This window comes from Mauremys mutica, chromosome 7 (assembly GCF_020497125.1).
Source record: "Mauremys mutica isolate MM-2020 ecotype Southern chromosome 7, ASM2049712v1, whole genome shotgun sequence".
NCBI classification, from domain to species: Eukaryota; Metazoa; Chordata; order Testudines; family Geoemydidae; genus Mauremys; species Mauremys mutica.
Genome location: NC_059078.1, coordinates 91,044,438 through 91,116,526, shown reverse-complemented (window position 1 = coordinate 91,116,526; position 72,089 = coordinate 91,044,438). Strand labels below are relative to the sequence as shown.

Here is a 72,089-nt window from a genome sequence, read left to right as displayed (position 1 = left end):
TGTGGAGACCTCTAATGCTTTCTTACTCTATGGAACGATTTACTGTAATGTAAAACAACTAAGTTTCCAAAATGTTAAGTTTGAGATTTAAATTCACAAAGTTAAGAAATTCAGAGAAAGAGTTCCCAACCTTAAGTGAATTTGTGAAGGGAATGCATTGCTGTGCTACCATCTTCTGTCACGTGATTGCCTGCTGAGAGAACAGCGTGACAGTAAGCAATATACCTGAGGTGAGCTTGAAGTGTATGGTTTGTAATGAAGGCAGATTAAAGAAATACAATACCAAAGTTATTAGTTCTATACTTAGTATATTTGTGTGTATGCAGAGGGTCTTGCAGATAGTGTGAAATTAAGGGGGAAGATTCTTTCCACAGCTCACATGGTGCAAAGAATGTGCCAGCTGGCTGCTCCCCCACTAGCTAGGGATTTCCCTCTAGTGTTGGCAAGTGCCCATCAGGCATAAAGCTGGTACAGTCAGCTCATGCAGTACCTGCTATAATATCAGTGCATGTCAAGGGTCTGAAGAGGAGGCATCGTTCCAGCTATCCTCAGCTGGTGAATCATCTCTTTGGGTACTGTTTGCTCTCTGGCACATATTGGAGAAGTCTGAAGCCAAGTAGAGAATGAGGGAGGCAGTTAAAACCTCCTCTTTTCTGTGGCCCGAGGAACCTGGTTGCAGCAGAGAATCTGGCCCAAGATCCATGCCGCAGAGAGCGTACTATGTACATAGACAACATACAAATCAGGAAACGGGGAAGGGATGGAATGCTGTTAAGTACACAACTGGTTGGTTCCAGGATTAATGTTATTTTGAGATACATTTTTCATTTATCAGTGTTAACGTTTTTTGGCAGGAGGAATCAGGTTGATGAAAGGCTTCCCAGAAGAGCTATGTTTTACACTGCAGTTTTTAGAGATTTTTTTTTCCACAATCAGCAAGATGTCTGTTCCCAGTTAAGGACTAATCATTGATCCTATTGCTTTTTGTTTTTTAAATAAAGGAATTGGGGGAGCACCTTTTATCTCTCTCAGGAATGTGTTAGAGAAGGTTTACATTATAATAAATATAATACTGATGTATAGATATTGTTTAGTGTATGTAATTATGAGCAATTATTCAGATACAGCTAAGCCATTCCCCGCCACCACCCTGCCCAAAGTTGGAGGGTAATATTTCCAGGCTGAGACCAACCACCAGACAAGGAATTTTTAATCAATAAGTTAACAACTGAAAACAGGTGTTCAGAATGGAAGAGCCATCTTTTCTTTAACATAGTAGCATTGTATGCTACCATACTAAGTTAAGAGTAGACATATCCTGCTAGAGTCATAATATAGCATTTTTATTCTGCCTAAGTACATATCAAGATCTCTCACACATTAATTCATGCAAGTACCTAGGTTCTGAAGTGGCAAATTGTATTGATATTTCATAGAATTTGCCTTCAGATAGTATTAGACAAATGAAAACAAATCTTTCATCTGAACAAGCCTCCACCTGTAGAACCATATGTCTATCTTTATAATTTGCACAATGAACTGCAGGCATGCACCTAAAACATCAACATTCATTGCTGTTAGGCTGAGGTCTTTGCTTTCTTAGGAAGCTTGTGTAGTTAAAAAAAAAAAAACTTAAAAGGATAGTGAATTTACACACTGCTATTAGAAAGAAATATTATAATGCCCAAAGAGGATTCTCTTTGGAGATACAGTATATGATATAGAAAGGAAGTATTGCATGCTGGGATACCTCTCCCTGTAGCAACACATTAAGAAAACGTGTGTGTGCCTCCCCAGAGAATTTCTCTCTAAGATCTTAAACGATGTCCTGAGAACAACAACTTTTATTAGAAAGCTTAGTGTCCACAATTTTTGGTGACTTTTTTTTTTTAAGGAAGCATCAAGTGCATAGGGTGTAAAACTGCATGAAGCCAGAGGAATCAGGTGACATACAGTGGTGATGATGGGTTGCTTGGAAAGATGAAATGCACTTCCTGGAACCTCAAACATGAGGGCATGGGGTGGGGAAAGAGGGGACAGAAAGACTTTATATAGTCAATGGGAAAGACAGGGGTTGTGGCTCCTTTAAGAGTTCCCCCCTTCTTGGGTTGGGAGAGGAGGGTGGCAGGGGCATCACTTGAGCTGGAGGGGCTCAGGTAAGCCACTGATCCATATCAACCCATGGTAGGTGCCTTGTCTCTCTGGATATGGCCCTCTCTCACAGCTTTCACCCGCTACGGGCATTGATCTAACCACCTTTTTTGGGACTGAGAAGGAATTTTTCCCTCACTGCCAGATTGTCTAGGGCAGGGTGGATTTTCTACACAGCAGCTTAGGGATGCCACAGGAAAAGTGAGGAGGGACATCTCAAATTGTTGGGACTTAGCAGGTGGCAGGTGGCAGGGCAGACACTAATTTCATAAGGGGGGGTAGAAGTACACTTAGAGGGAAGACATTCCCTAAAGGAGCTGGGGAACAGATTTGGAATTCTTAATGTTTGGTACCTGGAGGAGATAACTCTCTTCTTGCAATCTCTTAACTCCCGTACAAGGGGTGGGCAGTGGGGTCCCAGCAATGGGCTAAAACCAGGTATGGAGGGGCAGGAGGCCAACAGCAGCCCTCAAATAAATAGAAAAATGAGTGAGGAAGGAATCATGACCTTCATTGTACAAGTAATCACTGGATTACAGTGTCAGTCGATGATGAAGTAAACTGCAGAATTGCTAAAGCCAGCTCTGCATTTGGCCGATTGCACTCCAACGTCTGGGAATGTCGAGGGATCAGCCTACCAACGAAGCTGAAGGTCTACCGAGCAGTGGTGCTTCCAACTCTGCTGTACGCCTGCGAAATGTGGACTGTGTATCAGAGTCATGCACGAAGGCTCAATCACTTCCACATTTACTGTCTGCGAAAGCTTCTAAAAATCAGATGGCAGGACAAAGTGCCCGATACTGAAGTTCTTATCAGAGCCAGTCTGCCATCAGTTCACACACTGCTGATGAGAGCCCAGACCAGATGGGCCGGACATGTCGTGAGAATGTCAGACGAGCGCATTCCTAAACAGCTCTTCTACGGAGAACTTGCCCAGGGAAAGTGCTCCCCTGGAGGACAAAAGAAGCGGTTCAAGGACACGCCGAAGACCTCTCTGAAGTCCCTCGAGATCAACACCGCCACATGGGAAACTCTCGCACTGAACCGTCCAGCATGGCGCAGCCTCATTCACACAGGCAGTAATACCTCTGAGGCGAGGCGTACTGCTGAGGCTGAAAGAAAGCGTGAGCTGCGCAAGTCCAGAGCTGCCTGCACATCATTGACAGTGCCATCACATGTCTGTCCGATGTGTGACAGGATGTTCCACGCCCGAATCGGACTGATCAGTCATCTTCAGATGCACAGAGTCCGGTCATTGAACGAATGAGTTGTTGAGGTCTTCATCGACAACGATGGACGAACATCATCATCAATCACTGGATTAACCCAGATGAGTTAAATTGCAGCCAGATTAGGCCCATCCCTTTTTGTCTTTTACCCTGTGGTGGGGCAGTTGCCCCACCCCTATGAGAGATGGGGCTAGGGCAGGCCAGAGCGGCTGCTCAGACTGGCAGCCAATCGGGGAGGGACTGCGGGAGAGCCAATCAGGGCTGAGCAGGAGGCGGCCAATCAGGGCCAGGCTCAGCCCTATATAAAGACTGCACAGGAGAGCAGCAGGCAGTCACTCCCAGACCTTCAAAGGTGAAGGTCTGTCTCCCTGAGGAAGGAGACCAGAACCCCAGACAACGCAGTGCTGGGCAGGCTTGGGGGCGGGGGGGAGGAGAGAGCTCCAGTCCAATACCTGCCAGGATGCGGGTCCTGAAGGGTCTAGAGGGGCAAGGGCCCAGAGGGGAATTGGCCCAGGGAGGATAGATGTGCCAGAGGCAAGAAGGAGGGCTGGGAGGCTACCACTAGAGGGTCCCTGGGTCGGGGCCCAGAGTAGCGGGCTGGCCTGGGTTCCCCCTCCTTTCCCCTCGCATCGACAAAGAGCGGCCGTGTGAGACTGCAATGCACCCCAGACGTGATGGGCTAGACTTTGGGTTGCAGTTGGCCCAGACGGCAGGAATGAGCAGAAAGACTGTCATTAAAAGCACACACACACACACACACACACACACACACACACACACAGAAGGGGGTGAGGACAGACTAAGGGGCACTTCCAGAGGGCAATGACCAGAAGTGGACGTCACTGAGCAGGGAGCAACATGGGTCCGGATACCAACGGGGGAGCAGATGACGGATGGGACACCATTGGCAGAGAGCACCCCACAGAGGACAGAGCTAATTCCCAGACGTGCCAGTGGGAGGCACTATGGTGGTGAGTCCGAACCCCGTCACACACCCTGTGCCTCCAAGACAATCCACACAAACCCTAGACTGCAGCACACCTTTCCCACATGCCACCCACATTGACCACTGCTGCAGCAACTTGTCATAACTAATGCCATCTGTGGGAGCCACTGGAATGGATCCTGTGGTCTCCACTCTGACCTATTCCCCTCATTGCCCTCTGCAGCAGCCTAGGAGGAATCATCCCAGAGGCCTTTCTGCAGTACGTGAGAGGTGCAGAAACACCCCAATGGAACTGCTCTGCCAACATGTGACCTAAGCATGGTGGCAGGCTTTGTGCTTTTTCATCCATTAACAGTGTCATTTAAATAATGCAGAACTTTAAAAAGAAACATTAAACAAAAGAGAAGGATTTGAACTACAGTGACTTATGATGCGCAACTTCAGCCTATTAGAGAATAATTAAAAAAAAATCAAATGAGCCTTTTGGAACTTGTGCAAAGTTTGGGGGCTTGTTTTATCCATAGCATAAAAGGAATCAAAGTGCCTTATTAAAATGATACTCAAAGATCTGAGTTTACATATCCTCTACAAATGGACAACTGCCCTTTCCTTCCAAGCTACTACTTTGATAACTAGGAGTTCCTTCACTGTCAGGATCCCAACAGGGGCAGTCAGGGCCAAGGGTCAAAGCAGGGGAAAACCTGAGACTAGGAGAAGCCAAGGAGTTCATAGTTAGTTCCAGGCCCAGGTTGATTCTGAGTGTCAGAGGCCAAATCAGGTTTCTGGGTCCAAGTCAGGAGGCAAAGTCCAAAACAAGATGAGGTCAAGCCAAGAGTTCAATAGCATAGAACAGGAACAGTCATAACAGCTTCAAAAGTTCCACACTGTTGCTTGGACACTTTCTGGAACGCCCCTTAGTTTATATAGGGCAGGGAGCCAACCAGGAGCCATGGGGCTGCTGCCTGTCAAACCCTTGAGGCAGAACAGCCCATGGGGTGTGTCCACAGCAGGTCATGGGAAGTGGAGCACAGGCTGGTTACAGCTGCTGCTGGGTGGCAGCCTGGAGATGGGAATTGCCTGTTAGCTCTAAAGGCCTGGGATCTAGATCTATAAGGGTGAATATAAGGCCCACCAAACACCTCCCCACACACCCCTCTATCCCAATCAGAGATTTGACCCCAGAAGTTTCAGAGAGCCGTGAAGCTCATTAGGAACTTTACTACTGCTATTGATTTTTACATGGATGGTGGTGGTTGGCAGTATAAAACCAAAAGATAGCATTGGAATTTCTGAATACATGCTGTTATGCAAAAGTAATTAACACTAATGTGTGAACTCCTGGCCTGCTCAGTGCTAAAGCCTCACAACCAGTTTTTGTCCTCAGTTACAGCAGTGTGGATCTGGAAAATCTCCAATAAAGCAATAGAATTACTCCAGAATATACCACCAAAAAGCAATACTAGAATTTGACCCTTCATATCACCAAAAGAACACGACATTCAGAATATGTTAAAGGACAACTAAAGACTGGCCCAAGCCAGGAAATTCAAACCTGATAAGAATCCAATTTTCCACAAATTTGAAAGTTTTTTAGTCCAGGCTTTTGATCAGGCCCAGCTCCAGAGATACAGAATTCATATCAGGATGTCTTTGTGCATTGAGCTACAGCTCAGTACTCTCTGGTTTCTGCATAAAGAGTTTTTTTTTTCCTTAGAACCAGAACTGATGTTACTCATATTGATGAAACAATACAGTAACACTTTGGGGGCCTGGTCCTGCATTTCTTTGATTTCAGTCACCATCATGCACGTTCAAGGAATTCAGGATCAGGCTTTTGACAAGAGCTCCATTCACAGTAAGGTCTTCCCCTGATGTAATCATTAAAGGAATTGACACACGCTGTCATTTCCCAAACCTCTGATACCTGATCGTGGTACCAGCTAATGTTTGCCTTTAGATGAAACAAAGATCAGACAGCAATAATAGTTTTACACTTTCTAAAACAAGATTTTTCACAACTCATTTACTGTCCATTCCTCTAGTAAAGTTCCTAAAAGCATATAGTCCACGCAAAATGAGCAGTCACTTCATTCACATAACCCTGACAGCAATCACAGTATATGACAAATTTAATTCACAATACCATGTGGCACTCCCATTTGAGTACACAATATGAACACCCAGTAAATTTGTCTCCTAAAAAGGAGGAAAAGTGCTTTCAGGATCATGTCAATGCTCTCTTTTTGATGGGGTTGGAGGGGCTGCGGTGCAAGAAGATATAGGATCAGAGTGTGGGCCCTTTTCACTTTTGGAGGAGAAGAGCAGGAAAGAAATGGGCTATATGGCCTGAAGATTCATGCAGTTTGGAAACTATTCCCTTTCAACTCCTCAGCTCCCCAAAGATGCATTAGGCACAGAAAACCTAGAGTTGCAAGACCAGAACATTGCCCCTGGTGTGGACCATTTCAGTGAGACAGAGGGTTCATAAAGCTGCCACAATGAGGCAGTTGAGAATTCACCTGGTGTGGAGGAATCTCCAGTTGGTGTAGTGCCACTTCACCTATGCCAATTGTGCACAACCATCTCCTGGCCCATCCTCACCTTCAGATGTAGGAAGTGTGATCAGGGTGTGTTGCAAAGAGGATGCCTGACTAGATCCAGCTTTGAAACTGCTCTAAATTACATTATGCGGTGAACTGACCCACAACAACCCAGAGATCAGGGAATGCAAAGGTGGTTATTGAGCCACTTTTGTATACTCCATTTCCAAAGTGTGTCAAGTAAAGCTCCAGTTTATCTCAGGAACTGCCCAATGGAATCCACATAGCAGTGGAGAATAAAGGGCCCCACTCAGGTGGCATGGACTAACTGGCCCTGAATTTAGAATACTTTCATTCTCAAGTTTAACCAAAGTATCCCTTCCTTTGCACTCCCACAACTCAGCACCAGATTTGCTTGACAGCATCTGTAGCAGGCTTACTATTTCAAATTAGTTGGTATGTTCATGTTGAGTTTTAAAGGCAAATTGCAGTAGTGTGTAGGTTCAGCCCTCTAAAAAAAGAGAGAGCTCTAATGCACCAGTTTGATATTTATAGTGAGCTGCATGTGAAAGGCCTGTGTCTGTAAGAGCTCTGTGTGTCGAACTCCCACTGACTTTAATTGGAGTTCCACATCCTAAGAGCTTACAGGATCAGCCCCCATGTGATTTTTACAATTAATTTTGCAGCAAAGGCTGTAATTTAAAAATCCACAAGCTTCTCAGAGGAAAGTTCAAAATCTCAATCAGGAGAAGGAGAAAAATTTAGCAAAATAAATCCAACATGAAAAGGGGGGCCTGAACAATCAAGCCAGCAGCATAGTTACACGTTTAATAAAATCATATTGTAGAAATAGCCTTAAAAGATAAAAATCTGCTGATTTTGAAATACTTCAGGAAGTAAAGATAAAATAAGTTATTTAATTGAATCTTAACCACAGTGAGGATCCTACTAGTAGTAGTGTTTTTTAATTTTTTTACCTTTTTCTTTACAATCAGCATTTTGCTACATTCTGACACAGCTGTGATATATTTATTGGAAACTCAGTTATATCTGAAGAACTGCATTTAATACACTTGCCATTTTAATTTGCTTTCATTTTTCCAATAGTTTAGAAAATATTTGTTTTGTGACTATTTATTTAATATTGTTTCTATTTGGCACTATTGTTACATATGGCTCCAATTCAGTAAGTTATTTATTATTTGCATTACTGCCACCTAGGACTATAGTTATGGACCATCCAGAACCCTTTTATGCTAAGGGCTCTGAAAACACACAAGAAGATGATCCCTGCCCTAAGAGATTGCAATCTATGTATAAGACAGATAATAGATGGATACAGACAAACAGATGGGAGACTACAAGGAAACAATGAGAATAATAGTCATCATAATAGGCAGTGGATTCAGCACTCCAGCAACCTATTCATTGTCAAGTTTTTTGGTAATCATCATGGCTGAAGAGTTTGAGCAAGATTTTGAAGAGGGATGATAAGTCTGATGTTTCTAGAGAGCTCCTCCCAAGCATGATGAGCAGCATGGGAGAAAGCACAAAGGTTCTTGTTTGAAAATTTAACAAGTGATCAAAGGAAGGTGGCATCATGGGCCAATCAGAGGTGAGAATAGACATCTTGAGCGCTACTGTGAGATGATAGGTTGTATGGGGATAGACCATTAAGGAATTTGAAAGTGAAAACAAGCAGTTTATGTTTGATACAAAGAGAATGGGAGCCAGTGGAGTGATGCAGAGAGAGGGATGATATGGTCAAAGTGATGGGCCAGGAAAATTATCTTTGCAGCAGCATTCTGCATGGCTATTAGAGGGGCAACATTGAATTTGTCAAGGCCAGAGAGAAATAAGTTGCAGTAATAAATATATGAGATGGTGATGCTTTGATGACAATTTTAGCTGTGTAATGGATAGAAAGGCCCTATTTTAGAGATGTTATGCAGAAAGAATCAGCAAGATTTAGACACAGCCTGCATATGAGAACCTAGACAGAGGTATGAGTTGAAGATGACATCCAGGTTACATGTCTGACAAGAGGCAGGATGCTGTGTGTGTGTCAGGGGAGATTAGGATCTCTGACTTAGTCATATTGAACTTGAGCTGATCACTAGATCATCTATGAGAAGATGTCAGAGATACAGAGATTTTAATCTGAAGGAGACAGGTCTGGAATACAGAGATACATCTGTAAATCAGCAGCATAGAGATAGTAGTTGAATTTGTATTTGTGAATGAGATTACTCAGAGACAAGGTGTAGAGAGAGAAGAGAAGGGGAGCAAAGATAGAACCTCATGGAACACTTCCCCCAAAAAAGCTGGAGGGAGACTGAGGAGGATCCTCCAAAGGAAACAACATTGAAGGAAAAATCAGAGATGTAGAAGGAGAACCAAGTGAGGACAGAGTCAGGAAAGCCCAAGGAAGACAAGATTTTAAGAGGAGAAGGATGGTCAACTTAAGTATTTAAATATATGTCTTATTTTAAGCACCTGAGTACTACCCCTGACATCAATGGGAGTAATCATATACTTAAAATAAGCCATGTGCTTAAGTACCTTGCTGAATCAGGGTCAATATGAGAATCAGTGTTTGTCTTTGGGGGGGTTCAGGGAAAGAATATATAGAATTTACAAAAGCGATAAAGAGTCTTGTGGCACCTTATAGACTAACAGACGTATTGGAGCATAAGCTTTCATGAGTGAATACCCACTTCGTCAGACAGAGTGGGTATTCACCCACAAAAGCTTATACTCCAATATGTCTGTTAGTCTATAAGGCGCCACAAGACTCTTTATCACTTTTTACAGATCCAGACTAACACGGCTACCCCTCTGATACTTAATAGAATTTACAGGCATTAAGGCCCCAGTCCTGTACCTGAAAAAAACCGTATCAGGGTCTAAAACCAAAATTTGTCCTCTGATAACCACTGAAATAAATGGGAGTTGCACATGTGCCTCAAAGGGCAGAATTTAGCCTTTTAACTTAAACATTTAAAACCAAAATGGGCAAAATGCTTTGAAAAAGCAACAATCCTATGCTGACAGGAAGATGGACTAGGAGACTTAGTAGTTAAAAGGCCAAGTACACTATTATGGTTCCATGAGTATGCAAAAATAGCTCACTTTCTCGCCAATGGATTTTTTTCACTTTGAAGTAAAATTACAAGGCATCTGAAGCAAAACACCTAAAACCCCCATGCCTTCCACGATGAGAATTGATTGTAGTAATAACCTTCAAAAATTTCTACCATTATAGAGGTGCTCTTTTCAGTGGCTGTTTATGTTTACTCTTTGGGTAAATGCCAGAAGTAAGGCAAATATAGACAGATTGCACTTAATAGAAAATGCACTTAATTTCACCATCACCATTCTCTGCACAAAATTGCATAGTTTACTATAAATTAAAGACACACATTCTACCCTCAGATGCACCAAGTCAAACCAAACTAATCCCAAGCCTGATTTCACTAAGGTTACATGGGTGTGAATGAGGGCAGAATGTGGCCATATACTGAAATTAGTCCTAGAAGGAACATAACTAGTTTTCCCATCTATTATTCAAAATAAATTATATATAAGTATATTGACATTAGCTGAGGAATGTTACATGGTTTTTGATTCATTAAAACCCTCACAAATGGCAGTATATTCATGAGTACTATATACTGCTTTTACAAATATAGGGCATCTATTTTCAATCTAGCACACAACTCCTGTTAATATTAATGTTAGTTTCACTCACTCACACTCACACACACACACACACACACACTAAACCTCATAGACTTTTGTTTTTATATAAATATAGGCAGACAAATCAAATACCTATTAAATAGTATCTTGATGTCCATGGGTCCAATCCAGCTTCCATTCATGGGGCGAAACCTAGGGCATATTGACTTCAGTGGCAGTTTTGCCACTGATTTCAATAGGGCTAAGATTTTATCCATAGATTTTAAAACCAGAAAGGTCCATTATGATCTATTCTTCACTCTGGCCACAGAACTTTACTCTGTAATTCCTACATCAAGCTCATAACATCTGGTTGAGTTAGAACGTATCTTTTAGAAAGACATCCAACCTTGAGTTAAACACTTCAAGTAATGGAAAATCTACCACATCCCTTGGTAAATTGTTTCAATGGTTAATTATTTTCACTATTAAAATTGTGTCTCTTATTTCTAGTCTGAATTTGTCTAGTTTGAGTTTCCAGTCATTTGATCTTGTAATGTCTTTGTCTGCTGTATTAAAGACCCATCTACTAACAGAAATTATCTCCCCATATAAGTATTTATAGGCTGTGATCATATCACCTTCTCCTGGATAAACACTTAAGATTAAGCTCCTTAAATCTCCTTTTATAAAACAGGTTTTCCAGAACTTGAATCATTCTTGTCTTTCCACAGACCTTAGTGGCAACTAGATCAGGCCATAAATGATATTAGGCAGTGATTTTAAAGTACAATAAAGCTGAGTCACCAATATTTTAACATTATTTCCAGGGAAAAGCAAACTGTGTTATACAATAATATAGATAGAAACTATATAACCATGAAGCCTATAGACCACAATTTGGACAGTGTCAATTGTTTAATGCTTTTAAATTTGACCAGATTCAAATTCTTAGAAACAGTTAGAAAAGCTTTATATATATTGCTTCAAGCCTATTTTGAAATGCTTGCTAAATATACTTCCACATTTTCTTTCTCTTCTACACTAAGACTATTCTTTCACCTTATGGCAAAACAGCACACATAAACCTATAGTAATTGACATTCTGATCCTTAATAATTAACTCATTATTTTCTTTAGAAGGAAACATGCATAAAAGCCATCTATTTCCAATATATACCTTGTAATGTTAACATGTTTAAATGGAATATTAGGTTTTAGAACTCAAGTTCAATATAACCTACAAATTAGTCTTAAGTAACTGAGGTAAGTTTTAACAGCACCAGGTGTCTGTGACCGGGATGTTTAATACTTTGAAGTTTACAATTACTTTCAAACACAAAATTTAATAGTCTATTTGCCTTGACTGAGCTATGAAATAAACTCTGTAATTCTATTAATACTCCCCTTTCCTTATATAAAGTGGAGCAAAACCCAGGATGCAGAATCCAGCTGGATGCTCCCCACTCCCTGGTAACTTGCACAACCCCATCAGAGGTTACCATTGAACAGGAAAGAAGGAGGTGTTGGAGTCAGAAGGGCACAGCCAGGGAGCAGCCACTGTTCATGGCATGCTTCCCTTAGGATTTGGTGGAAACATGGTCAGAAATTAATGCTGGTCCAAGCAGCTCTGATTTTCTCCCTCCACCACTTCCTCTACCCCATTCAGAGAGGGCACCCAAAAGTTCCATTGAAGTCAATAAGCCTGAAGATCTTAATTGCTCAAAGACAACAAATTTGTTAAGTCCTGGGAATTTGGGGTGAGCAAGGAATGTAGGATCAGGCATCAAGTAGCTGCTTGACATGAGAGTACATGTAATTAAGGGAATGAAATGTTGTTAAAATGCAAAGCATTAAAATGCAATGCCAGGTAAAGAGACCTTTTAGCAGATATTTATATTAGCTCATATAGATGAAAAAGTGGACAGAGAATTTAACAAGAGAGAAGTGATACACATTTAGGCCAATCCCGCACTCCTCATTCAGGCAAACTTTCATCAACTATAGTAGGAATGTTGTTTGAGCAAGGATTGCAGTATCAGCCCTTTGAACCTGGGGATATTAAAGATAATGGAAAAGAGAGAAGACGTATCTCCAAATATTTGTAACAGGAAGGAATTAATGGTACATTCTTTAAGGATCTGGACAGAGAAGCTATTGTGAAATTGCAGGGGGTTACTTTAGTCCTCACAGATTTCAGTAAAATGTTTGCTGTTTCTTTAAATCTCTAGTGAATCACAGAGTATCAGAGTACATGGCTTTATGTCACATCACATCATATAATGTCCAAAGTTGTATATAAAAGTTGTATATAAAAGTGTTTTTCCTCACAGGGTACAGACAAGTTAAGCAGCCTTATGTTCAAAGAGCAGTCTAGTGTTACCATGAGTAAAACAGTCTGAAATTGCAGGTTAATAGACATCTGTGTTTTCTGATACTAAATTATAATAATTTTGCTTAATGTCAAATATCTGAAAGAAAGATAAATCTGAGTTGTGAATGTCACTCTATGCTCATGTTGCTCCAACTGCCTACATGATCTATATCTTGTATCCCTTCTGGAAAAGTTGTCTAGAATTGCAAAGAAAAGGATAACATTTAGGGTTTTTTGAACTATTGCATAGAATGAAATAAAAAGTACATCCCTGATATAGAAGTCTATAGATTAAAAAAAAATATGAGAAAGAATATAAATCTTCATTATAGTCTACATTTTTTTTTCAGAGTAGCTTCTGTATCCATTTCATACTTGTTAAAACTGCTTAGGCTTTTTTCCATAGGAGAAATGTAAAAAATGGGTTTTGACATGGTGATCAACTGCTGCATGTGGTTATATTTTATAATGAAACAGTTGCATTCAACCTCACTGCCAAATCACAAATATACCTCTGTCCAAAACAGCCTACTAACATAAGTGAGAACTTATGCAGATCCTGATTTTCAGTGGTAGAAACACTTTTGATTTATATTCTTTCTCATGTTTTTAATCTATACACTAGGATCAGGAATCAATCCTTTGGAGAAAGTTTTCTGAACAACTTTTTCAAGGTGCAAGCCTTTTTATTGTAGCAACAGAACATGAGAAATTTCAAATGTCAATTATCTGCTGCATAGCCAGCATTTCACCTCAGTTGTAGCATATACAATTACATATGCAGTAGCTGAGTTTGTACTTTATATTTAACTATTGAAGATGATACTTAAGAATTCATTCACTTATCTGCACTTGTAGTTATCATAGGTAATGGCATCCAATTGTTTGTGTTCAGGTTAATGCCCAAGACCAACATACAAGATTAAATTTTGCTATTCTCTTTTATCCATTTAGCTCCGCTCCTGCAACACTCTTGAGAGTCACTTTATGCATATGAATAGCCACATCAAACCTAACTATAAGTACTAGAAGGACTGGGCCTCGATGTATATTGATTTTTTTGTTTGTTTCTTTGTTTGCTTTTTTACAAGTTTACCTTACACCTGCACAAGGAATACATAATAATAAAATAAGTTAAAACATTCTATATAACCGCAGAGTTCTTTTACCTTCAATGATTTCTTAGTAGTAGTACTTCTACTGATTGCTTTTCACAAACACATCCAAGTGATCTAGAGTATGAGTTGATTTTTTTTCCTCGCTGGAAATGAGTTCATGACCTATGTAGGGGAAAATAAAAAAACACAAAAAAAAACCCTTAGTTTCTTGATTGAGCATCTGTGACAGGATGGGCGAGGTCCTGAGGCCTCCCTTCTGGACGCCTCACAACCTTGTCACACCCTGTCACAGAACAGGGCAGTGGAGAGAGTCCTAGAAGCTGACTAGAGCAGTGGCATGGGATGCAGCCAATCTGGGAAGGGCTGCAGGGAGAAGCCAATCCAGGCCTAGTAGGCCCATATAAAAGAAGCTGCAGTGCAAAGCAGAGTTCGGTAGCTGCCTGGAGCCAGAGGAGCGTGGATGGTGTGCCTGGCTGGCTGAGGGAACTACAGGACTTTGGACAGAGCAGTGCTGGCAGAGATTGTGGGGAGAGAGGAGAAGGAGAAGGAGCTCTTGCCTAGCTGCTAGGACTCAACCAGGGCAAGGCACTGCAGGAAAGGTGGAAAATGAGCTGGGGCTGCAGTGAAGTGGCCCAGGAAATCATAGCAGTAAGGCAGCTTAGTTAAAGGTATATGGCAGATGGCTGCTATCTTTATAGTTGCTGGGACCTGCAGTAGAGGGTGGGCTTGGGTCCCCACCAGCCACTGGGAAAGTGGCCTGGCTTTAATGCACCCCAGAAGGGGAACTGAACTCTTTTAGTGGCCCACCAGGAAAGCTGGGGCCCATAGGGCCCAATGAGGGTGAGGACATTGCCTCCAGGGAGGGAGACCTGGAGTATGGCTCAATACAAGGGCTGAGGCCATTTTAAAGATTGCCAGACTAATTAAGGGCTTGAGCCCCTGGAGGGCTACTGGGAAAGAAAGGCCAACTGAGGGGTACTGTGATAGGTCCCCCTGTAGGACTGTTTCCCTGGGACTGTTTTTTATTTCACATTCAGACTGTATGTGAGTTGGCTGGAAGGCTGAGTCACTGAAGACTCCACTGCAAGCCCGAGTGTGTGCATGCACACTCAAATAAGGGGGGTGAGAGGTGTACCATCCCAGTACAAAAGGCATTTCTCTCAGCACTTTAAAAGAAGCATGGTGTTTCCTCACTCAAACATCAGGAAAAAAAATCCTCAGTTAGGGTCATATGCAGTTTTGCCCTCCATAGTCTCACAGAGCACCAAAGGAGCAGGAACAGTGCCATTCTGATTAACAAGTGGAGGGCTGGATGCTGGAGTCATCCAGGGCGTGCACATCCTTTGCAACATGTGAACCCCTAGCATGCTACTATGCAGGAGTGATGAGGGACAGAGCATGGACAGGTTACTGGGGACCAGGGATATACAGAGGAGATATGTAAGCGTCTTGCACAGACTATTTCAACCATTCGATTCCACAGCCATTCCATGGCATAAGGGAGGAGAAATTTTTTTTCATTGCACATTAGTTCAAATACTACTCTTTTCCACTTACTATTAGCCTGAGCATTATTATTTATGCAGTACCATCTAGTCTTCTTGATTATGTTGAAAGACAACATAACTTTATTTGAGCTATTTATTTATCAGTGGGTTCAGATTTCAAAATTCACACTTGATCAAGGGAGAGAGACTGATGAAAAATAGTAAAGATTACTGCAAAGAAAATTGACTATCACTTATTAAGTTTAGTAAAATTCAGACTGTAAAGGGAATAGAAGACAGAAGTGGATTGGAGACAAAACATTTAAATTAAGGTGTTATTAATGGTGCTTTTTGTAATAGGAAGGAAGAAAGACCTCTAGAATAATATGCACATGTTAACACACCATTCAAATTCTTTTCTCCTTATTTTTTTCTTTTTTACTTTAATCCTTAAGGTTTCTGTAACTTTGATGTATCTAAGAGTATTTCATTAACTCCCTAGTAAATTTCATATCAGAATATGCTGCTTTATCTCATTACATCATATAATACACACCAATTAGACCAAATCTAATGTGAAGTCTCATTTGAAGCAGTAGAGAATACAAACAGGTTAGGCCCAGTATATATAAGCAGAAGGTTGATGAAGCAATCATGAATAATGTTGAAAAATTAGGAATTACATATGTATACAACCACAATTAAATAAGAAATTATATTAAAATAAAGTCTACTTTAAACACGGGTAAATCAATCAAGTAAATTAATTCTTTTGCATCATGGCCTCCACTCCATCTGTAATCATGTTTTACAGTATTACACATGTATTACAGAGTGCATATCCTATTAAGTTCTATAACTACTGGTATTTGATTTTATCACTAAGTTTCTTTTCTATGAGAGTTTACATTAAAAGGAAAACTTCTCTATTCTTTGGATCCAAAAATATGCTATGAATTGTCATGGTTATTGTTTGACTTTTTTTCAGTAATTCTACCTCCAAAAAATAACATGAATTCCAATATATTTTTATAAACCCATGCTGCTTATTATTGATGCTTCTCTTGTCCAAATATTTCATAATTTTCACAATATATATTCCATTATCTTATGAGAAAGAAAAACCAAATTTTGAAACAGTAATTATCAAGATTATTATTCTTCCCTCTTTTGGAAAATTTATGTAATTGCTTTTCCTCAGATCTTCCCATCTGAGTTTTCCAACATCTTTCAGAAAAAAATATCAATGGTACAATAATTAGTTCCCTAAATATTTATTTTCAGGACCAGTTGATGTGTGTGTTTACATCTTTTAAATATTACCTAACCCGCTTTTGCCAATAGCTATTTTATAGGCTTTCCCTTTCTTAATAATTATTTGAAATGGTCTTTTTCTTGTTAAATATCCTTTAAAAATATACTCTCTCACCAATTATTAATAATTGGTAATTTTATTCCTCTCCTCATTTATAAACAGCATAGTGAGGCAGAGTGGCCTCCCTCTGAGCCTGATGGAGAGGGACCGCCCCATGTCCCCTGGAGGGCAGAGCCAAGCCAGCTCTGCTCCCCAGTGCTGGAAGCAGCGGGGAGAACAGGAAGTATAAGAGGGAGGTCCTGCAGGTCAGTTGAGCAGAAACCAGGGAAGGAAGCAGATGTCTCCACCTTGCTGTGGAACTCTGGACCAGAGACCAAGACATGCAGTGACCTGCCCCCGTAGGAGACTGTGGAGAGGAGTGGCTGAGACTGCTGTCCACCAAATATCCAGAGGAGACAGAGGACCCGCAAACAATGGAGCCCTACAACCAGACTGGGATAGGAAGTGGCCATGGGGAACCAGACTAGTTAGTCTAGTTGTGTGGCCAGAAAATGAGTTAACGCGTTTCGGTAACTTCCCCACTGACCCAGTGGCAGGACCACCCACAACTATTAGGGCCCTGCTAAAGACTGTTCTCTGCTCTGCCCTACCCAGAGAGTCAGAGCCCTAGCCTGATAATTGACCCCTTACTGTGCCATATACTGAGACAGAGTGGCTTCCCTCTGAGCCTGTCAGGGGGATGACCAAGAATCACTATAATGGACTTTTCTGTTCATACTACCTTTCTCTCTCAATTACATTTCTGTATTTAAAAAAGCCTTATTCCATATGTGATGGGGCGGCTGCCCCTCACTGTGTTGTACCAATATAATAAAAACCAGCAGGATCTTATTAAGAGGGATAAGGCAAAGATGCCACATTTATTGTAAATACCATAACAAAACAAAAGACAATGTTTTCCTACTTGTTTCCATTACTACTTATTCCTTATACACACACACACACACATATTCATCCACACAATCATTCATTCAGGTTCTGTATAGATGTTATAGTTACCAGCCTAGATGTTGCTCATGCCAAGTTACTGGCCAGGTATCTTGGTCATGAGGATGGAGTCGAGTCTGTGTCAGATGCATCTGATGCTCCTGGAGGTTGGTATCAGAACCATAGACTCAAAGTCCTCAGTCTTTAGAGTCCAGTTTTATAGGGATTTTTCCCTATGTTAGTTTATAGGAGTTGCCTCATTCTGCTGTTGCTAAATCAATCAGCAGATGGCTGGCTCCATTCTGTCAGATGCTTGTTTTTCCTTCCTTTGAGGTGTGGTGGGTCATCTGGTTGATCCCACTTGACACCTTCTTCAGCCAACACTGAATTCTTCAGACTGGTAACTCCCTAACCATTCAGTCACATACATTCTCTATCTTAATCACATCTATTTTACTGTCTCTTTGCTTTTTGGGGTGTTACCAATTTATGTGAGACTCCCTGTCTTTTAACAATCAAAGATAAAGTGAGATGAAAACTTACAGAGGGTGGGGGTCTCTAGCTATACACTATAACAGCTACTGTTTTGGCTTACTTAGAGTTAATTAATGTTTAACAAGTTTTATACAAAGTATTTCTTTGAGCAGGCTTCACACAGACACAGCTGGTGGCTTGCAGGTTAGAATCACAAATTTACTTTTAACATAAACCTTTAGTTATGAGGCATCAATTACCAATAAGTCATTTTTCATATAAACCATGTCTAATATAAACCTTCTTTAATATCCCTACAACTGGCAGAAAAGGGGTTAAAAGCAGCTCTAGGGAGGCTGCACCAGAGGCAGCCAATTAGAAAGGAGCTGAGAGAAGTAGCCAATCATGGCCCGACAGATCCGTATAAGAAGGGCTGTAGGCAGAGCAGAATTCAGTAGCTGACTAGAACTCAAGGGGAGATGCCCAGGCTCCTAGCAGGGGGAAGAAGCCCCAGCACCTGGGACAGAGCTGTGCTGCAAGCAGGGACCAAGGGAGCTAGAGAGAGAGAGAGAGCTCCTGGCTGGCTGCTAGGGCCTACAGGCTGAGGCCCTGAAGTAAGGGGAGAAGAGGGTGCTGGAGCTGCATGGGAAGCATCCCCAGGACAATGGTTGCAGTTGCCACTGAGGGAAGTGGCTGGGTGGAGATTGCAGGTCCCCCGGCAGGAGAGAACACAGAGTTTGGCACAGCTGGAGAACAGTGTCATGAAGAGGATGCTGCGGTCCTGGGAGTGACTTGCATCCAGGAGCAGAGGTGACGGTGGACGAGACGCCACCAGAAGAGGGCGCAGAACTAATTCCCAGGACAGCCAGTAGGAGATGACACAGTGGTGAGTCACACCCTATAATACCTTCTTCCCTGTAAAAAATCAATGAAATGTAGAGAAGCTAATACTGATACAGAGCTTCTAATGAAAAGCAGGAAATAGTACAGTGGTTATGGTAGCAATGGATATTATTTTCTCCTTTTTTTTCTTATTCATCAGAACCAGGTAGAAGGTAGACAGATGAAAATGGTTGGTAAAACAGTCTTCTTTAATTTGAAAATATCATGGCATTAAAGTTTTAGGAAATTAAGTTGATATAAGGTACTGTACATACCTACTGAAGCAATTTTATGTATTTAGGAGAGTGGCTATCAGACTTGGAGGAACACAGTCTACACTTTCAGAGAAAGGATTAAAGTTTTCACAGGCATTTTTCTCCATACAGTTTCCTTTATTTTCTCTGGTTCCAGAGTGATACAGTAGACACAAGAATTGCAGTATCTCACATTATTTACTAGGTGTTCAGTTACTTAATGCAAGATTTCTGTTCATTTAATAATTGTTGCTGCATCATTGATATCTTCACTTTAAATTAGCGCTATGTGCATACACTCTTGTAGAGTCAAGGTTATGTCTGTTTAATTTACCATTCACCAGAATAAGCTTACATAAGAGAACTGTTTGACTCTATGAAGTCAGCTTTAAAAATATGATATGAAATGGTGATAGCCCCATCTTTTCCACCTACCATGCACTTCTCCCTGCCAGTGACACTGATCTCTCCTTAGGCAGCTTCTCCATCTCATACACCATGATTCAGAATGAAAGAGGTAACAGTTTGGCACCCACCTCTCTTGAGCACCCCCTCTGGTTGGGTGTGTCTGCGGTCTATAACCAATCCTGGCACTGATATTGAGCTGTACCCCCCAGGGATTTCTACCTAGAGGCAATGATTTTGCCCTCTTGGTCTGTTTTGGGTCCAACTGGTCCTCTTACAGTTCAGCTCCCTTTCCAGGGGTTTATCACTGTCCAAGATTAGGCCACTTCCCCAGCGGCCTATGGGGAGAACCCAGCCTACCCAGTAACAGGTCCCAGCTCAGGGATCCTAAGAATAGCATCCATGCATGGCTTTTTCCCTTTAGCGAAACTGCCTTCAATTCTCTGAGCCACTTCCCCGCAGTCCCAGGCTTCATCACTGCTTCACCCTTAGCTCAGGGCTCTTCTGTGTTCAGGCCCAGAAGCCAGCCAGGAGGTCTCTCTTGTTCCATCAGTCCCTGCCAGCAATGGACTGTCCATGGTACTGCATTTTCCTTTGGCCAGCCGGGACCACCATCTGTACTCCTCTGGCTCTGCATCTCCTTTTTTATATCCCCCTCCTGGACTCTGATTGGCTGCTCCCTGCAACCCCTCTGGCTAGCCTTTTGCAGTCTCTCTAGGCTACTCGGAGGACTTAGCTCCACTGCTCCTTTTCTGGGATGCGTGTGGCAGGACCCTGAAGCCTCCAGCAGAGAGCCTCTGGTCCTAGTCCACCCTGTCACACATCCTCAAAGGAATGTGTTGAGGGTATCCTGTTCTTCCACTTCCAGTCTCTTTCTCTTCATGCATTCTCCTCCAAGCCACACTCCATCAGACTCTATTCTCTCCTCTCACTCCATGTTTGTCATCTCCCATCCCTTGATTCTTCCCCATCAACCTTTTCCTGATTTTTTTTTTAGTTGTCTTGTTCAAAATCTTCCACTGTCATAACTGGTGGCTTCAACGTTTAGCTCATTGTGGGTGCTACCAGAAAACCAATAAAATAAACCATTCATCATTATCTTGATGCCTTTATGCTCAAAGCTTTGGCTATCCTTCCACACAATACTGCACACCAGTGGTTATCAACCTGTAGTCCATGGATCCCCGGGGGTCTGCAGATTATGTCTAAGATTTCCAAATGGGTCTGCACCTCCATTTGAAAATTTGTAGGTGTCCACAAATTAAAAAATGGTTGTGAACCTCTGCTGTATGCTATTGACAGGGATTGAAAACTTCACTAGATTTCTAACAACATTGTACCTCAAACATTATATAAAATATGGGCATCAAATACTAGCCTCTCACCATAATGGCTAATAAAAGTGACATTTGCATTTTCCTTTAATTGGCCTCAGGTAACCTAAGAGAGATGGTCAAAGAGAATTTCTTTAAAACCTTTCTCTATGGAAAAGTCTTAAAGAAACCAATAGAGTGCTACAGAAATTACCCTAAATAACTACAGATTTGAATGCAGAAAGCTAGGCTGTATAAAATAAAAGCACCCACAGCTTTCCACTGCAATTATATAATTCTGTATTAATGAATCCCTTTTTAAATAAATCCTGGGACGTATTTGGGGAAAAAATGACTGAAGAAATATATTTTCCTGAGACCATTTTGCCTTCCTACCATATTTGGAACATTATCAATCATTTTTATTCAGGATTTACATGCATACAGTGTTGCTCTAATGCATCTGTATTTCAAGTTAGAAGTAACATTTTCTTTTCTGCACTCTTCATCTACCTAAAGTAATAACTTTTTTGTAATCACAATGGGTTATAAATTAACTGGAAAAGAATAATATAATGATGCCAATCCATGTTTGATTTAACATCTTATTTTTATCAGCTGGTGCACACACATACTGTGTATTCACATTCATCTGTGTTCTACTATTACTGTAGCAATGATAGGTAATGTTGTTCTGTTTTGAAATAGAGAACAAACAAGCACCACTCCAAGAAATACTTGAAGAGGAGTCTCCACACTCACTTTCATTTTTTAAAATATATATAGTATATAAAGTCAGGGTCATTTGCAATAGAACTGGCTTCCAGAGCCACAAGCCATACTTTCAGAGAGTGTTCACACAAGCCCTGGTAAGATTGTCCCAGTGCCCCTAAAACAGGTTTACCAGAGCTGTGTGAAACCATTTGCAGTAAGGGCAGGCAGAAGTCCAGAGATCTGCCTATGTTCTGCTACATCAGCCTAAAGCCTGGCACGCTAACAGAGCACTGATAAACTTCAGTATTGCCAACCGCAAAAATCCGGACACAAAACAATAATGAATTTGAAGGGGGTGGGTGTTTGTCTTTTGATTTCTGAGCTTGTAAGGCCACAGTTGGGTCATATTTGCCAGCTTTCATGAGAGCTAGAAACTTTTCTTACGAAATGAAAACTGAAATTCTCACTATCACAAGATTCTGGGACCTGGGGCCGTGGGGTGGGGGGGACACACCAAATATCATTGTGATTCAATTGTGAGAGTTGGCAATACTTTAATTTGTACATCATTGTTTAACTTGTAAGTCATCTACTGGGCCCAGTCCCCTGCATGGTATTATTTAAGATTTTAATACAGTTTATTTTTTAAACTTTTGAGGCAGTGAGTTAGAGTTATAAAATTAACCAATATTAATACAATCAAATAAACATCCCTACTTACAACAACAATATGGCTTCTGATGATCATCTATAAAGCTTTTCAAAATTAACAAAAATAACCAGGTAAACAGAGTAGGGTTGAACTTTTATCAAAATAAGCAAAGCTAGAACTAGTCACAGCAAACAAGTGGAGAGATGGGGGCTGGGGAAGAGAAATATCTAAATTCTACTAGGCACCATGGTTAGAGGAAAAATCTTCCCTCATTGTCAAGCTTGACGAACAGTCCCGCCTCATAAATAATGATAAAAACCATTAAATATAAAATCTTTTTAAAAAAACAAAAAAAACAAGGGTAGTATGACACTAGGCAGATATTAAAAGTCTGGAAGGATGGATTTCTTAGCTTGAAACCTCACTAAAATCAGATACATTTCCCTTGTCAACTTCCTTTTTTTCCCTTCATATCTTGAGTATGGCACATTTAAGTGTCTACCCTCATCAAAGTCAACCCCAAGAAGATGTATTTCTATTCATTCCCCACCACTTGAAGTTTATCTGAAAATAAAATTGCAAAGTCAGCCGCCTGCTCAGAGAAATCTGTCTTTAGATAAATCAGGTTTTTTTGCCTTTGTGTATATACACAGTTGCTGGGGTAATGTCAGAGACTATATGTATCCATGGTTCTAAAACTAAACAGTCTTTTTCCAAAACACAGTAATCACATGGTCCTTATCGGTCATTAACAGTAAGGCTCTTAGATCAGGCCCTTGAATCAGTCCAGGAAGATTGAGGTGGTTTTGTTAATCTGTACTCTGGGGTCCTGTGCAGAGTGGGTTTAAGTAAATCTGAGGCCAACTGCAAAGCCATTTGATGTGATTCCCTGGGTGCAAAACATAGGTTTTGGTGTAATGTTTTCTCCTGCCATGCCCCATATTCATATGTCCTGGCAGTAGGTAAGGTATTCAGACTGAGTGGCATCACTGGCACAATAGGTATTCTGGATAGACTAGTGACTGGTACCTCTTCTGAAGCATCAGGTGCTGACTCTTTTCAGTGATAGGATACAGGAGTAGATGGACCAATTCTGTGATCCACAGGAATAGCAATCCCCTTATTTCTATTAAGCCCAATATTCTCAAATGATGGTTCACTGAAAAATTCAGTTGCTTCCATTTTGTAGTCCATATTGTATTGCCTTTAATATATTCCAGTCAGGGCTTTCGAATTGTCCATTTCTGCTTGGGCAAGCTACAGCTCACATGATAAGATCGCAGCTGCCCTTCCATCTAAAATAACAGAGCTATGAAAATCTATAGTAGATTCCACATTTAAGTGATTTGTAAACTTGCATTTCAAAAAATCTTGTCCAATTGTACAGCAACTAGCACAATGGGATCCCTGCCTATAACTGGGTCTCTGTAGTGAGGCTGTACTATAAATAATAATAGTCCTATGCCACAGAACACTAAGATATTGTGTTACTTAGCATAGTCATCATGTGCAGAATACCGTGGTACAAAGGGGAAGGCTGGGCCCCTGAATCCCTGCTCTAGCTTTCCTCCTCACACATACAGATAGTCCAGAAGGCCATGGGTTATAACTTTCAGATTTGGATGCCTAAAGTTGGCTTTTAAATCCACATTTAGACACCTGCATAAAAAAGCAGATTAGTCAAAGTTGTTTACGCAATTGGGGAAAAGATTTTCAAAGGCACAATTGGCAGTTAAGTACCTAACTAAAGCTCACCTGGTTGCTTTCATTGTGGCCATTCAACAACTCTAAGAATGAGGCTCAGAGCTGTTTCACTGTAGTGTAGACTTCTGGGCTCAGGCTGTGTGCCAAGGTCTAGGACCCTGCAAGGTGGGAGGATTCCAGATCTTGGACTCCAGACCAAGCCCAGAAGTCTACACTGCAATGAAATAGCCCCGCAGCCCAAGCTGAGTCGGCTGGCATGGGCCAGCCACAGGTATCTAGTTGCAGTGTAGACATACCCATAGAATCCAACAGGTTGTTTATTACTGTACCTTCTGCTGATGTGTTCAGAGCCATCTATAAACTCATAGTGCTCATGTTTATAGCTTCCATTAATCATTTATGAGCTTTTATATAAACTATAGCCAAATGTTGTTTAGTAATTTATGGACAATGGTTCTCCTTGCACTAAGTTTTAGGAGCAGACTATATTTTAGTGCCTGGATTCAAGTTTAGTATGCAGCTCTCGTGTAATACTCGGCAGGGTTTGCTCTGGTGATGAGCATTTAAATGAAGTTCGTAGACTAGAATCCACCTCTGCATACCAAAATATGAAAACAGGGGCTTATAATGGAAATATTGTCACAATCTGTATGGTACCGTCACATTTTTTCAGTTTTGAAGTAATTGTGCCAAGGACTTCCAGGAGGAAATTATTAGCTACAGTGTTGCTATCAGCAGTACTCTAATGTATCAATTAAAAAAACTACATTACCAATTTCAGGATCTAGCTTAAATGCAAGGAAGCAAGGAAATTCAAACTGAAGGCTGAAACTCAGTAATGTATCTCACAGCACCTAAGTTCTACAGCCCAGGTCTTTCTTGCTTTGGATTTTTTAACTTTAATTACAGTGAGCCAGCTCAAACCAAAATGACTGCTCACTACCTCTATTTCAACTGTTTTATTCTTCATGCGGACAGAGTGGTGAAATGAGGACAGACACACGAATGGAATTAAGAAGCTGGCTGCCACGTTTATTAAACTTTAGCACAGGGCAGGAGCACTACCCACCCACCCAGAGACTAGGGGTGCCTGCTGAGAGTGGGGTGGTATAATTTAAAGGTTAGGGCCCGCAACATCTTACATCATACCCCTCAGCCACACTCCTCCTTTACCCTCAGCGGCCTTTCCCTACAGCACCCCAGTGTTAGCTCCCCAGGGAGAGGCAGCAGCAAATAGCTGGGAGCTGCAAGGAGAGGCTGCAGGTCTTTTAACTGTGGGAACCATTCATTTTATCCTTTTAATCACCAGCAGCAAGTTTCAATGATTTAGCATCTCAACCCAAGTACCTAAGTTCGGTACTAAGTGCATTCCTACTTAGCCCACTGAGGCTTGAAGTTCTTGTAAGGAAGGTGGAAAACTCCCTGGTCCTCTGCCAATTGGCCCATGAGAGAAAAAGTTCCTTCCTGATCCACCAACAATCAATTGGCTAGACCCGGACTATCTGTCAGACTGGGTTCCCATTCCTAGTTCAGGGTAGGGCTGCTGGAACTGAGCCAAATGAGGCTGCATATGGTTCACCACTCCATGTTAAATCCTGAGAGCTAGAGAATGCTGACCTTTTCCCGCTAGCTAGCTAAGGGGTGCCAGCTCCAGAGACTCCTGGGGAGAGGAGCTATCTGGTATCCCTCAGCAAGTGTTCCGTCCCTTGCCTCAGGGACTCTCCCTTTTCACTGCCAGCCCCATCAATTTCAATTTCCCCAGGACAAGACAGCTGCTGAAATGACAAAAATGGTCTGTTTCCCTACAGCCATTGCAAAATGCCTGTATAGGCAGCCTTACTGCAAGACTGGTTGCTGTCAGGCCCTATAGCTTACCTGGTGTCACCATGCCTCAGTGGGTCACAGCTGAGAATACCAGATTCAGGACAAACTGCTGGGAAATAGGGCAGTCTTACTCCAGACTGGTGTTATTCTATCATTAGATTATACCAAGCCAGTAACAAAAGTAAAGTTCTGTCTCACCACAGTGGTTAACAGGAAGTCAAAGATGCAGTCTCCTTAAACATTCCAGCCCTGGTCTCACCACCCAGATACTGTACTCTATGAGCAGGGCCGGCTCCAGACCCCAGCGCACCAAGTGCGTGCTTGGGGCGGCATGCTGCGGGGGGCGCTCTGCCTGTCGCCGGGAGGGCGGCAGGCAGCTCCGGTGGATCTCCTGCAGGCGTGCCTGTGGAGGGTCCGCTGGTCCTGCGGCTCCAGTGGACCTCCCGCAGGCGTGCCTGCAGATGCTCCACTGGAGCCGCGGGACCAGCGGACCCTCCGCAGGCACGTCTGCAGGAGGTCCGCGGGACCGGTGACCACCAGAGCGCCCCCCGCCGTGTGCCGCTGTGCTTGGAGCGGCAAAATTCCTAGAGCCGCCCCTGTCTATGAGTGGTTACTGAAAACCAATGTCATCAAACATTGGATTCTACTAATCCCAAGAAATCAGCCATTTATCCAGGCCAATATATAACTCAACTCTTACCCAATAATCATATTGCTGACAAGCCTTAAATAACTAAAATCTAAAAGTTTTATAATAAAATGCAAGGAGAATTAATAATGGTTAACAGATCATATACATACAAATAAGTGCAAAGTCCTTGTATCAGGTTTGTAGCAGTGATGGAATAAACTGCTAGCTTTTAAACTCTGGTAACTTCCAAAAGATTGGAAGATTTTCAGTCTATAATTCAATATGCTCCTTATAGTACACAGTCCAGAGAATCAGGGTAAGAAAGAGGCAAAATGGAGAAATCGCTGGGGGCTTTTAAATCCTCTGCCATGTGCCTGGAAATGTACTCTCTCTGTTTGTGGAAAGATACTGGCTTAAGATGGAGTCCAAGGTCACATGAGCATATCACTTGTCCTTACATGCTTTGCTGACTCACAGAGGCAGCCATTGCCCATATTCTTGCTGAGGTGTTCACAGGAAGACTTACTGGGCAGGATGAGTTTCTTCCATGGCCCATTGTTAGAGTGAAGTGTCCTTAATGAGCCATCAACACACCTATAAAAACCTATGTACTCCAGTCCATTTCAGCCATGCAACAGGAATCTGAGTCCAAGCACAGCTCAGGCACCTAACTGATGCTGCTACAGACATTTTGTAAGCACCGGGTAGTGTTAGGATATAGATATTCAGTCCTGTCTGCAAAGGCCTATACTTTAAGAATTTAGGTGTATTCTTATCACTTAGCTAGTTATAGAGGTATAAAAGAAAGAATCAAAAATCACTGTCTGTCTGTGCAATGGCCTTCTCTTACTGTGACAGTCTGAGGCCTGGTTCTTCAGCTAAGCAGCAGAGGCCAGCCATAAACTGGGAAATGTATGGTCACATCCTTCACATTCCAAACTAGTCACATTGAAATAGGGTGTTATTGAGCTGTTAGGAATACAATCCTGTCCTGATATTCCTATCACCTCCAGAGAAAGGGAAGAGCCTAGAAGATGTAAAAGGAAACTTAGTTTGATAGCATCCTGTCTGGCAAGAACTCACTTATCAATAGCTGGGATGTGAAATCCTCATTTCTGTATTGTTCTATCACTGTAGTCTCCACTTCCCTATCATTTGTCTGTATAATCTCTGTCTGGTTCTGTGATTGTTTCTTTCTGCTGTATAATTAATTTTGTTGGGTGTAAACCAATTAAGGTGGTGGGATATAATTGGTTAAATAACCATGTTACAATATGTTAGGATTGGTTAGTTAAATTTCAGTAAAATGATTGGTTAAGGTATAGCTAAGCAGAACTCAAGTTTTACTATGTTGTCTGCAGTCAATCAGGAAGTGGTGGGGGATGGCAACAGGGAATGGGAATGGGAATTGGGTTCATATTTTGCTAAAGGGGGAATGGGAACAGGGAATGGGAAAGAAACAGGGATACAGGCAAGGCTCTGTGGTGTCAGAGCTGGGAAGGGGGACACTAAGGAAGGAAACTGGAATCATGCTTGCTGGAAGTTCACCCAATAAACATTGAATAGTTTATAGGGTATTGTTGCTCTCTGTTCATGCGAGAAGGACCAGGGAAGTGAGAGGGTGAAGGAATAAGCCCCCTAACAGGTAGCACCATGTTTTCAATCAATCAAGTAATGTTCAACTAAAACTTTTCTTGGAAGTTGGAGTTCAAATTTGAATCTCCAGACAAATCTGAAAAGACTGGTTTACACAAGCACTTGAAAAAGTCTCACGCACCTCTGCCTAACACACCTTTTGGGATAGCAGTCAAAAAAGTCAAATGTATTATTATGATTACACTTCTTTTTGCTATGGCTCGTCCACACAGAGGAAAGATGCTGAACTGATTTCAATGGAACATGATGAGAAAATTCACTGTGCTGCCATTCTGCCACTGGAATTGTACTAAGTCCAAAGGAGTTGCAACAACAAATCAAAAACATCCTCCCAAAACCCAATTTTGTCTTATGAATTAAATATAATAATTTATTTTAAAGAGTTGGCCTATGATGGAAAGAAGGAAGGAAGAAATAGCACTTTAAGGAATATACTTTATTTTACTTAACTGAATGATGACTTTCTTTTGGGGATGCTGCTTTCTTTTCAACTAAATGGGAAAAAAGCACTAGTCCTCCTACTACAATAGATTCTGGCACATTAGACTTAATTTTAAAAGGCTCCCTTAGTAAAAGGTGATTGAAACCTAGAGAAACAGGTTTGGGAAGAGGAAGAGACTGCATTTGTTTTAGAGTTTGACTCATAATTTTTTTTAAGTCATCAGAGAATTGCTGACACGAAGGTAAGACTGAAAGCCAGGAAAAATTCTTGTTCTTTGATTCCAGTGGTTCTAGACACCACAAAGGCTCACACAAGGGGAGGGATGAGGCTTGGCAGCACAGGTGAAATGCAGTTTGTCCGTTAGGCAGCATGACAAATAGGGAAATTCATACCCACCCCACTGCTTATTTCACATACACCCTTTTATTAATTATTATTATTTGTTCTTACAGTAGCACCTAGAGGCCCTAAATGATATTGGGGGCCCTAGTTTGCTAAATGCTGTACAAACAGAATCACAGACATAAGGCTGGAAGGAACCTTGAGGTCATCTAATCCATCTCCCCACGCTGAGGCAGGAGCAAGTATGTCGAGACCATTCCTCACAGGTGTTTATCAACTTGTTCTAAAAAACCTAGATGCGATAAATCGACCCCTGAGCACTCTCCCATCAACTCCTTACTCCAGAACCACAAGAGGCGCAGGCAAAGTCAACGGGGGAGCAGCAGCAGTTGATTCACTGTGGTGAAGACACCACAGTAAGTCAATCTAAGTACGTTGACTTCAGCTACGTTATTCACATAACTGAAGTTGCATAACTTAGATCAATTCCCCACCACGCCCCAGTGTAGACCAGGGCTAAGACAAAGCCCCTAATATTGGGACGTCTGGTCACCCTATATACATCATTCAAAATAAGGTTCATATTGCCTCAGAAATATGTTTATCTTAGCATGAGATTCTAATAGTATCAAATTCTTCCTTTATTAATTACTCTATGGTAAAATGTAAAGTAAAATGATGACTAACAAAAGATTTGGGAGCTGAAATAAGAGAAGAAATTCTCTGGAGTGAAATTAACTATTTTCAATGATGCTTTACTACTATTTTGCTTTTTTTCCCTCCTTTTCAAAGAAACTCGTGTTTTCCACAAATTATGCTATTTATGAAAATATGGACAAAATGTGCCCCAAGGGTTGATGTTGTGGAAAGGCTGATGCTACTGATGCTGTACTTTAATGATCGTTGTCATGTAGTAAAGTTGTTTCCTTTTGGGCTTTATACAAAATGATGAATTTCATTATAATGGAGTTGGACTGTGATATTGATATTTGAAGCCTTGATGGTTATGCCAATCTGCAAGACACTGCAGTTCTAGTAAAATGTATTTCAGTTATTTAAATTCCACAAAGTATATTGTGGGGAAGGAATGTATGTTTTTATGTATTATTTTTTTCTAAAGTAAACTATGCCCTTGGAAAAATATTGCAATGCAATACACCTCTACCTCGATATAATGTGACCAGATATAACATGAATTCGGATATAACGTGGTAAAGCAGTGCTCCGAAGGGGTGGGGCTGCACACTCCGGTGGATCAAAGCAAGTTCGATATAATGCAGTTTCACCTATAACACGGTAAGATTTTTTGGCCCCCGAGGATAGCGTTATATCGAGGTAGAGGTGTACTTTGTAACATGGAGAACAAAATCTACATATTCTTTCACTGAACAGCTTGATAAATACAACATACAAATGATAAATATTTTAACTGCAAACATTGTTAATACATTATGGTTATGAATTTAAATGAAGAAATGTCTAGAGAAAACGTTAGGACTGTAATTCACATTGCACACATTATACCTGTGTGCTAGTGCCACTAGATTAAAGTTGGGTTCCATTTTTCACTTAAAGCAGAGATTCTGCAGCTTTGTTTTTTATGAAGAGTGTCTCTTACCCGTATGTATGGTGCAGGATCTGTGGGTAAAAATGGAGTTTTCTGGTGATTCTTAAAAGAAATCCATGTAGGTTATGAATTAAAGTAAATGAGAACTTTAAGAAGTTACCGTACTCAGTTTCTTACCCTTTTGCTAAAAAATAGTAAAGTTGTTATTCTTAACTTTATATATAGTTAAAACATTACTAGCTATCTTCAAATGCACATTTGATAAACGTTACATTGTAATTAAGCAAAGGTTAAAGATTTATTTTTTCTCTGACCAATTGCATTCATAATTTTCCTTTATTTTTAAATAGTAGCCATTTCCCAAATTTTACAATGAGACTCAGATAACTCAATGGGAATGAAGCTGCTGATGGTACGCAGTACCTATTTTAATGAAGGGGAGTGTCCCTAGTAAACATGCCCACCGTTTCCCATTTTTTCCAATGGGACTGAAGTCACAGATTACCTGCAGGGAACATGCTGCCATTTCACTAAATCCTGCCCTCAGACCCCTTAACCTTCAAATCTGCCATAAGCATATGACTTGCCAGCAAATCCCCTGGTGGCTGGACATGGTATAGGAGGCTCACCTCCATTAGTGCCTCCTGCTGACATTTATTCCAGTCCTGCAGTGGTCGGCTGACTGCTTTTTCTTATGAATCAGCCCTCTGGCAGATCACATATAGTATAACTTCTTCCAGGGTAAACTATTATTTCTTCAACTTCACAGTGGACTTTCAGTCTCAGTCTGGACTCACCAATCCTTACCCCCTGGTATCAGGTTGCTTCAGTAGTCCTTATCCCTTTTTGGGAGGGTTTCTGCTTCACCTCCTTTGGTGGTTAACCCAGGCCTTCCCTCTCCACTGGGTTTCAGTCCAGGGACTCCTGAACCGGTGCTGGATGCTGCCAAACCCCCTGGCTTGAAGTGAGAAACACATACACACTGTATTTTTCTTTTTAGTGCATTTTTAAGTCAAATGTATAGTATCATTTTAGGCTAAGCAGAACTGAAATATGTGGGTGGTATGACTGCTCTGTATGTGGCTAATCAACATACACCACAGGCATGAGGGAACTGATTTTTAAAACAAGACCTTGTTCCAAAAAGAAAGAAAGGAAGTAATGTGTAGTAAAAGTGACCAGACTTTCTTCTACATGACACTTATAAAAATGGATATGCATATATCAATTAGTATCCTCACAATCGCTTAATTTCTCTATGAACAGCAGGGATTGCAATTTATCCATTAAATTATATGTATTCAAATAACTACTAAAAGATTTATAATGTCATCTCTCCTTTTATTTTAAAGTTGTATCTATACTTGTCTTTCATGCAAGCATAAAAATCTACTGTGCTATCTGGTTCTATAATCTATCTTTCACAATGAGCAAGGAAAAGTATGTCTAAATTTGAAAAGCACAGACAAAATTTAAAATAATTAACGGTAAATTAGATTCATAGATTCATAGACTTAAGGTCAGAAGGGACCATTATGGTCATCTAGTCTGACCTCCTGCACAACGCAGGCCACAGAATCTCACCCACCCACTCCTGTAACAAACCCCTAACCTATGTCTGAGTTACTGAAGTCTTTAAATTGTGCAGAGAATCCTCCAGCAAGTGACCCGTGCCCCATGGGCAGAGTCCTGCAGAGGAAAGCGAAAAACCTCCAGGGCCTCTGCTAATCTTCCCTGGAGGAAAATTCCTTCCCAACCCCAAATATGGCGATCAGTTAAACCCCGAGCATGCGGGCAAGACTCACCAGCCAGCACCCAGGAAAGAATTCTCTGTAGCAACTCAGATCACACCCCATCTAACATCCCATCACAGACCATTGGGCCTATTTGCCTGTAATAATCAAAGATCAATTAATTGCCAAAATTAGGCTATCCCATCATACCATCCCCTCCATAAACTTATCAAGCTTAGTCTTGAAGCCAGATATGTCTTTTGCCCCCACTACTACCCTTGGAAGGCTATTCCAGAACTTCACTCCTCTAATGGTTAGAAACCTTCGTCTAATTTCAAGTCTAAACTTCCCAGTGTCCAGTTTATATCCATTTGTTCTTGTGTCCACATTGGTACTAAGCTTAAATAATTCCTCTCCCTCCCTGATATTTATCCCTCTGATATATTTATAAAGAGCACTCATATCTCCCCTCAGTCTTCTTTTGGTTAGGCTGAACAAGCCAAGCTCTTTCAGTCTCCTTTCATAAGACAGGTTTTCCATTCCTTGGATCATCCTAGTAGCCCTTCTCTGTACCTGTTCCAGTTTAAATTAATCCTTCTTAAACATGGGAGACCAGAACTACACACAATATTCCAGATGAGGTCTCACCAGTGCCTTGTATAACAGTACTAACACCTCCTTATCTTTGCTGGAAATACCTCGCCTGATGCATCCTAAAACTGCATTAGATTTTTTAACGACCATATCACATTGGCAGCTCATAGTCATCCTGTGATCAACCAGTATTCCAAGGTCCTTCTCCTCCTCTGTTACTTCCAGCTGATGTGTCCCCAATTTATAATCAAAATTCTTGTTGTTAATCCCTAAATGCATGACCTTGCACTTTTCACTATTAAATTTCATCCTATTACTATTACTCCAGTTTACAAGGTCATCCAGATCTTCCTGTATGATATCCCGGTCCTTCTCTGTGTTAGCAATACCTCCCAGCTTTGTGTCATCTGCAAACTTTATTAGCACATTCCCACTTTTTGTGGTAGGTTTCAGGTACAAAAACTATTTTGAAGCCCTCCCTCTGGTGCTTTGTGAACTCTGCTCTCCACTTCCCTAGCCCACAACCTCAACTCCATATAGTTCAGAACTTATTTTGCTGTCAATTTGCATGCACCATAAATCCATCCTTTCTTTTCTCCTCTGCCCCCCATTCAGAAAAAACAGAGAGAGAAAATATATTTAAATTAATCTTGCCAATCACTCTGCCAAGGTGTAGTACACACTGTACAGAGCTAAACTGTGCACTCCATGGCACTTGGCTCCTTTTAGCTTAAATGGGAGCTATACTCACATATCCAAAGGCAAAATGAATCTTCCTTTTATCCATGGGTGTCCTCCCTGGACACTATGAATCAAATCTTCAGCTATGTAAATCAGGACAGTTCTTTTCATTAATTTAGAGAGAGCACAGATCTTTCACCATATATATAAATGCATTAGCCTGAATTTTTTTCTTTTTTCATAAGAATGGATTAATTCAACATGAAAAGTCTTAGTGTCTTTATACTGTGGTTGTTTCACTGGCCACATCCTCAGCTTATGCAAGTTGGCCTAGCTCCATTGATTTCAGTGTGTTAATTCTAACTCCATTGATTTCAGTGTGTTCATTCTTGTCTCTTAGAGGTCTCCTGAGATGCACCAATTCTGAGCTATGACAATATTGTTATGTTTTGTTTCCCTAACATGGCAGAAAACTATTGATTCACGTTTCCTCAATATTTAATAAACTCCTCCATTTATTTAAATATGATGTGCTCTTTGGGCTTTAACAACATGGCAATACCCCTCCTTCTCTGGCTACATGGATGAATGTTAAAGGTTAGGGTTTGATTGTGTTCCCACTTGAAGTCAATGGCAAAACTCATCAGTGAGAGCAGGATTTGGTTGTTAGTTTGTGCAAGTCCTGAAGAATTTCAGGGAAACTACCATGGAGTGATTATCAAGGGACAAGAGTCTTATTCATGAGACAACATAATGAATTTTTGCATCAGAAAACAAACCAAAAAACCATAAACCTACCGAGCAAATTATCTCCAAATATATTAATAAAGAATCTTGTGAGTCAAGATTGAAAGGAGCAGGGCAAAATATGACAAAAGATATTACCAGCTGTGGTTTGATATTCAGTCACTGAAGACAGACACTGCATAATCATGCAGAGATGCATTAATCATGCATAAGACAAAATATTTATCAAACCAACAAAAGTATTTACTACTTATGAAAGACTATTATGTGAACCAAAGCAAAATGTGAACACTATGTAAAGACAGATAAACATTTCAGAGTGGCATGCTATCAAATATGTTGTAGCAGAATCCAACCCACAGTGTTCTTGTGCTGACATGGGATTATTACAGTAAAAGGATACACATGAGCATACAGTTGTGGATATCTTAGAAAGAATGACATATACTGTACATGGGCAAAATGGAGGAAAGTACACTACAGCTGTGGCCTATTTTACCATCTGAAAAGCAGACATTTATTTAATTTTATACAGTACCCAAAGCATGCTAGGCACTTTTCAGACAAATTAAAGATACTGTCGTTGCTCCAAAGAGCCTATAATCCAAGCGGCAGGTTGTTATGGACCTGATGCAGCCAAGTAGAAAACACATGCACACACACCTGTGCCTACTGCACAAAAACCTTCTACTGCAGCAGTACATTCACTCTGGAAGAACAAGGAGTGTTAGTTCTCTACTCCCTCCATGATGAGCCACAAGCAGAGCAGGTGCAGTTCCCTGGGGGCAGCAATCTGCTCCAGCCTAATGGAAGGAAGAGCATGTACCTTCCTCCCTCCAATCTCACAGAAGCCGTGGAGGCATAAGCTCTTTTGTTGGCCATTCCTGGGGCATTACAGCTTCACACCAGCCCTTATTTAGGACTTCAGCTCTAAGAAACTGGATTTCACTGCGTAAGAGAAAAATATTTTGTAGCTTCATGTGAACTACCAATCAACTATTTATTTCCCATTTGCAAGTTACAGCATAAAATGAGATTCAGTCTACAAAGTATCAATCTTGGTGTTCATGAAAATTATAATCCAAACCATACTGTTGTGAGAGCTGAACCAACATCTTTGTATATGTTCGTAAACATTTCTGAGTAGCAGGGGGCAGGATCTGCACTAGTGGATACAGAATTGGGGCTGTGACTTTGAATGACATTTGGAGAGATTAGAAAAGTTAATAAAAGAAAAACTACATCAAGCTGGGTATGCAATTGCAGTAGCTATTAAATTAAATCTGGTAATATTGTATTTTAGAATTAACGTGCAAAGTTTAACTTCTATTCTAGAACTTTAGGATTAGTTCTTTAGTGACAAAGGTGATCTAGGAAAGGGATCTTTTTAGCATATTTTTATCCTCTCACGTAGTCCCATGATTGCTCTAGTGTGCACCCTAGTAACCCCCAACATAAGGGATCGCAAATGGAACCTTGCAATTTTAGTATTTCTATCTTACAATGTAAGAATAATAATCTTAGAACAGAAAAAGAAAAAAAACAAAGAAAGTTTCACACAGATAGGCTGCCTCCTGTCCCCATAGGGCACCATGAGCTGAGAACATAGCACAGAGGGAAGCCAGTGATCCTGGGAGAGAAAAACTACAAAACTTAAAGTGATACATATGCTCTATTGTCTCTTCAGTCTTTTAGTTTGTTGCATTCTACAGCTTTGTCCTAAAAGCCAGGGAATTTTCGTTTAATCCCAGAGATTAATTTTAAGAGAGACAAATATTTAACATACTTAAAATGTGACCTTTCCAATCTAACCTCTTCTTCAGCCCACAGCTTTTATACATATGCATCAGGCAATAGCGTTAAAAAAATAAAAGAATACTGCCAAGCAATTATACAACTAACGTGGCCATTTTTATAGTTATTAAGCAAGCGGGTGCACATTTAATCAGAGAGATGGTTATCTTGAACTTCTCTGTAAAGGAGATAATTCTGTCCGTGATGCTATAGTGCAATGACACATTAATTCTGCTTTATCATCTAATTCAGGATATGGGATTCGGTGATTTCAATCAGTTAACTGTACTGGAATCACATAGGATTTAAGCCAGTGGCTCTCAAACTTTTTTATTGGTGACCCCTTCCACATAGCAAGCTTCTGAGTGCGACCCCGCCCCCCTTATAAATTAAAAACACTTTTTAATATATTTAATATCATTATAAATGCTGGAGGCAAAGGGGGCTTTGAGGTGGAGGCTGACAGCTCGCAACCCCCCATGTAATAACCTTGTGACCCCCTGAGGGGTCATGACCCCCAGTTTGAGAACCCCTGATCTAAGCTATGACAGGTTAGTTGAGTACTTTTAAAATTGCTGTCAGTGATGTACAAGTGTTACTCAAAAACTATGTTGTGCAGTGTAGCGGGGTGGTCACCCGCTCCTGCCCTGAGGGGCTTAGAACAGAGGGCTGTGGCTGGAGCAAGCAGCTCCCAGGCTGATTGGGGAAGTAGGCACAGCTGGGAGCCACGCCCCAAGCAGACCACAGCTGGCCTGTATACAAAGGCCAGTGGGCCAAAAGCATGGACAGTCTCTCTCTGCCTTCAGAGAGAGAGGGGCCTGGGTGCTGGGAAGCTGAGGGTGCCTAGAGTGAGTCAGGGCTGGGGAAAGGCCAGAGGGGCTGGGGAGCTCTAGGCTGGCAACTCCTCAGGCTGCAGGGCCTTGTCCAAGGCCTCATAGAGGCACTGGGTTGCAGAGAGAGGCAGCAGGTCCAGACCCAACCTTGCCTATGATGAGTGGCTGACACTGCAGTCTGTCCCAGGGCATGGGGGCAAGTTGGTGACTGGCAGTAGCCTATGACTGAGTTGAGGTATGATAGGGGTTGGGGTTCCCTGTGGAGGGGAGACCCTGAGACTGAGAGTTGTATGGCCAGGGGGCAGCACCCCATTCAGTGAGGCACTGGGTCCTGGGAGGGGCACGGGGGCCAGCAGCAGTGGGACACTGGCCTGCACAGGGCGCTCCAGAGGCTGGAAGAGCTAATTCCCTGGACAACAAGCAGGGGGCGCTGCAGGGATGAGTCATGCATCGCTACATGCAGAAATAAATAAATACATAAATAAAAATAGTATGCTAAATCTATTAAAGGTCAATTCAACAAATAAAACACCAAGGACTGGAAACTCAGCTGACAGATTAGCATAGTTCTATTGAAGTCAGTGAAGCTATGCCAATTATTACTAAGGATATGGCCTGACATTTTCATCCACTATTGAGAACTTTATTACCTAAAACTTGTCAATTTTCTTTCAAGACCCATATTAGCTACTTCTGGCTCACTTCCATTTGTCTGCTGAATAGCTCCAGGATTTACCATGCTGATGACATCACAGCCACCAGGGAAATCTATTGAAGCATGAAGGTGTCCAATAGAAAGTTAAAATATAGGCTTCCTTCCCTCTCATGTTTTTGTTATAAGGTACAAATAACAATAAGGAAATATATACTGTGCCACAATAATCAACTGCATAAAGCCCAAGCAACTAAGGGATCTGCTCGGGCTTTAGAAATGTAAGCGTTACTTAACTCCCTGGTTCAACCCTGCTCAGAATGTGACTCCAACTATGAGAGGTGGAGATGTGAGCAAGGGCTACTACCCATATCAATTAGTTGGCATAGAGAGGATGGATAGAGGGAGAAATCCTGGCTCCACTTCCACTACTCACAGACCAGAATAGCTGACACTGAAAAATGGAGTAACTTTTCCAAGACTGCAGACTGAGGTAGAGTCAGGCAGCAAGCCAGATCCCTTAACTGTCAGTCCAACAACACTCAATAGGCTATTATTCACTGGATCACATCACACACTGTCTCTCTAATTCATATAAGATGCATCAGGATTAGAGGTGAGTGAAATTTTTCACAGAAATCTTTTATTTGGCCAAAAATGCAGATTAGGCAACACAAATATTTCACATTCATGTCAATTTCACATAATCGTTTTGTTCACTAAAACAAAAAATACTTTCAAAATATTTCATTTTGACATTTTAAAAAATTGATTTTTCATTTCAAAATTTCATTTAATTTTGTTTTACTAATACCCACGTGTAAAAAAAAGTGCTCAAAATCAAAATAAAACATTGTGTTTTGGGTGCAACCAACTTGAAAATATTTTTTTTTCCTACTTTTTGATTCATTAAAAATTTTGTAAAGATTCATTTTTGGTTCAACCTGAAACAATTTTCCCCCATTTGTCAGAATTGTCAGGCTCTAATCATGAAATTCCTAAATTACACAGTTTCTAAGATAATGTTTTCTTAATTTACAATTACATTTGGCAGAGTTGTTTAATGATGTGGATGTTAATTTTCTTGCTAGCAAGGATCACTATATGCTTGCATTAATATTTAAGGGAGAGATGCCATGACCAGGTGTCTGCAGAGTTTATAGTCTTTGCCAGGACAGCCTACACAATTCAACACCTTCAGTAGAGAAGTTTCTTTCCCTTCATTGGATTTCTCATGTCCTATAAAAAGTAGAAACTCTCTAGGTTTCCCAACTATACATATTGCCCCTCCTCCAACCACGCTGGTATTTTTTTTGTTGCAATATTTTACAAATTTTCTGATTTGTGTTTTGGTGTCATATTTCTTTAATTTATGTATAAACTAGTTGCTTATCTTGGTCATCAATAGTCTGTTACACATTCCTCATGTGTGATATTGCTCTCAAAAATTTGAATGGGACTAACCGTATGATATAGACTATCAGGAAGTGTCAGAAAATTTCATCAAGTGAGGGGAAACATTCCTGCAAAATGAAAGATTGCATAAATAAACAAGAACCCTTCAATCAGGTTTTATTATTTTCATAAGGAAACAAGGTTATGGATTTGGCTCAATGCACAAGATAACGAGTAACTGGGTATACACCTACTAGATCCAAAGTTTGACTTATAAATGATGACTAGGAATGGGATGAAAATCATGTTCTAATAATGTACAGCTTAATCATGGGTCAGAATAGCCAAGCACAAAAGCATGTACATACTTTTAATTATTACTAACATGATTCCAATGTCATGGCTGAGTGATCTGTAGGTGCGATGCAAGCTCATCATTATCTACTGTGTATAATTTAGTTGATCATATGCTTTCCTGAACATAATTTAGACTGAATAAAATCATCCTGTTGATACAGAACACATTCACATTTTTCTATTATAGGCATAGAATACTGAGGTTAATTTCCTTTTACACTTCCAGTACAGTTTAGTGTTAGTTTACAGAGATCTGTTTGATTAGGAAATAGATGAAATATGTCAGGCTCTCACAGACAGTCCTCTTCTCACCCACTTGGAATTTCTACAATGTTTCTCCCGCTTCCACTACATCAAATTCACACTTCTTGGCTGAACCACTAAGATCCTTCAAAGCTTTGCCCCTTCATAGTTATACACTATTGTCTCTAACTACTAACCTATGCTCTTCCATATCCTTTCTCAGGACCCACTTTGCACTGCAACACCTGCAATAAATCAGTCAGCATATTATGCCAAAGTGAGGGACAGTCAGGAAAGTCAACATATATAGTGATTTATGAAAATACAGAACTGTGTAGCTCTTGTAATGGAATGCTAAAACTGTACTATATTCAGCTATTAGATGATACAGTGTGTAAAATACTTTATTTATAAGAACCTCAGCCATACCCGGCAAATCATTAAAGGATCTTCTGATGAACACATCTGGTGCTTATAAATAAGCTCTGTGACCAGTGCATATCTAGTACAGGAACATGACAGTTCTGTAATTTTATATTTTACAAAACACACCCACTTTATTGGCTTCCTCTCTCCCACCTTTTGTATACTGCTTGCTATGTTAGGGCTTTAGTGAAGACACTACAATGCAGAGAGAGACTTTTTCCCATTGGTGTAGTTAATCCACCTCCCCCCGAGAGGCAGTAGCTATGTCAATAGGTGAAGCTCTCCCATTGACATAGTGCTGTTTACACAGGGGATTAGGTCAGTATAACTGTCACTCACGGCTGTGGATTTTTCACACTCCTGAGAGACATAGTTATACTGGCATAGGTCTGTAGTGTAGACCTGGCCTTAGACTCTAATCTTTCAGATGGGATTGTGTTTATGTATCTCTGTTTGTAAAACACCTCGGGCAGCAGGGTCCCAGTCTTGATCAGGGCCTTTAGGCGATATATTATTGAATAATATTAACAACTGCCATCATCAGCAGGGGGTCTTAATAGAAGAAAACATTTGACTTTCAGCAAATCTGCTCTTTGGGCAACAAAAAGAGGTCCCACTGGTTGGTCCTTCCATTTGAATCTGTGCTTTAACGTACAGTTATGGCCAAAAATTCTGCTCACAAATATGAGGAAAAATCTCTCTTATTTCAGTGACACTTATGCATATGTAAGGGCACAATTTGGCCTGAAATGAGGGAAAAAAGTGACTCATGACATCATAAGGTTACATAGTTGATCTTTCAGGGACTTCCTTATATTTTATACATCAGCAAAAGCTTTTAACAACTCCTAGCCTTGCAAACTCCAGTTTCAATACCATGAAATAGTATACCATAGATACCATAGTAATAGTGATGTGACAGACTGACAGGTGTGATAGACTGACAATATCCCGAGTGAACTTTACTGAATTAAGTTAAACCTTATTGAATAATTTGTAATACTTTTGGGGTCTATTGTATTAAACTAGAATTGTGCATGTCTTCTTGAGGAACTGTAGATATGTACCTTCTCTAGGAGACTGACTAATGCAATCTCTAGAAGGTATTAGGAACATCAAAGATCTTTTTGGAACAAAAACTGTGAAGTGGATTTTCTAGGAAGTACCTGGATGTAAGGGGAATGCAAAATGATCCTCTAGAATCCACCCTTTTGAAACTATACCATGGGGAAGAAAACTCATTGTCTGCTAATTACCTGCTCCTGGAAACTCCAGATCAAAGATCCCCGAACAGTATAAAGGGTGGAATAAACATTATGAGTGTGCTAGTTCTGAGATGAAGTGATGAACTTGTGACCATACAGGAAATCCCTTGGATGGGGTGTTGAAGGACTGCTTCTGCCACAGCCCATGGTAGAGATGGAGTGATGTCTGGTAAACTTATTAGCATGCGTGTAGGTTCTTTTGTTGTTTTTAATATGGTGGTTCTGTAGTGTTTTTGATTTAAGAGTAAAATAGACTTGCACAGAAAGAACTACGTGGGGTCTATAATTGTGGACAGTCACACTATTAACTGTCTCTAAAGAGAAAGCAAGCAGAGGTGCTTGGGTAGCCTGTCTCTACTGGGAATAACGCAGTGAAGGCAGGGAACTGTGCAGTGTGGAAATACCCGTCAGAAGGGTGTGAGAACAAGTCTCCACCCCAAAAGGCAGCAGCTGGGAAGCTAGAAACCTGGGAGTGTGTGCCCTTGCCCAAGGAGAAATAAAGGTGCAGTTGCCCTAAACTGTGATAATCAGTACCTTTAGAAAAACAGACTGATTTCATCTCTTCTAAGTACTTCATCACTAGTAATAAAGACTGCAGTCAGAACTTAGCTGCATTTTGACTGATGATACACAAGCCAGAATTGTGTCAAGTATCAGAGGGGTAACCGTGTTAGTCTGGATCTGTAAAAGCAGCAAAGAGTCCTGTGGCACCTTATAGACTAACTGACATATTTGCATGAGCTTTCGTGGATGAATACCCACTTCGTCAGATGCATGTCGACGAAGTGGGTATTCACCCACGAAAGCTCATGCTCCAATATGTCTGTTAGTCTATAGGGTGCCACAGGACTCTTTGCTGCTAAGACAGAATGGAATCCAACTCACTTTTCCAAATCAATGTTCTATTGTCTCTGCTATGGTAAAATATGTACTGACGGGAAAATAAGTAGCTCCAATTTGAATATACAAATGGTGCTGACAAGGTGCCAATTTTATATAGGTACTTTCTGGCGGTTAGAGTTAGGTGGTAGATGAACTATAGTTAATTCTGAGATTATTTTACTGCTTAACAACTGACTTTTCTAAGTGCTTTAAAACCAGTATGCTTATTTGGCTTGTCCTGCAAATTGCTGTGCCTCATGGGGATCTAGGATAGAGTTATTGGTCCAAATTTGAGGTCTGGCTGGGGTAAATGTAATCATGCCACATGCTCTTCACCTATTTCCTCAACAATGGGACTGAGTGTGATCAAAGAAAAAAGCAAGTAGTTGTGATTTTAATCAATAACAGTATGATCAAAGAGGTTGCCAAGCACCAGGACACACCCATAATAGTGACTACCCTATTGTAAGGACTGGCATAAGGCAGCCATTAACTGCAGTGCCAGGATATTGTCTTACTGTTTTGACTGATCTTTGTTTATCATGAAAAATATACCAGGAAAACAAATGTGAACTTTCTACAACAACCTACACAAAAATTAAGCAGTGCACAGTGCTCAAACTACAACAAACATTTCAAAATTATACTCTACAACCAGGGTACCCCTTAGGATACGTCTACAGCAGTTAAATGTCTGTGGCTGGCCACAGTCAGCTGACTCAGGTTCGCAGGGCTCATGCTTCAGGGCTGCAACACTGCTACAACAGAGGTTGGGGTAGAGTGTGTGGGGCAAATTTGGAGTAATTTAATCAAGGGGTTCCTAATACTTGGCTCCCTACATTATAAACTTGTTTTAATTTTTAAAAGAATCTAAAATCCACATGCATTGTGAGATATTTTAAATACAGTATGCTACAACACAGCCAATTTGCTATTGTATTTGGAGTCATTTGGTTATTCATTAGGACTTAATTTTAATATTCAAATTGCTCTAAAACCCATAGGTATAAGTAAGATTGTCTTCAACACGGGTATTCTCCAAAAGGGGCTACAGTAGATTTTGAGAATGGGGGAAGAGACAGGGGCGGCTCTAGACATTTCGCCGCCCCAAGCACGGCGTCATGCCTCGGGGGGCGCTCTCCCGCTCGCCGGTCGCGCGGCTCCGGTGGACCTCCCGCAGGTGCACCTGCGGAGGGTCCTCTGGTCCCACGGCTCCGGTGGACCTCCTGCAGGCGCACCTGCGGGAGGTCCACCGAAGCCGCGGGACCAGCGGACCCTCCGCAGGCATGCCGCCGAAGGCGTGCTGGGGCCTGGAGCCGCCCCTGGGAAGAGAACACCCATTGAGACTAATAAATCAGTTCACATCTCTCAGAGCTATTGTGTCAGGCTTTATTCATCTCCAAGGAGTATTGTGATTGATCTGGTCACACAACTTCCCCTTTCTATCAGTGTGTCCCTTTATACCTCACCTCTTATGCTAGACTCTCTTCCACTTATGTGGAGCATGGAGTCCAGGAATCCTCTCCACTATCCCTTCCTGCCTCAGCTTTTCTCCTCATAGCTGATTGGTTACCACCTCCTTTCCTTTTCGTGGCCCCTTCAGATCTATGGGGCCAGGGAGAAAGCACAGGTGGTAGCTAAGTGGCAGTCAGGTATTTCCAGGAAGCCTCCTTGCATGTCCCCCCCACATATGCTCCTCTGTTTGCACAACCCACATATCTTAGCACAGGTTTTCATGATCCATGTGGGTGCAAATGCACCTCTCCGCATATCTCAATGGGAAATGTGGCAACCTGCCACAAGTAATCCCTACACCAGTGAATACAGCTGGGGCAGTTAGAATGCATGTGTGGATGAATGAGAAAGTTCAGTTCTGTGGGACAACATCCCACCTAAAACGGGGTACATATACACAGCAAGCTGGGGGGGTATTTCCCAGTTTGAGGAGACATACACATGCTAACTGTGCTTGAGCGAGCACACTAAAAATAGAGCACAGCTGCAGCAGTACAAGTGGCAGAGGATCTAGCCACCCTGAGTACATACCCATCCAAGACCCTAGGCATGTACTGTTGTGGCTACACTCTATTTTTAGTGTGCTGGCTCAATCAGAGTTGGCAAACAGATGTGTCTTTGAGCTGGTAATCACACTTCCAGCTCAAGCTATAGATACACCCTTAGTCATTCCTCATGTCTGCTTACTACAGGGCAGCTCTGGTGGAATGATAGTTACAGTATAGCTCCACTGTGTTCTTGCCAGCCCCTAGGGCAGAGTTAAGGTACACACCAATGAAACCTCAACTCTGGAGTTCAGAATTTTAAGGATAGGTTCTTTCAACACTCTGGAAGGGTTCGAGGCACTGCTGGTGAATCTCAATTCTGTGTTAATGAAGTTTTTAGGCAGTGAATAATGACATTAATTGTGGTGACTAGGAGAGAAAGGGCTCTTGAGCATGCAGTAGACAGCATCAGTTATTAAAGTTCAACAAGTAAACAGTACTGAGATAATGACTGAATAAAATGAATTGGTCTAGCTGTGGTAGAAATTAGTGTTGCTGAGACTTTGCTACCTTTCGTTGCACTAAATTATCCATTAAGTCTGATTATAGAGTCTTTGTTACTGGTAATATCTGAGGAAACAGAACACTACTTGGTTTTCAGATCACAGGCTGAGTGTGCAGCACTGGCAGTGAAGATAAATTATCTTTTGATTTGTAAACTGGGCAATGTTGCTATACAAGTCATTGAGAGAAAAATAAACATAGAATCCCATGGCAACACTTCTGCAACATCCAGAATTTTTATCAAATCCTAGACTGCCATAAACATATTTAATGTCGAAAGGCACAAGTACAAACAGAAGTCAGAAAAGCAATTGCACCCCTTTTCAAAACACAAGCTAGAGCAAGCAGCTTACATGTACTTAACGTAAACTGATCAGCACTTGCTATTTCAGCCACAATTCAAAATGCTTTAAATGTCGACAGGGTGATTAATGCAAGTGAAAAAGACAGTCGGATCTTCTCAGGCTATGGGGGCTCTGGACTTCTTATACCAACTGATGCTAATGTAAAATCAAGTTGAATGCCTGTCACATATAATCTACAGAATTATTTCAGTAAACAAAGTATTATTTTGTACATGACTTGCCACTGCCTTGATAACATTTTACATTTATATCCCCTTTTAACCTGAAGGATCTCAAACTATTTCACAATCTTTGGGCCAGGTTTTGATCCCAATTGCAGTGGTGTAAGTGAGCTCAGAATCCTGGCAGACACATACACAGCACTCCACTAAAATGGTGAAATCCCCTGGGAGCTTCCAAAAGCACAGGAGACATGTGGACACTACATTTTTTATTCTCATTATTTTTCATGTTTCTCTGCAAAAGCAGAAGTGCCAAAGTACTACAAAAAGCCTTTCTTACAATATTAATGGCTGAATTGGAAATAGGAAGAACTGAAAATGCTGTGAGAAAGCTTTTTCTTGCATTATTTCTAGCTTAGTTTTGAAAAACACAGGGACCCTGATCCTGATCTCACATCAGTATAAATTACATGTTAGATCCACTGAAGTCAAACTTGGTATAGTAATATCAGGGCCAGCCCCTAGAGACAGGAACACTGAATAAAGATTCAATCTTTGGAATGTTTATCCAAGACACCAAGAAACATAGAACCTGTGCATAACAATAACGTTTCACAGCTGCACATAAACCCTTGCAGGCAGCTAAAACATCTTCCACTGCACATGTGTCAATACCAGCACAAACCTCCAATTATTATTAATTGGAAGATCTACTTAGTGGAGAATAAGTCACCTAGAATGTGAGATGGGCTAGTGATCCAGGTTAGGTTAAGGCTCAACAGTTGAGATCGAGCCAAGCCAAGGACAGCGTAAGTTCAATGGCTTTGGAATCTTGCAAAATACTCTAGCAAGATTTTGGTCAACACAAGGCCAATCTCTGAAGATTAATTGTTCTCAGGACATTTCTTCTATCAGCGCCACATTCAAATCAGATTCAGAAAACAGGGCCTTCTGGTTCCAACACAGAACAAATCATAGGGAAAGCAGGAATTCAAATCCAGTCCACACAATCACAAGTCTGAGACATTTGGATTTTAAGTTCAGTTCTAGACCCATGTCCACTTAGAATCACTGTTAGCAACGTGAAGAACCTTGCCCTCTTTTCATAACATTCACGTATTCACATTACAATTGTAAATCAAATGTTCTTTGTTGTAAGCATTAAGGAAACCAATAAAGGAGAATGAAATGAAGCTGAAAATTAGGGCTCTATAAAAAGGTCCAAAACAATTCCAAATAATGATTACACAGAAGCCTGAGTTAGCCTTCCTAAGCTACTATCCTCTCTAGCAGAAATTATATATAGTAATAATTTCCACTGTGACTTCTACCCAGGGGCGGCTCTACAAATTTGGCCGCCCCAAGCAGTCATGCGCGGGAGGCGCCCCGGAGCCGCGGACCTCCCACGGGCATGACTGCGGAGGGTCCACTGGTCGCGCGGCTCGGCTGGACCTCCCGCAGTTGCGGGTGGTTCACTGGTCCGGCGGCTCCGGTTGAGCTGCTGCAGGCTTGCCTGCGGGAGGTCCAGCCGAGCCGCGGGACCAGCGAACCGTCCGCAGTCATGCCTGCGGGAGGTCCACTGGAGCCGCCGGCCGAGCGTCCCCTCCGCAGTCGTGCCTGCGGCAGGTCCGCTGCTCCCGGGGCTCCGGTGGACCTCCCGCAGGCATGACTGCGGCAGGTCCGCCAGCCCAGCCTGCCGCCCCCCCGGGAAAGGGCCACCCCAGGCGGGTGCTTGCCCCGCTGGGCTCTGGAGCCGGCCCTGCTTCTACCCCTAACTCTGATCACTACCCTATACTTCCATGAACATAGGGAATCCTATGCCAGCAGATCTTGCCCAGGGAGATTGTGGGGGAAAAGGGACATATTTCAAGAAGCTTAGGGGGTAGGAAAGGAGAAGCTGCTGCTTTATATGGTATTTTCTTCCTCAAAAGTGGCAGATGTACTAATGGATATTCACATCAAAGTTCAAGCATTAACTGTGACTCTGCAACTGCAGCTGCAGTACAGAAGGGCAGCACCTTCACTGGGAGTTCTCTGTCCTCTGGCTCTATTCAGTGGGGTGCTGCGGATTCCCATTCTCATTCTTCTGATCTTTATGAATGAATGGAGCTGGTAAACTGATCAGGAAGAGAAGGGGCAGATTAATATACATTTTAAACCATTAAAGAAATCTGTTCTTTTTCTTGAATACCAACTAAATATATTATATATCAATATTAGTTATACATAGGAAGGGGAAATAGGCTAAATCAATCATGAGTAGAGCAAAGCACCCATAAAACCAGTGACTAGCTCCTTGGCAAATCTGTTAAGATTCACTTTGGATCTCTTTAAGAAACAAGGCTCCAGGGAAACACAGGGCTCTTGTTAAGATTTGAACTCATTTATGGTGGCTCATTCCACTTATTTTTAATGGAACATTAAATCAAACAGCATTATTTTGATACAGAATACCATCTGGGCCAGGCCAAGAGTTAGGGTGAGCATGAGAAGGCAGAATTTTATATATAATCCACCTAATTGCCCTATACAGTTCTATCTGGTGGTGTCAGGAGCCCTCATCACCAAGCAGAAGGGTAAGAGGAATTGGCTTTACTTCCACTCTGCATGTGTGAATGGGAGCTGCATGCTAGCTCAAGCCTCTGTCAGAATATACAATACCTTGAAGGAAGGATCAGAAGAGCTGTGATGGTCGACCCACTCTTCCCTTTCAGTGCTCCTTTCCTCAGTAGTCTCAAGGGCAAAGAGGAAAGATCCTCAGCATCTCCACCTGATGTTCACCATACCCATGGCTCAAGCAGAGGGAGAAAAGATAACTAGCTGCTGGACTTCCTCTGGGATAGATTAGATTAGATAAATACAGTGATGCATACCTGAACTCTATAAATTCTGTGCTTTCTCTTGACTATTCCTGCCACAAATGGAGCAGTAGAGCATTCCTTTTTAGCATTAGAGGGAAGAATAATAGAGATGTACAAGTCTTAGAATATTCTTTACCAAAGAGCAAAATGAACTGACACAGAGAACTGGGTTGTGTCATTGAGGAAAGGAGGATTCTGTCAGTGAACAAATAATCATCCAGATATATTTGACAGTACAATATTAAGTTGTTTTTTCCACTATTGTTGATGGTTTGTATCCGAACGTCACTACACACCATCGGAGGGCCATTAGTAACCTTAGCATCTGTCATAGCTCAATGTGGGGACCATGAAAATCCTAAAACAAATTCCTTAAGAGTCAAGTCAAGCCTCCAGTAAGATGTTTTCTGACACAATAGTCTATTTAAGTTGTTATTTTAAAGGCATCTGGGTGCTATATAGACAAGGATAGTGGTATGCTTCCCCATGAAACTCCACCAGTTACATAAGCCAGCAATAATATACACTAATTCAACACCTAAAAACAATCTGAGCAACAAAACACTTTGAAGATTCTTTTCTGTCTAATTAAGTAATAAAAATGTCAGATTAAGTCAATTCGATTACAAGAAATAAAGAACAAAATTTCTGAGATAATTAAACAGTAACAGTGAAAATCTGTTAATCCTTCCACAGTGTAAATTGCTTTATAAGTTTCAATATCTGTGTTTATTGCTTTTCTCCACCCCTGAGTGCAACAACTAGCAGGACAAATCAATTAAAAGATATATTAGGACAAAACATCCTCATGCAATAAATTAATTAGCTATGCTTTTTCCACTGGGCATCCCCTATATTAGAGCCAAGGGAAGAATTTATTCATTGAGTATTGCCTGGATTTTTGTTCTTAAACTGTGAACAAATCATAAAATTCTGGATCCATACATTATTTGAAACTAGTTCATGTCTTCAAAATATAAAATAACAGAATAATAAAATTAAGAGATTGTTTGCTAACAGTTCATTTCAAATATGTACAATTTGTGCAAAGCTGGCTACTTGCCTAAGTAAAATGATATTGTTTTTGTTCCCCGATTAAGCAAATAATGCCATGGAACTAACCAAAGTGCAAACAATTGTGAATAATACAGCAATACGAAATTCAGTTAGTTATATATGTGATCCAGTCATTGATAAGGAAGTATGTGGTTGTACAACTAATAGCACAACGTTGTTACTTTAATACTACCTCTGAACCAGCTGTAATGGTGATCTTCAGATCTCAGCTATTTTGTTTCCACCCTAGAGAACATAATGAAAACAAAACAAGCAATTTGACAGAAAATGATTAATGCTTATATGGGACTTACAAGTGTGATTTTATAGAGCAGTTGCAATGTATTAATATTATGCTGTTGGAAACCTGATCAGATGCTATTTCCTTGGTCTCAGCAAGGGAGGTGGAAGACATTTTATATTCTTTTGCCAGCCAGCCAGAAAAGGACCAATGGTAGCAAACAGAAGGCTCAGTCATAGTTCATGAGACCTGCCCACTAGCCATGGGTAGGACTGCTTTGCAAACGGTAAGCACAAAAGAAAAATGGGTAATAATCAAGACATCAAAGGAAAAAAAAGAAATAGAGGAGGCGGCATTCCCATTTGTTCATGTGTGATGGATGGGTTCCCTTTGAGCCAGATCTCTCTAACTTTTGTTTATGGTATAGTCAAACCTTATTTGATTTAATAAATTATTTCATCTATGTATTTTTGTCTCCTGGAAGTTAGTGGAAGATGTTTCAAATAAGCAGAGTATTTTCATGACAGGTATTTTTATCATTAGGGGTGTTAAGCAACTGGCAGTAACCTACAACTAGAAATGAAACAGCAGGGAGTAGGGGCAGAAACAGGAAGAAATCGTGCTAATCTAAAACAATTTAAGATACCCAGCCCTTCCTTTTGTAGCTGTTCACAGAGCCAAAAATAGTTCAGACATGCTACTTTCTGGTTCTTTAATATCTGATTATTAAACTTTGTTTTGCTTCATTTATTACTTAAAGTGAAGGGTGAGCTAGTGATGGTTGTGTTTAGGATTTTTGTTATTTTCTAAATGATCTGCACTCTCTTGTGTGTTGGCTATTTAGTAAAAAAGCAATGGTGTTGGAATCCTGTGCAAATCCTCTGTGTATTCTATGCGTCACAAATACCACATGCACTCAGAGAGCTACATTATAATCTAGATGTTTCATACCCTCTGGGGTGGGATTGTGGGACAGGGTGTGTTTAAGTAACTGGGGTTTCTCGTGGGGTCAGCATTGGTTCTAGGGACCCAAGGCAGGTGGGCTGAGGGGCTCCGGATTTCCATCCATGCCCAGGAAGTGTTTCAGACAGGGCTAAGGAGGAACTAGTGCTGTAGCCTGCTAAAACACAGGGAAGCTTAACACACCTGGGTATCCAGAGACTTTGATTCCCTTCCAAGTAATCTTGGGCGCAGCTGGCAGGACGAATCTCACTGGATGTGTAACCTCCCCAGCCCCATACACCAATGTTGAGTTAATTCCCAACAATGCAACATTTTCTGAAGTTCTCCCACTAGTGCCTCAGCACTCATGCAACTCCACCTGTGCTCATAGCAGTGGGAGAACTAGCATAAACCAGCTGCCAATATTTTATCACCAGGTTGTCTACAGTTACTCTGACCTGCAACACTGCTAGGGCAAAGGTGGGAGCATTTCAGAAAATCCTCAGTGTAGATGCAGTCCCTGTGGCTCAGATCCTTCATCAGTGACTGACACACCACCTGAGAATCAGACACAGATTTCAGCCAAGATAGCATGGCCACATATCTTATCTCTTCAGACATGTGCCCAGCAATTAAAATAGGGAACACTAGTATCTAAAGTCTGGAGAAACTTTTCAAATGCACCCACTGAAGGAGTCCTTTTCTAAATCCTTCTTAATGCCCCCTACACTACATCTCGTGTTAGTGAATTGTGTATGTGTGTGAAATTCAATGCATTTTTTTATTTAAAGGCTCATTTATTTTGTTGCTTCAACAAACCATTTCATTTATCAGAGCAGCTGATGTTTCAGCCAAACCAGCCTTCCTCAGGGCTCAGAATTACCAACAGCTCTGAATTACTATTTAAATAGAACAATTTATAAATGCAACCTAAGGCTCTGAAATCTTTTAAAAAGAAATAGGAGCCCTAATTGCTGAACATAAGTGTTATTGCAATAGTGATGATTAACACAATCCTGGGTTGAAGATGTCATATGAGGGGATGTTGATGAAAGATCAGGTCTTGGATTTAATTTGCTTTATTTAAACAGTAATTCAACATTGCTGGGAGTGCTGTAAATTATTTTCTAGCTGGTTTGTTTAAAATGCCATCACCCAAGTTTGCTAGTAGCTTATATAGACCTTTGAATGAACTAAATTAAAAAAGTGTAAAATTTAAAAGGACTGAACAGCTGTTTGAAAAGCTAGGAAGGAGGGGAGTCCTTATCCAAACCAATCCAGCTCTAACAAGGTTCAAGTCTGGGTGGAGATGCAAGTAATCCTTTGGATTCCTACTTTTTCTAGATTGGTACATTCAACCCCATTATATATAATGCAGAGCATAAGTAAAGAGGATCCTACATCTTCATGAAAGCATCCAAACTAACTTTTCCTCCATCTGCAGAGATTGGATAGAGCTAATTTTTTAGCCCATCAGTAATACTCCCCAGTTAGCCCAAAGGGGTAAGTATTAGAGCAGGGGTCAGCAACCTTTCAGAAGTGGTGTGCCAAGTCTTCATTTATTCACTCTAATTTAAGGTTTCACATGCCAGTAATACATTTTAATGTTTTTAGAAGGTCTCTTTCTATAAGTCTATAATATATAAGTAAACTATTGTTGTATGAAAAGTAAATAAAGTTTTAAAATGTTTAAGAAACTTCATTTAAAATTAAATTAAAATGCAGAGCCTCCTGGACCGGTGGCCAGGACCCGGGCAGTGTGAGTGCCACTGAAAATCAGCTCACATGCCGCCTTCGGGACGCATGCCATAGGTTGCCTACCCCTGTATTAGAGGGACACAAGGCTAGCCATTCTCCCAGGAGCTGAGCAGCCCCTGCTGGCTGAACAAGCAAGCCAATGAGCTGTGGAATCAAGCTTATCAATATACTGGACATACTATCAGGCTGATCCTGCTCTGTGCGTTCTGAAAGATAGCTTAGAAGTAAGAGCTTGTTTACACATGAACGTTATTATGGAATAAGGTCAGTTATGAATTTCAAGTGGATTAAGATAATTAGGAAAGAGTTTGTTTTGTTCCGAAATACACTTGGAGTTTTTCCAGAATAGCTCATTTGTAGAGAAGCTCTACATTTTTCTTACTTTTAATTATTAGAAAAATGCAACTAAATGAGGACTAGACTGTATCACTGACTTGTCAATAATGTGATTTGGACTGTGGTGTTCATGAGAATTTGAGGTAAGAAATTAGGATACAGATTGACAAGGAGGACTTAGATACCTAACTACCATTTTAGGCATCTAAATGCATTTTTGGTGCCACCAGCATTCAAAAAAGCACTGCTCAGTTGCCTCCTGACCCTATAGGTGTTTAAAGTCTATAGGGGCCTAAGGTTTCTTCTGGTAAAGTCTTCAACACACCTGAATTTAGGTCAGAGGGCAAGCTCACAACTGCCCAAGTCCTAGCACCACTGAACAGCTCAGTGCTTCACTCATACCTAAGCCCTGGCAGGATTCACAAACTAGGAGTTCTCTCACCTGTACCACTTGAGGAGTGGGATCTGGTAGACGTGATCAGAGTATGACTAATGAGACACAAAAGACAAGGGTAGTGGTAGCCCCTTATACTCATTAGCCCAATGTTTAGGGCACTCACCTTGGAGGTGGGAGACCTGAATTCAAAACCTTCCTCTGCCTAATGGGGAGCAGGGACTTCAACTCATATCTCAGCTGAAGCCCCTAATCACTGAGCTAATGGGTGTGGAGAAGAGGAAAGGGTTACAGGACCACCATCTGCTCTTCCTCCTGAGTTTTTTCTTGAGAAAGGTACCAAAGGCAGGTCCTAACTCCGAAAGAGGGTTCACAGCTGTAAATCCCAAAGAGAAAGAGCCCTTTGACCCAGAATTAGGTGATGCTCAGAGGGGCTTAGACCACACCCCTGCCCTCAGAATTTCCTACTGTCTAGCTTAAGCCGCTTCCTGCTCAGCTTTGTGGCTTCTGTAAATCTTAAAAAAAGATGGCTAACCCTACCCATGCACCTATACAGGGCACCTGGATAGCTAACTCTGGGTTGTGAATTCTACCAGTTGGCAGGACACCTAAAACATAGACTGTAACACTCAGCTTTGTAACAGATTAGTGCCCCCTTGTGAATCTAGCCTTAAAAGAACACAGAGACTCAGTTAACCCATATAGTTTATCAACAGCTTACCAACTGATCATGCAGCACAAGAATCTCCATGGTCACATCAGTCTATAGAGCAACTGAAGTAAGAACAGAAAATAAGCTTTGGGAAAATAGAATTTCTGTAACATTCTCCTTTATTCAGTATTAAATGACATTTATAAAGATTTACTGTTCACAGAAGATTTGCACTTGTTCTTAGCCAGAAAGATCTTCAGTTTGAAAACACCTTGCACAATATCTTAAATTAATTGATTCATGTCAGCTTGGGTACAGATCTGGATATAGCACATGGATTGTACAGGTGACAATAGTAAATTATTTCCTTCCACCCCATATATAAAGATCAGAGATCTGATTCTCCACTATCTCATTTACACCAGTGCAAAGTGGGTATAAAATGCCACCATATCAGAATGGTAACAGTTTACACTCTACAATACAGTGTGTGGCAGTGGAGAATTAGCCTCCAGCTGCCTGTGATGGGACATGCCCCCATCCCACTGACAGTCCCTGAACTCAGGCAGTGCCAATGAGGCGCACCTGCAGAGCATACTCTACTTGGAGAAGGGGAGCGTTAAAAGGTGAAGATGGCTGAGGACAAGTTTGCCCAAGAGGAGAGGCTGATGGGGGACTGGTAGCCGGGGAAGCCCAGACGAAGGCAGTGACTAGCCATCCTTTCCCTTTTGTTTAGGACACACACGAGTGCAGCTCTCAGAGGGGCTCTGGATGTCTGCTCTCAGTCAGTGCCCTGTAGCCAAACCTAAGGAGCATTGGTGGGGACTGGAGATAATTAGACTGAGAAAGGACCCCGGGAGAGAGCTTATCTCAGACAGGGAACAGGGAGCCTGTCCAGGAATGGGGTTCTGGAGGGGATCCAGGGACAACAGATGTAAAGGGATGATGGCCAGGCTGAGCCTGAGAGCTGGCTGACTAGAGTGCCCATACCAATATTGTTAGAGTATCACCCACCTTCCATATGGATAATCTTGAACTATTATGTACTCACCTGTAGGAGTAAGTAGCACTGTGCTTATTGAGCATTCCCAAAAGATGGTGTTAGACAGTTAGTAAGGGCACTCGTGAAGTCCCACCATGTTCCATTTTGTCTTTCCTATGCTTCAAAGTGTATATGGAGTCATTGGGAAGGTTAGTGAGCAGACACAGACTGCACTGCTTTCAGTATGCTGATATCACACAGCTTTATGGGCCACATGCATAACTATGTTAAAGACCCTGCGTGAGTAGGTAATTAACAAAAGAAGAAACAGATAATGCTATACACAAAAGAAATAGGAAGGATAGATGTTGCACAGTATTGCCAACAGTGTTATCAGCAGCTGTATGACTGAAGTTCAGCTCTTTAAATTAAATTCAGCCTATAGCAGAATATAATTTTGAAAATTTGTATTTGAAGTTGTTGGGTTTATTTTTAATCAACTTGAAAGCACCTCACTTACCTGCAAAATGCGTAAGATGAATGTTTGCTGACTCCTCAAGTAGATATTATTAGTATCGTAAGTGCCTGTACTACTTATCCATAGATTAGATGTTCTGCATTTAAATTTCTGTTAACTCTTTGTGATGCTGGCAGATCAGGTGCCAGCTCATGCAAAGGCCCCAAGCCAATTCACTTGTATATTAGTATAGATCAAAGTGATTGTTAAATGGATAAGAATGTATCTGGTGTTTAAACTTCATGAAAACCAATGGGACGCTGCAGGCATTGTTTACTTATCTGTATCTTGTTAGAATGTAACAGCAAACATTTACATTGTACCCACCCCTGTAACTAAATAACCTATCAAAGGAGAAAGAAGACTTATGTAATGAAAATGAAGAACTTTGACAGGAAGTGCTAATTCTTGCACATTTCAAAGCAAATGAGCATTCATTGTGTGTGGTGATTGGAGAGCAACCACTTTAAATGCATTCCTCTCTCAGTCATCAAAGAAAGAGCCCACTGGGTAGCTGAACTGTAAACTTGTTTTCTGTGTGAAGAAGCTATAAATATGGACACAAAGAAAAGTTCATCTCGGGACTGTTTGGAGTCTAACAGGGCAGAACAACTGAGCGAGAAGATGGAGGTCCCCAGGGTTATTCTAGGTAGCCCTGAGACGCTTTTGGGAGGGAAACTCGCAGATTACTACATCTTTGCTACCATTTGGAATTATAGACTATGACTCACTTGTACATATTTCACCTGCTTTGACCTCTCAGTAACTCTTATTTCTTTTTCCTAGTATTATCTTTGATGTGAGATCAGGGATGCAAATCTAGCTGGATGAGTGACAGGTCTCTTGGGACTGGGTGTAACCAATAATATTTGTGATTTTTTATTTTTGTATCAGTGACCATTTATCACACAATCCTGTCTAAGGGGACTATCTATGACTCCACAGTAAGACTATTACAGTGATCCAGACATTCACATTTGCCCCTGGCTTGGTAAAATCTAATTATAGAACATACCACCAGTTTGGGGTGTCTGCCCTAACATAGGCACTCATGGTAGTGAGCCACTCCAGACACCGTGTCACCCTTTACTACATCAGTGAACAGGATATTCTGTACAAACATCTGTGTTTCTTTAGAAACTGGATTGATGATGTACTTCATGAAATCTGGATCCTTTCAGTGGTCCTGCTCATTTACATCCTAATCAGATGGTAGGAAGAATAGAGGTAATGTGTTTAGTGAATGCTTGTAAAGATTCTCTCCAACTTACTCATATTGAAAAATAGCAATATTATGACTGGTTTTCTATACCATGTGGAATATGCCAGATGCACGGTTAATTTTTCTATATCCTTGAGTCACACATAAAAGACTGCTTTTGTTTCTGAAATATCTGACCAGTGCTCTCCAAAATTGTAATCTAACAAAAATTTACTTGGAAAGGAAATGTAGTTGTTTAAAATATTTCTTTTAAGTATGCATTATATGTAAATACTTTAATGAGAATATTTGTGTAGAGAGAAAACAAGCTCAAAATGCAAATAGAACTGTTCATAACAAGCTTATAATGAAAACTGAGTTCATGAGATCTACCGGAAAAAATAGCCCATTCACATATTTCCCTAAGAATGTATTTTATTTGCTTTAGGGAAAATCATCATGAGCAACCAAGCAGAACCAGCGCAGTTCCACTTTGTAAAGTGGCATGATTCCAGAACCTCCCACAGTAGGTCTACACTCTTGTGCTAGAAGGATCCCCAGCACTGCAGAGACCTAATAGTGGATCTGAGAGTTGGACCAAGTTTTGTCTACAACTATGGTCTTGCTTCCCTGCAAAAGAGGGAAGTACAGTCATAGTTGAGGTAGCAACAGCAGGAGCAAAGATACTATCACCTCTTATACCTGAGGAGTCTTCCTGTGCCAAGCACAGCTATTGTAGCTTACTGTGAATGATTAGTATTAGCTGAAGCAAGATGAAAATTTTTAGTCAAATCATTTTTGCTGCAAAAATGGCTTTTTAACTACATAGAAATTTTTTAGGAGAAACTTTTTTTCCATACGATTTTCAGGTTTTAATTGCGAAACTTAAAATTTAAATTTAAAAATGTTCTAAAGTAAATACAATTTAATCAAAAATATTTCAAACAAGCCACTCATTAATTTAAAGATGTACTAGAAAAGGGTTAGCTATTTAAATGACTAAAACAGGACACAATCAGGACTACTCTTTTATGCCCTCCTCCAAAAAAACCCAATAAGAAGTATTCTGTTCTCTTACTTTAGAGGGAAAAAAAAGACAAGACTATGGACATATAACAAATTATTTCAAAAGGGGACATTTCTGTTCAAATCTTACTATTGTACAAATAAAGTTTAAAAGAAAAAAGTTTCAACAATGGTTCATGAAGAATGTCATATTGCAGGTGGTGGAGAGGAGATTTGAGAAGCCCAAAAAAAAGGGAAGAGATTATAAAAGAACTTACTCTGTGCTAAATGTACACACATTTCAGAAAGTGACAAGTCTTTGGGTTGGTATAAAACAAACACTACTGTTTGTTCATTTCTGTATGATATTTTGGGCAATATTCTCTGAATAGTGACTGTGTAAAAGTGACATCATCTTAACCAGCTGATCTGTGGGGATTTGGTGTCTCATCTGCTTATGCTGGTGAAAATAATTTTTTTTTGTTTTACTGCTCTTACTGCAGAACTAGTACAAATTTAAGAAGAACAGCTGGATTCTATGCTAGCTCATGCATCATCAACAGAACAGTTAACTACGTTTCTGCTTCAGAGCAAAACTCAGCCCAGTTATACCTACCGAAGCTCGTTGAAAACAGCTGCACAGGAATAAGTAAAGGCAGAATTTTCTCTGAAGAATCTTCTGCGTGAGTGTTGATGAACCACAGCTGGACTTCCAAATCCCAGGCTGAGTCTGTAGGCTGGCAAGTAAAAAAGTGACCTTTTCCTAAAATTTGATATGGATGTAATTGAGGCAGCAAATATGTGACTCCATGTCATTTTCCCACAATTTAGGAGCAGATCTGCCTTATATTCTATTCTATATAAGTCCTTATACCATGTTTATCACTACAGTATCTGTGGCCCAGATCCTCAAAGGTATTTAAGTGCCTAACTTATTGAAATCAATGGGAACTCAGCACCTAAATACCTTTAAGGATCTGTGTCTTGAGCACCTTCTAACAGTGTACTAAGCAACATGACTAACATCTGTCAGGTTTATTTTTTCTGATCTTTTAGTGTTTTGCTTCAGATTATTCTATATATAAAAATAATTCTGAAGTCTGTTTCAGCCTTTAGTTTATATATAAAAAACCCCACACATGTTGTTATGTTTATATTAGAGAACACAAAGTCAAAGAAATGGGCCTAGCACTTAGAAAGGAAGATGAAGTTTGTGATGGTACTTAGTTCCTATGAAAATTCATCTTAATGTGTCCTTTCTATATACTGATTCTTCTAGCTGATTATCATAATCCCTGTTTAGATTGTCCATTGAAAGTTAAATTCACCCTTGAGCAAATGGTAGCACAAGACCTATATATTTGAGTCCTACCTAAAGCACAACTTAAAACCTCAAAATAGGACTTAAGTAGGACTTAAGTGGTGAAGAGGCCTGTCTTGGCCCTCAGTTATGGAGTGAATTTATCAGGGATAAATGCATTACACTAAACTAGATCAGTAATGCTTAGCCTTCATAGAGGTTGAAAGAATAAAGTTGTTGTGTTGAACTGGTTGCTGAATTTACTTTTTCCTCTCTGGAATAAATGAACTTTGAAGTGTGAGCAGTATTACATTATTCACGTTATTCAAGAGTTCAAGAACATACAAGGATTTGGTTAAATTACTGGGTTTGGTAGGTATTATGACCTCTTTCTGAATCTATTCATTTAATCTCACTTTTCTGCTTTCCCTCTTCATTTGAGGAATTGTACTTCCCTTCTGCTAAGGAGTTGTAGAAACTAGTCCAAGCAGTTTTCAAAGCTACATTTTCACTCTTTGATGCCAGGTCTCAATATGTTTCTATTTTAAGAGTGTACCGAAAAATGAATATTTCAGAGAGTTCATATGGTTTGTGCTGACATTGCCAAAAAATGACATGATACAATTATGGTAGTGATGTTTGATGTGGGTTTCTGATGCATTCATTTTAACTTAACAGACGTTCTCTAGAAATATATATTTTTTTAATTCACTGTAAAGCCTACTTAAAAGAGCTTTTGAAGTGTTTCAGACTAGAAGAAAGTCAGGGATTCAGTATTTTTCTCCATGTTCCTAATAACCTTATTTGTAATTAAATAACTTAACTTTTCTATCATAATTTGGGGATTTCATGCAGACCTTCCAAAAGAGGTGAAACAACCTTCAATCTCTAACAAGAGGTGGTGAAGAAAAGGCGGCTAGGTCCTACGCAACTCTGGGTTCTTGACCAAAAGGGCACAGACGAAGACCCTCTCTCCCAAAAGGGACTCTCTCCCTTCGTCATGCATCTGACGAAGTGGGTATTCACCCATGAAAGCTCATGCTCCAATACGTCTGTTAGTCTATAAGGTGCCACAGGACTCTTTGCTGCCTCCCAAAAGGTGTGCCATTTCTAGGGAGGAAATTCAATGGAAACATCTACTGACTGGGAAATTCCTAGTAAGCGTGGATGAGAACTGAGTTTAAGGAATTTAAAATGTCAATTCACTAGAAACATTTTCTTTTGGGTGAAAGAAAAAATAATAAATGGCAAATCACCTAGCCTCTTTCTGCTTCAGTGACCCCCACCTTGTAAAGATAGACTGTTCCTTTGCTAATTGTTTTCATACTTACAGAGGGAAGTGGAAAATACTATCATGACATTATTAGCAAATAATCTGACCTTGTAATAAAACACTAAATCATGCTATAGCCAAAAGAGGACAGCATAAAGATGTTAATACACTGGCTTAACTTCCATTTCCTGACATTTGAGTGTTTTTCTTTGCAACTTTACCTTTTTTTAATATAGTTTTATGTATGGATTTATATCTTCCTTCAACTACAAATTATATTCATAAGGCTGAAACATTACTGCAATTATGTTTTGCATGTACTAAAATAAAATGTAAATTCTAAATATTTTAACCCCAGAACTACTTTTTTGCAAGAAATAAGTGTTATCTTCCAGAGCTCGTTGCTATTGGAAGCCATAATTAAGCCTGTTTCATTAACCACCTTTCAGCCAAGCTTCCTGGGTGATTATGTACTCTACAACAATCTTCTTCTCATTCATGCATTGTTTATGACGCATTTGACTGGTTTCTTGTTTTTACTGAGATCAGATCTACTTCATTATACCCTCATCCATTGTTTAAAAGGAGTAATATTCCTCAGAAATCTGGCTTGTTACTATTAATTGTAGCTGAGCTAATCTCTGTTTCAGATGTACATTTTGCATTTTCATTATTACTTTAAAAAACTTCATTTTCCTCAAATGGACCATGAGAGGTTGATATCTGAAATATATAGAAAATATAGATGCTTGCAGATCATTATATGTTATTTAATTCCCTTAATATCCAATTACAGTTTACTGTGTATATGTTGGTCTCAATTAGGATTGCACATTTACAAAACCACCAAGAGGGATATATTTATTGAAATGTGAAGAGGAAAACTCTCCCAGAAATGATTATTATGTTTCAAGGAGACCCATATTAATTCCCATTTATTTTAATGACACCCCAAATAAACGCAGTTTCAGCCATGATAATAAACCAAAGCACTTAATCCTCTACAGTTTAAAGAAAAGACTATTGCAGATGTTCTTACAGTGCATGCACCTGAAAAGGAAACTAAGGAGGAAAAAGAGCATGTAAAAAGCTATTCTTAACTAAGCAGCACAAGGTTCAGATTCTCTCTTCATTAAGAATTTAGAGAGAGGGTATTGTTTGACTTTGATTCTTCACTATCTATATTTCTGTGTAGTATAAGCAGTGATGATAGCATTGCTGATTGTTAAGATAGCCTAATACTTTCCATTACAAGACCTTCTTTTCAATTGTTTATAACTTTGCCAGGGTACTGCGGAAAAAGCAGTATGTGATCATGTAATTAGACTGCATCATAATGCACAAGGTGGCCAAATTAAGTTGCATATGTTAGGATTCCCTCCGAGACCTTTTCCACTCAGTTCATCCAGGAGATCTTGTTCAGTTCTGGAAGAACACTTTGTTCAGTTCTCTGGCATCCAAAATACTCAGTTCAACTCCAATTTGTCACTAACAGGCATGTAGCAGCTCTTTGCCCAAACTGGACAGGCCTAGACACAGGGGGTTTAGGCACACGGTGATACCACACTTCCAATTCACACCACAGTTTATATACATGTTTCCTAGCTACTAACATCTATGATGCTTGCACATAATGACCAATCTACCTTTTTGAAGCACAAACAGGATAGAATGAGAGACACACTGTCTTATATATGTTCATTATGCATATTTTTTTTAAAAAATCTCTTTTTCTCTAAGACTTAAACATTTACCTTTCAGAATCTTTATTACCCATATTAAAAGACACTTCCTGGTTTTAGTCCCTTTCCTTGGTTTTTATGACAACTGCCCCAGATTTCTCTATCAGAATGGTTAGGTATTAGGAAATGCTAAGGGATCTCTAGTGGACAGTCATGTGAGAATTAATACTACAGTGTGTGGAAAGAGAGGCAGCCAAAATTTCACATTATCTTTGATATTACAGCACAAAGCAATAGGATTCTTTTCTCCTTAGGACACTGAAACACCAATTCACATTCTCCCCCTGTTAAAATTAGTTGTAGAATAGCACATTTCCCAAATATATGCATTTTAGGAGAGTTCATGAAAATAGGTCCATTGTTAGATTTAAGGGTAGAGACAAGATGTCACATTTATGAAGAGATTCTTTGCTGCTTCAATAAAATGAATGTATATTGCAAAATGATCTCTCTTTAGGACTGGTCTACACTACCACTTAAGTCAATGTAACTTATGTCACACAGGGGTTACATCGACTTAAAGCGGTGTTCACCCTGTGCTATGTCAGTGGGAGATGCTCTCCAGCTGACAGTTTCAGCCTCTCACAGAGGTGGAGTAAATATGCAAACAGGAGCACGCCCTGCCATCAGCATAGCATGTCTTCACCAGATGCACTGACAGCAGCGCTGCTGCATCGGTGCATCTGCGCCAATTTAGCTTGGTATTGTAGACCTGCCCTCAGTCTGCTCATTGATGTGTTTGTAACATGTATTCTGGACTGAAAAGGCATTTGCATGATATTTCACAATAATCGCTTAGGTTTAGCAAAGCTGCATATTCCTAGTACATTTTTGCAGTTGATGGATGCTTTGGGGGCAAAAAAATCTACTCTTGGATCTGAAATATGATAGTGGAATGTAAGACAAAGCTTTTGCAATACCTTATTACTCTGCCCTCTCACGAAGGTAGAAGGCATTGATAAAAGGCTATTTGACATTGTTCTGAGTCTCCAAACTAAGCCTTTACTCTATGCAGAATTCTGAACTTGTGTATAAGGTAACTTTATTAGACAAGCCCCCTCCCTGCCCCCCAATTTCTAATTCTTCTAAAAAGAGGAAAATTCGGCAGCATTGAGAGAGAACTTATATGAATTCAGGCTTAGAAACAAGTTCTTCTCAGGACATCTCTGCTTAACAAAATATCAGGCCTGTATTGCCTACAAGTGCTGTCATTTAGTGAAAACAGTGGATGCAAATTATTATTTTGAAGAACGTATACTGGAAACATTAACAGCTGATATAGCAAAATATGTATGTAAAATCCCAGGTATAATATCACAAACATTCTTGCAACAATAAAAATCCCTTATGGTGGCTTTATTACTGCATGAAGTCTTATCAATCAGCTTCCCATAATGCAGGAAAGAACTAATGAGATAAGTGAAATGGCAATCATATGAGATCTGTTCACTACAAGTAATACTGTGGTGTCATTTACCATCATCGAAATAAACTTAAGTCCAGAACTACAGCCATACTTCTAAAGAAATCCCAGAGGCAGGAAAAAATGTTTAGAATGGATCACTTTCTTGATTTGGAAAAACAGAGGTGGAGGTAAGATTTGAGAGAAGCAATATCAGCTTCCCTTAAAGTACCATGACCACTCTTCAAGTTTTCTTCCATTTTGAGAGATACTACCAGATCCTGTGCTAGTCCCAATTTTAAATATAGTGAATCTCTTTCCTTGGCACAATCTTTTGGTATACAAGATGATTTTTAGTGTGACCATTGTATATTAAACATATACCATGGTGAGGATGTCACTAATTTGTTGCTAAACTGGGACTCCATGTATATATCAATTTATGAAAGCTCCAGCAGAAGAATATTACAAAAATATAATAAAAAGCTTGTGATATTTCATACCAAAATAGACAAGGAAAGGGTTTACGAGGGACTCATTAAAGCAAGATTTTATTTAAAAAGCCAATGGAATGTTTAGAGAGGACTGCTGAAAGAGGTGGGGGGAGCCAGGAGTAAAATGAACCATCTCCAACTCATGCAAAGAGAACCTTTGTACTACACTGCACTATTTCCTCTTCCTGAAAAGCAATCTATACATGTGTGGATTTTATTTTTTCTTCTTAAGCTTAGGATCTAAGTACTAAAAAAAATATTTTGCTTAGGGCACAGACTAGCTTAATGCTGACTCTTGCTGTGATTGTTAACAGAGTTTCCAGTTAATGCCAACCATAATAATTTTCATGGTGTGGATACCTGTCTTTTAGAAACAGAGCTGAGACTTCCAACTCATTTCACACAGGGCACCCAATAACCATCAAATGGTAAATAAACAGATTTGTTATCAACCTGTGCTACAGTTCAACTGGTGATTGAGTTTCAAGGCTTCCTATCTAATTACAAAAGCCTCTGAATTATCCATTTTCCTAAGACACTCTTTCCAAATTGCCTCTTTTGATACAGCTTATCAATAGCTAGTGACACCCTTATTTAAAAATATGTAAAGAATCTAATCATCCCACTGTCTTCCATTTTCAACATTTTTTCGAAAGTGTACTGAAGCCAAAAAGTATAATCACACAACCTTCTTTGTTTAAGTTTTTCTGGATCAGTAGTTCTATCCAATTCTGCTGATTACTTTGCTTAATAATGTGTTTTGCAATGCAGAAGAGCTGATGATTCCAATGGCTTTCTTACAAACAACTAATCCTCAAAAAAACATTTAAAAAAGGTAAGCCAAGAAGCCATTTATGTCAGTTAATGTTTTTGTGCTGGTACATCAATGGAGAGATGAAGATGAAAGAACTATTTAGTATGTCACGAATATGTGAGATATTTTACTTTAAATTTCTTAGTTACCGGTATTTGTTTTAAATATTAATTAGAGATTGTGGATTAGATTAAACCTTTTATTACTCCCTTTAGAAAATGTGAGCCTTGTAATTTGTCAGTAAAATTAAGTATCTCAATACTCTGCATCTCTGTCTTGAGTCCATGAGTAAATACCAAATCCTATTTTTCCATTAGAAATAGGTGACCCTAAAATAGTTCACTTAAGACTTTCAGTGCTTATCCAGAATTATTCAAACCATTTGAATAAATTCTCTCTTTTGCCACCCTTTTCTTTTCCTCCATTCTTTTCCTTGTCTCAATCCAGACAAATCCTCTTTCCTTCATGGCCATCTTACCTTCACCTGTTCCTCAATTCTTCTAATTTCCAACTCCCAACAACATTTCTTTGACACACCCAGGCTTCAGAGCACCCAGATCCCTCTACCTGAGCACAACTGGTTATGCAATATCCCATCTACCTCTTCTAAATAATGTTCGCAGACACCTAGAACATTTTTTTCTGGATCTTGAAAGTGATAATTAAATCCCTCTTGCTGATCTTCCTTTCCATTTTCTGATTCTCTACAGAATCCCTGTCTTTAGTAATAGTGGTTTACATCCCATGTTTCTTGCACTCTTTGTAATGGGCTCTAACCATTTTCTGTCTCTAAATATTGCAAGCTCTTGGTCTCTCCCTAGTCAGAGATGCCTCAGTAGAATGTTGCCTCTTTTCATCCTGTGAAAGCTTCAGAACTGGATAGATTTAAAACCATGATGAATGGAGACTTAGAAACGCTGCATGGTTTTAGCACCTGTAAGTCTGAAAAGAGGACTCTGGATGCAGAGTACAGTGACATGTCAGTGTTTTAAAAAAAAAAAGATGGAGCTGGCTGGAGAGTGAGCCTGAGGCTGATCTGCACTTAAAAAGTTTTGCTGGCATAGCTGTCAGTTAGACACAGAGGGGGATGAGGGGGAATCACACTTCTAATGGACATAATCATGCCAGCAAAAGCCCTAGTCTAGAAACAAATTATATAATCAAAATAATGTTTTTGCTGGTAGTTTATTTTGTTCAAGAACTCTTTTGCTGGTATAAATTTAGTATTCCCTAGCATAGCTATACTGGTCCTTACAGCAGGGGCTGAGCAGCAATGATAGTTCAGGGCTCAGGTCCTTACAGCAGGGACTGAGCAGCAATGATAGTTCAGGGCTCAGGTCCTTACATCAGGAGCTGAGCAGCAATGATAGTTCAGGGCTCAGGTCCTTACATCAGGAGCTGAGCAGCAATGATAGTTCAGGGCTCAGGTCCTTACAGCAGGGACTGAGCAGCAATGATAGTTCAGGGCTCAGGTCCTTACATCAGGAGCTGAGCAGCAATGATAGTTCAGGGCTCAGGTCCTTACATCAGGAGCTGAGCAGCAATGATAGTCTGTAAGCCCAAGCCCTAGGTCAGGGCGGGGCAGCAACCAATAGTTCAAGGGGCTCAGGTCCTCGGGCAGGAGCTGAGCAACAGCAGGTGCGTGCAGGCTTCTATGCCTGAACGCTGGTGTGAAGGGGAGACTGCCACCCGTAAGTGGGGTGGCAGGGGGGACACAGGCCCACCCACTCCACTGTGTCCCAGCCCAGGGCCCTACCAGCGGCAGTCAGTCTGCTGCTGTGTCGGTGGGGTCCTGACCGAAACACACCGACATCGGCTCTTCCTCTGTCGTAGCCAGACTGGGGTCAGCTACCCCCGGGCTACTTCCCGTCTCCCCCTCCATGGGTACCTGCTCATCGCGGGGCTCGGCAGCGGGGTCCCACACCATGGGCTCCTCGGCGTGCTGAGGGCTGTCTAGGTCGGGCCGCTCCTCCGGACTCGGGTCAAGGGGCCGCTCGGGCCGCTCCTCGGGGTACCGGGCTCGGGGCAGGCTCGGCAAGTCCACCTCGGGGTACCTGGCTCGAGGGAGGCTCGGGCGGTCCACGTCCGGATACCTGGCTCGAGGGAGGCTCGGTCCGTCTGTGTCAGGGTACCTGGCTCGGGGCAGGCTCGGTCCGGCAGGAGCCCGAGTAGGAGCGTCTGTCCTCTCCGGCCGCTGGGCTCCAACTGAGCGCTGGGGCCGGGCTTTTATACTTCCTGTCCCGCCCCTTGACTTCCGGGGGCGGGAACAGGTGGCGGCATCTCCGCCCACTGGGGTGGCTGCTCTGGTTCCTCTCTCTCAGGGGCCGCCGGGAGCCAGGCCGCCTCACTACAGACCTCAACCCCCTAGGATTTTTAAATCTGTGTCATCAGTACAGCGCTTTCCCAACTTAATCTCAGATCATTGGGCACTTTAATGTCTCCTCTGATCAATTTCTTCTAACAGCTTTTCCTTCCTCAACCCTCTGGAGCACAATTTCCAATAACTTGACTAGAAGTTGTGCCTGTTTATACCTAGGGCTGAATTTGGCCTTCTTTGTCTTTCATAGTTTCCAAGGATCACATCTGAAGCCTAATTATCTCAAACTCACCTTCCCCTCTCTGTCTATAGAGCTGCCCCTTCCTTCAGGGGTATTTATGAATTTTTTTTTGTCTTCCCTTCGTAAACACTTATTTGAAATATAAATACAAAACTCTTCAGTATTTTTACTATTTTGTTGTTCCATTTTACTTTCTGGGTCCTCTGCTGCCCTGGAAATGAGGCTATAATCAGTTCTTGGCAGCTCAATACCAGGAGTAAGTAGAAAAGCTGGAAGGAGTTCAGATAACAGCAGTAAAAAGGATTAAATGACTGGAGAGATGGCCTAATGAGAAAAGATTTAAAGAACTAAACTAAATAGCTTAGCCAAACAATATGCAAGGGGGAATGTGATCAGCTGCAAATATCTGAAGGTTATAAACACCAAAGGTTAGTGAGACATTATTTAAGGTGCTCCAAGGGGAGGTAAGCAGGAATAATGGGATAGACGTAAGAAAAGGGAACATTTTTAATAAGCTGTCTGAGAAATGTTAGCATGATGTTTGAGCCTGCAAGGTGCTAAGCACGAAGGCCCTGATCTTGCAGAGCATTTAAACCAGATGCCTAACTTTAACCACATGAATACTCCTATGGAAGTAATGGGGACTACACATATGCTTAAACTTAAGCATGTGATTTGGAGGATCAGGGACTGAGTACCCAGTGTCCTGCAGGACCCAGTCTTACAATGAAACTGATGGAAGCCTCACCACCTGAGCCCTAGAAGACATTGGAGACAACCTGTTAGCTAAATATATGGTATAAAGTAGGGGGGGGGTTACGATTTATGGAATAGTGGACCACCCCTATGGGGACACAAGAATGTTTGGCTTGGTTTGCCTTGGTAGAAGGCACACCAAACTGCTGGGTATAAGAGTAGCTAGATGAGCCAGGAGAGAGGGATAACAACAACACTAGCTATTAAATACATTATTTTCATCAGTAGGTCTCAAAGTGCTTCACAATCTTTTTAAAATGTATTTATCCTTCATAACACCCCTGCGAGGTAGGGGAATATTGCCATTTTATAGATGGGGAATTGAGACACAAAGAGACTAAGTGACTTACCCAAGGTCATACAGGAAGTAATATGTAGTGAAGCAGGGAACTGAACTGAGGTCTCCCAGGGGTACCTGTCTCCAGGACAAGTAGGTCCTAGGCTGACCTGTCATACTCTAGTGCCTGCTTTTTCTGATTGTTGGCCATCTCCTCTTGGCAGTATCTCCATCCTTCTGCTTGCAAATGTCTCCCTGCATTGGTTGCAGGGTTTTAATTAATCAGATCAGTGCCTATCCTGGACTATTTTGACACCCCCATGATGGGGGGATAATTGAGTGCCAAAAATGCATATTCTCAGTGCAGACTTTCCTCAGGAATGATAGCCATGCACACACTTATGAAATTCTGCGGAAGGATGTGCTTAAACACCAGAATGTTAAGTGTCTTAGAAATGCCCAGTTTAGATATTTATTACATCATCACTTCCTCCTAGAACTGTCTCTAGCATTTAGTTCAATCTCCCTGAAACAACATAATCACAGAAATTAGAGATGGAAAATATTGTCCATCCTCTTGTTAGTGTAGGATGGTTCCCTTCCACTATATTTTCTTTTGTTTTGTACTGCCTAATTTTAAATGTCCTGGTGCCCCTTGATGTCTGATGTTAGTCTATTGACTATTAACCTACTTCACCTCTTACCTTGACTCTAGTAGCTAGAGTCTGAATGAATGTCTTACCTTTCAAAGATTAGGTAGAAATATAGATAAGAACATCAGAGAATATCCTAATACAGACCTCCATAAATTGATCATTTACTGTGACACTGTAGAAGACCAATGTACTTAAGGATATACTAATAAGGATACATAATAGTCTCAATAGTACAATAAGTATCTCTAATATTATCACTTTGACAACAGAAGGTATAGTCCATCTGGATAATCACATTCTGCCTAAACTAAGCTGATTGTGGTTTTTCAGGTGGAGACATCTGTCCTAAAGTTTTCTATTGCTGTCACCGTTGCATGGTTGCTCTCTTTCTCTATAGGGTGCCTCTGTGTCAATGGTACGTGATGTGATCCCTGTAAATACCCTGCATGTTTGGGATCCTTTTGGAGAAGTGTGCTCTATGAATGTAAATCAGTTGTAAGTGAATGAAGAATGTATTCAATTAACTTGAACAATTGTTATGTTCATGAATAATTTGCAATACATTTTAATTTAAAAATTCAATAAATGCTTTATGTAAACACATTTTGGTATGGCAAATGTCTGCCAGGGCTATTATTTCAAGTACTTGCTTTTTGTAAATTTGGAGCTTGTGATATTACCCAGGGTAAAATCTGGAATGTTGGACAGCTCTGTCCCCTCAATTCTCCAACCTGAGGTGCCTGTTACACTGCTTTGCTGTGAGATCAAATACTCCTGGCTGGCTTACAAATAGCCTTCAGCAACTAAATTACTTCCAGCTATGCTGCAAGTGAGATAAAGCTAGCCACTCCTGAATTATATTGCAGAGCAACACCAGCAAATTCCCAGTCCCAGACTTGTCCCCAGAAATGTACATTTTGTATTGTCTAGTACCCTTCCAGACAATACAAGCTCATAGAAAAAACATAATTTCATTAATAGAACATGAAATGCACAAACCCTGTTATCGCAAATGAAGTTTCCCAAACACTTCAATCCAAATAACACTGGTTTAGATGAAACAATAAAAAAGTAACCACAGAAAGATTTTAAGTGATTACAAGTAATGAATCATAAAAGTCAGAACTGGTTAAAAAGAAATAAAAGGAAAAATGCAAATTAATATCTAATTTAGCAAGCTAAGTGAACTTAAACCAAAAAGGTATCTCACATGTTTTTTTGCACTCTTACTGTCTGGATGCTTTTCAGACAGGACCCCTCCCCCAGCCCAATGCTCTTTTCCTTGTCCTTCAGTTGTTCTGGATGTCATAGGTAGAGAGAAGGGGAGGAGAGAGGTAACTAGGGAGTATGCTCTTTTGTCTTATAGCAATTCTCGTCTTTAAGAATCATTTTTAGCTGTATCTTTGCCAAAATGTGAATTTCTCACTCATACCCTTTTACCTGCCAAAGAATGGCCACTAAATCAGGCGATAGTCCATTTTGATTTTGACACCTAGCTGAGGCATCAGTTACCCTTTTGTCTCTGAGGAACTGGTTTGTGCTTGCTTTTATAAACTTGGAATACGTTTCAGTAATGTTATACAGTAGAATCTTATAACTACAATATTGCCACACATTTTACAATGACAATAATGATCAGCACATTATGAGTTTTCAAATGATATCTCACCAGGCATACTTTGTAACAAGTTTATCATAGTCTTGTAAAAGTGGTGAACATAAGGGCACAGCCTTTACAGAGTTTCATCCAAGTCACATAGCATTTTATCTGCTCCCTGAATGGAGGACTCCCATAAAGAATTTTCAAAATGGCCATAAAAACATTTCTAATAGGAATGTGCATTCAAATACAAAATCACAAATACTTGCAACACTTTTGCCATGAACATGTTAGCTAACAAAAATTCAGTCAAAATTCAGGAAAGCAAATGAGAGGAATTAAATATTGTCAAAGTGAATTATTAGACTCAAATCCTCAGCTGGTGTAAATATACCAATTTCAGAAGGGTATGTCAATTTACCTCAGTTATGACCTTCTCCTTGATGCTTCTTTTTCTGGGGAGAAGAGGTCAGAAGGAGGGTAGCATTCACACATCTATTTAGTAGAAGGAGGTATATTAGAGAGTTGAATTGAACTGCAATTATATTCTGGAAGGGTGACAATAATAGTTCTATTTATGACCTTGCATTAAAATCTTTGCCCCTACTTCTATATTCACTTAGAGCATAAAACCTTCCAAGCTTTTGAATTTCAAGATCTCTTGAAGCACAAGTAGAAAATCAGCTTAGAAACTCAGATAACTACAATTGTTGTTCTTCCAAGGTACTAGAAAATATAATATTTTTATTAGTGTTGTGGGAAGATAAAAGGCGAGGAAACAGCTACATTAAGAGCATACAAGGATTACCACAGTAATAAAAACTTTGATTCCCATTCAGATCATTAGAATACTTCATTCTTTAAGACATGTATGATTTTCATTATTCACTCATGCACTATAACATCCATCCCAAAATCCACATGCTCTTAAAGCTGTATTGCCACTGAAAAACACCAACCCACAGAGTAGTTCAGATTTTCTTCAAAACCTAATAGTATTCACAAACTCTGTTTTAAGTTAATAAAGGTATTTTAAAAAGTAAAGTAAGGGGGAAGATGTAATACATGCCAATATGTACAAATATTCCATATTTTTTCTTTAAAATCCCCTACGATGTAGAACTCTGGTGTAGATACAAATGAAACTAACTCATTTCCCCTTTTTGTTACTTTCACCTCAAGGCAAGAAGAGGTCTCAAAGGTGTGGTTGTGATATACAAACAATAGTTTCTCCAAGAGGATATGCTAGTGAAAGTACTTTGAGAGTAGCAAAACCTACCTATATATAATTCTCAACAGAAGGGGTAGACCTATTTCCACTGGCTGAATCTTACTTACAGGATCAGTAGGGTTCAGATGTATCATGAGAAGAGCCTGGAGAAGGAGAGAGCATATGTCAGTATCTATGGATTATAGAGAAAAAGCACAGAGAAATAAAGAAAGAATGCTGTAAATTGCAGAATCAACTTCTATTGCTACACTGCATTACTGTTCATTTTTTACTTCCAATGGGGGGGAAAGCTTTTTTTTTTTTTAAGTTCAGTTACTGTATGCAAGAGAAATGTGGGCTTGGGATATTATGAAAGAGTCTTGTTAAAAGCATTACATATTATTTATGAGGCAAATACTATGTAGGCAGCAATGGATAAAGCTAGGGGAAGATACAGTTCCTTCTCCAGAAAATTTAAGTCTTATACAGAGTCTGATTTCACTGTGATGCAGATGGGCATAAAGTAATGGAGCTACACTGATGTATGCTAGCTAAGGATTTGGATCTTTTTAAATTATACATTTATTTTGTAACTATTTGAGCAAGTTATCCCTGAAAGTACATTTAAGGGTAGATTTCAGTTAAGAGAGGGATGTCAATAATTCACTAGGACAACAAAGAA

General features: G+C 40.6%; 1 long non-coding RNA gene across 1 annotated transcript; it reads right to left on the bottom strand.

Moving 5' to 3' along the window:
• Positions 1-13,006: 13,006 nt before the first annotated feature.
• LOC123373690 lies at positions 13,007-49,535 on the bottom strand. The gene is made up of 3 exons (XR_006580831.1): positions 49,491-49,535; positions 14,091-14,201; positions 13,007-13,118 (listed from the first exon to the last, which is right to left on the bottom strand). It is a non-coding gene; the product is annotated as an uncharacterized LOC123373690 (long non-coding RNA).
• Between the last annotated feature and the right edge of the window lie 22,554 nt (positions 49,536-72,089).